Below are 72089 nucleotides of genomic sequence, written 5' to 3' on the forward strand. Positions count from 1 at the left end.
ATATTTAAGAGTACATCCTGGACTGTATGAAACCCACATAAGAGTAATGTTTTAGACTTTCATTCCATTCATTATAATTTGATTTGCCCATTCCCAGTCACAGCAAAAATATTGGGTTTTAGTGTGGTGAGTAGATTTGAATTGGAATGTCACTTGTTCCGTTGTTGAAAAATTACGGTACTGAAGAGCAAAGGTTGCCAGGATGATGGAATTTAGGTCAAATTCTCTGTTTTGCAACGTGAGCAATTCAGAAACGGCTCCCAACTTAAGATTCAAACCCAAACAAAAGGAGGGACACAGTGGAGAGTTTGGGGACAGTGAAACAAAGCATATAGATAATAGATTGATTGATGGGTGACCCCACGAGGGATAGAGGCGTATGTTAGGACAACCAATGAATATACTGAGGTGTAAATGTTTAATTCAAATGTAACCAATGAAATGCAATTTGTGGTTTTAATTGTTCAAAGTATTATAAAAAGCTTGGTTCACTTTGAAATCTGGGCTCCAGAAATTTGAATGTATTTCCTTCTGGGGACGCTGCAGCTAAATAAACTATGTTTCCTTTTCAATCATGACTCCTGGGTCTCTCTAAGGAAAAGAAATCTACAACATTCGTACTCATTTAATGGCTGCCTGAGCAAATGTACTTTCCCAGTGTTATTTGACCACAACTCCCCTAATATCACACCACTGGCTATACTGGCTATTGTGTGGACGATGGGACCTGCAATTCAGCAGCTTTCAGTAAGGCCACAGTTTCCCATTCTAAGGTATCAGGCCCAGTCTAATTAATGTATCAGGAATAAATAGCTTGGAATGACCATATCCTGACAGAGAAAGCGCCATATAATCTATTTCCTGCTAACCACAAAACTTTAAATCATTGTGGTCCCCAAACTGTGCCCTTTAAGAGATTTTGGACTACAGTTCCCAGAAGCCTTAGCCATGTTGACCAATAGTCTGGGATTCTGGGAGCTGAAGTCCATAAAAAGAGCAGAGTTTGGGGAACCATGGCTTTAAAAAAGAGCCTCTCTTTATGCCCTTTAAGAGCATTTTGGACTTCATCTCCCAGAAGCCTCAGCCACGTTGGCCAATAGTTTAGGATTCTGGGAGCTGAAGTCCATAAAAATCCCTTCAGGAAAAGAGCTTGGGGAAACCAAGGCTTTAAAAAAGAACATCTTTCTCTATGCCCTTTAGGAGCATTTGGGACTTCATCTCCCAGAAGCCTCAGCCACGTCGGCCAATAGTTTAGGATTCTGGGAGCTGAAGTCCTTAAAAATCCCTTCAAGAGCAGAGTTTGGGGAACCAAGGCTTTAAAAAAGAGCATCTCTTTATCTATGCCCTTTAAGAGCCTTTGGGACTTCATCTCCCAGAAGCCTCAGCCACGTCGGCCAATAGTTTGGGAGTCTGGGAACTGAAGTCCATAAAAATATCCCTTCACTCCTCTAAGCCCCTCCCTCCAACGGCTTCTATCTTCCGCGAGCTTGGCCCCGCCCACTGTGGGAGGAGTCTCGAGCTTCGCGCATGCGCGTTTTCCTCACTTCCTGGGGGAAAAAAGAAAGAAGAGGGGCGGTGGCGCGCGGTGGCGACGTCACTGACGTCGTCGGCGTCCACTTCCGGTTCCGCCCCGAATCCGCCTGAGGGAAGAAGGAGGGAGGCGCAGCGCCAGTCGCTCCTCCTCCTCCTCCCCCGCGCCGTCGGCCGGGAGCGAACCGGATCCGGAGGTGGGTAACGGGGCACGGAGCGAGGCTGGGACGGAGGGAGAGGCCCGGGAAAGGTTCTTCCTGTTCGGCGGGTGCCTCAGGGGCTTCCTTCCGGGGCTCTTTTCCCCCTCCTCACTCAGAGCAAAGGACGTGGCGGCGGTTGCTGTCAACAGCGCTGCAGGCCGCCTTCACTAGCGGCGCCTCTTTAAAAGGAGGACCCTTCCAGGTTCAGAGAGGGAGGAAGGGAGCAGGGAACGGTCACCTGTCTCTGGATACACAACACACACACAGTAGGATAGCCACCCTTTGTCCAAATGTAGTAATAACAGCAATAGTAATAATAATAATAATAATAATAATAATATACTCCGCCTTTCCCCGAAGGAATCAAGGCGGGTTACAATAATAATAAGAAGAAGAAGCAGTAAAATACAATGTGTGTAAAATACACAACGTCTTCCTCCTTGGAGGCCTTTAAACAGAGGCTGGATGGCCATCTGTCAATGGGGATGCTTTGATTGGCAGTTCCTGCATGGCAGAATGGGGTTGGACTGGATCAGGGCCCTTTTTGGGGTCTCTTCCAACTCTATGATCCCTTCCTCTCCTTATAATAACTCCTTAAAAGCTTGTGTGAACAGATAGGTCTTTTATTAATAATAGTATAACCCACATAATATAGTATTTAAAATACCTTTTGCATAGTGTTCCACAGACAATATAATAATAATAATAATAATAATAATAATAATAAATTATTTATAGCGTGCCCAATCACAAGGAATCTGGGCGGATCATGTCATAAATATGTAACGGATCACGTTAATTATCAATTCTTAATTAGCATATCCAAATCTTATTCCTGGTGGATAGGTAGGTCTTTGCCGTCAAGGAGGGAACCGCTCTGATCTCCATGGGCAGGCAGTTCAAGGGTTTAGGGGCAGCCACCGAGAAGGTCCTCCCTCGCATCCCCATCAGCCGTGTTTGTGAAGGTGTTGGGATGGAGAGAAGGGCTTCTCCAGAGGATCTCAGGGTCTGGGCCGGTCTATATCAGGAGATATGGCCTCCCAGATAGTGTGGATCTGAGCCATGTAGGGCTTTCTAGGTAATAAGCAACACCTTGAATGCTTGGCACCACAAGTGTTTGGGATTAACCCCCTGCCCCTGGGTATAGGAATATTTGCATATGCATAATGAGTGACCTTAGAGATGGGGCTAAACCTGAAATTAATCTATGTTTCTTACACACCTTAAACACATAACCTGAAGATAATTTTGTGCCCTCTATATTTAATTATTTTCTGCAGGAGACCAAAGTTTGTGTGTCCATTCAACCGCCAGAAAGCAAAGGTGTCACTATCTCAGTCACCTGTGGATTTTGAAGGATTTCGCCATTCACAATTCCAGGTCCAAAAAGCACACACACACTGCAGAAATAATCCAGTTTGAGACCGCTTTAACTCGATGCTAGGGAATTCTGGGAACTAGTTTTGTGAGCTATTGAGCCTTCTCTGTCAGAGAGAGCTCTGGTGCCACAATAAACTACGCTTCCCAAGATTTCCTAGCACTGAGCCAGGGCAGTTAAAGTTGTCTCAAACTGGGTTATTTCTGCAGTGTGTTTTGGACCCCAGACTCAAGGTGTAGTTAATGCTGCCCTCAAAGCATTTTGTGTACTTCAGCCTTATAACTACCATGTAAAGCCGGCCAATATTGAGTAGTTTGCAAAAGAAGAGCCTTTTGCTTTAGCCGCTCTTCTGTGCTTGCGCTCATTTCTCTAATGAAAAGCATCCCTATATGCATATCATGTCCCAAATGCTACACCGGTGTTTGCTGCCTGAAAACATCCCCCGGTTACAGACAGCCAAAATAAAGCTGCTTTTAATGTAAGAGGACATGAATATCCCTCTGATAATGAAGTTAAAGTCCATCTAGTTCACCAGCCTGTTTGGGCCAACCAAATAGAAAGCCTTGAGTTATTTTCCACCATGATGAGTTGAACCACCAGGCAGACCTGGGTGGGTAGCAAACACATTAATAGGAATGTGTTACCAAAGGAATTTTTGGGGTCTCATGTTCTGCCTTTCTGTCAGTATGGGATAGAAGACATCCAAAGGAAGCCACAACAGTACTATTACTACAAATAGTTTGCTCTTTGCATGGGGAACTAGCATGGGAAACAAGTGCAAGAGGTGAAAATATCTCTAGACCAGTGGTGGGATTAGGACTAGTTCACCTTTTGCATCACCAATTGCCAGGTCAGAAGGTAGGTAGAGCCTGTTCTTCACAGAATATTTCTGGCCATTAAGCTGCAGGTGAGAGACTGTATCATCTTACAGACCTAGCTACATGTGCTGACATTAAGAGGGTTACATGAGGAGCGCAAACTTTGTGCCACAATGCCATTTTGAACTCTGGGCATCTTCCACAGTTTATCCACAGGACTCCTGTTTAAGGATAGCGTTTGAGCCTATCGGAGGAGTAACTGCATGGACTGGTTGTTTGGCTTCCACATGACCCAAGTTATCATTTAGTGCCTGCTACATAATCCAGCCAAAATATTGCCCATACTAATTTGCTTGCTTTATTTATTTGTTTTCTATTCTCACCTTTTCCCCAGGATTGGGACTCAAGGCAACTCACAACAAGAATAAAACAAGTAAAGGTAAAAAAAAAAAAAAAGGGGGGGGGGAGTACTGATAAAAACAAAATGATAAATATGATTAAGAAAGTAAAACATGAAGATGTTTAAAAACCCCCACTTTAAATGCATTTTTAAAAAATATAGCAGCAATCTGTTAAAATCCTATTGCTTAAGAGAGAAACAGTTGCTGAAACTCTGCCTGAATAAATAGGGCTTAGGCTGCCAATGGAGGGACAGCAAATATGACACCAGCCTAACCTCCCTTGGCAGAGAGTTCTTCAACCCTAGAGCTTCCTGCTTTTGTTAATTATTGCCCCAATAATCATATCTCTTGACCCAGTGCAGACCTTATTATTCTTTCCTCCATATGCACTTGTCATGATTTATCACATCAGTAACCAGGAGACCTGCATTCTCCTAATCTTACTCCTGCTCAAATGTCCCCTTTGATTCTCTACCAGTGTTCTTGGTCAGCCTCCCCTCCCTTGTTTGTAAGAATAACCACAGAGACAACATATACTCTCCCTGGTAGAGTTCCATTGGAACTCACTGCATCATCTTTTTTCAGGTTGAGATCCTATAAAGCAAAAGGGATTACAGTTTCTGACCTAGCCTTGCAATCTCTGGCCTGCCCTACCATGTCTGGGCTTACCAGCATGTAAAAGTTGTGTCATCAATTTATATTGCTTTGAGCCTTCAGTTAGGATAGTGAAGTAACCATTATTGTTGAGTGTTACAATTGGAGTTGTTTTTTTTGGGGGGGGGGTTACCTGCAATGGTCCTGAGTAGGCAAGTGCCATGAAGGTGCTCTGCTATATTTGTTTATATTTTTTGGTGCGCTGCACCTTTCCAAACATCCCTTTTTGCGCATGATATGAGGCTTAGCCATAAACATTTTTCATCAGATTTTACGTGGGAAAATTTCTCCTGCTCAAGAGTCAATTGAGATGTATTTTTGTCTGTTTGTTTAAATGTTTAAACAAAACTATGTAAATAGCATGTTAAATACAAATTTTACACAATGTACAGATATCTCCAAATTGCAATATATGATTGATTTTCCCTTGAAATTGCATTGAAGCTGCATTCCTTGGGAATGTTGTTGTTGTGTACCTTCAAGTTGTTTCTGACCTGTAGCACCCTAACTGGGTGACTTTAGGTAAGTCATACTCTGTCAGCCTCAAAGAAGGCTGAAGAAATTTGCCCAGAAAGGTTTGCCTTATAAGTTGGAAACAACTTGAAGGCACAGAACAACAAATAAGGCAAACCTATCATGGGGTTTTCTTGGTGAGATTCATTCAAAGGAGGTTTGCTATTGCCTTCCTCTAAGGCTGAGAGCATGCGACTTGCCCAAAGTCATACAATAGGTTACATGGCCAAGTGGGAAATCAAACCCTGGTCTCCAGAGTCTTAATGCAACACTCAAACCACAATACCATTCAAATCAGTGAGACCTCCAGGTAGGCATCCATATGCTTGCATTGCTGAACAGGTTAAATAATCTATTTAGAGTTAGTGTGGCATGATGTTTCATTAAAAAAACCAACTTAAAATTGGAATACTTTTCAGTGTCACAGAAGCAATAAATACCATATACCCATACATTATTTAACCTTTTAATGAGGGAAATGAAAACACTAGAAAGTGTTAAACTCATTTGATTGAACCTGAAGAACTATGTACAGACATACTTCCTAGGAAGAATGATCTGGAAAAAATTATTTATAACTGTGGCCTAAATTATATTATTAGTTCCAAGAAGTGTAGACCTATTAATCACTGATAACTTAGGGCCGGTACAGACAGGCCAAAATAAAGCTGCTTCGGGTCACTTTGGAGGTATGCTATTTAAATGACACACACATCTTAAGAGGCCAGAAGCTGCGCCAAACCTGCGCTCCAGTCCTTAGGATTGGAGTGTGGCCTCTTAGGACGCATGTATTATTTAAACAGCGTACTTCCAAAGTGACCCGAAGCAGCTTTATTTTGGCCTGAATGAACGGGCTCTTAGTAAGTAAAAAAAAAATCTTTACTTTTGTGTGTAAGTTCTGCAAGGCTTCTAGTTGGATCTTTGATTTTAAATTTGACTTGTATTGCATTTATTCACTTTACTGATTTTGTCTTCTCTTATGTTATATTTCTCCTTGGCATTGCCCATCGCTGGTTAAAATACACTGCAGTGTTTTGGAGATATATTCCAAATCTTAAATCTCTGCAATGACTGTGAAACAGAACATAGAAGCAATGCTTTTCAAAATCTAAAATATCCCACATGCTTTGGCACTTAGTAGGGTCATTCAGTCCTATGATTGCTCTGTTTTTGTTTTTTGTTTTAAAATCTTTTCCAGTTCTGTGGTACCTTTTGGAAATGAGGTAGAAATAAATGTTTGCAAATCGCCACTCCTTTTTGAGCAAGCAAAAAGCCAGCTTTTCCCTCCCCATTGTGGCTTTATGGCGCTCCTGCAGTGTGTAAACTCCATGCAACCGGAGCGCCATGAAGCCAGTGGGCGGGTGGTGTGATGCCGGCTTCTGGTCGGCTTCAGAGCATGCAGCAACAAAACACCACGCTCTGAAGCCACCCAGAAGCCAACTCAAAGGGGTGGGCTGTTTCACCCCAGAAGCCAGCCCAAAGGGGTGGTCTGCTTCACCCCTGAGTGATGATAGCTCACTTGCCTTCTTAACTAGGGGATGACCTAGTAAATTTTTTTAAGAGGCTGTTTTTTTCTGATCATATGTAAGCTGGTGATTCTGAAATGTGCTATTCTTCATTTGCTCTCCTGTATTATAGCCTTGACATTGTGTACCAAAGAAATGGTGATGGAGAAGCCAAGTCCGCTGCTTGTGGGGCGGGAGTTCGTGAGGCAGTACTATACCCTGCTAAACAAAGCACCAGATTTCTTACACAGGTAATTTTTGAGGATATACATAACTTGTGTGGTTTTGACCAAAGTAGAGGTGTATTGATTTCTCCATATAATGTGATCTGTTATTTCCTTATAACCAATCAAACCTGACTATTGATTAATACATCCTCAACAGCATTAGTTTTCTGTATGCTGCCTTAAGAGTATACTGAACAAAATGAATAAATGGTTACTCAATAATGCCTTGAGTCCCACTTTTGGGAAGAGGTGGGATATAAAGAAAGATAATAACATTACTGAAGGTATTCAGTGCCATAACATTTCTTTCTAGTACCAAGGAAATATCATCTTTGCAACATATTAAAATATTTCATAATTCTGAAACAATTTATCCATATATACTCAACTATCAGTTGACCCCATGTATAAGTCGAGGGCATGTTTTGGGGCCAAAATTATGGATTTTGACATGACCCGTGGATAGATCAAGTGTAAAACTTGGAGGCTCCTTCAGTGTGTATATGCAAGGGGCAAAGGGAAACAGCAATCAATCAATCAATCACTAAGGACTTTATCTGCTTGGCTCAGGACACTAAGAAACTGCATGGGGAAATTTGAAAGAGCTGCTATTATATTACCATCCTGACCTGTAAATAAGTCAACCTAGGATTTTGGGGTCAATTTTTGGGCATAAATTTTTATATTTATGGACAAGTATATACGGTACATTCTGGTAACAATTGTACAAAGCTTCCATTGAGACTTTTTGCTTTTTTAAAAGAGTTGATTGAAGAGGAAACAAGTGAAGGTGGAGGTGTCACTGAAAAATGAGATGTAGGGGCTCTGGGGGAGGAAAGAGTATAGATGCCTTGTCTGCTGTTCCTATATTTAATTATTTATTATTCGTATATTTTTAATAATTTAGTATCATGTTCTGTCATTTCCAACTTAAGGTAACCCTAGGGCAATCCTATCATGAAGTTCTATAGGCATGATTTGTTAAGAGAGGGATTGCCTTTGCCTCCGAGTCTGAGAGAGTGTGACTTGCCCAAGGTCACCCAGTGGGTTTCCATAGCCGAGTGGAGATTCAAACTCTTGTGTGCTAGTTCAGTGCTCAAACCATTATACTATGCTGGATCTCAATGTACTGTTCTATATTAGTATGATACTGCCCTTTGGTCATATTCCCTGGATAGTTTACAGACAGTACAATAATTACAAAGGAAATAATGAGCCAAAGCCACAAAATTATGAAAGCAGCATAAAACTATTAACAGGATTAAAATCTAAAAATGCTTGTCTATTTATGCATATATTTGCATTATACATATTTACGTATGCATAAACCCAGGATATCTGATGGGAAATGTTTTTTATTAAATGCATTTGTTTTTATGTTTTGAAAATCTGAAATATTGTTTCTGTAAATGAATGTTCTGATCACCTTTATGAGAACTGCGATGATGAAACAAACCAAAGTTTCAAAGAATGTTGATTCAAGTTTGTGGTGAGGTAGGAAAAGAGGGTGGAACAGGAAAAAGGTACCTTTGTAAAGGTGGCTTTGGTTGGGGAATTATTATAATAGAGTGATTGTTAACATAGGATTAAAGAACATAAATGGATATGAGCCATCCCTTTCTAAGATCCCTCTGGCATCCAACAAGCTCTTTCTGGCCTGGCAGTAGTACCTTTTGGCCTGGGTGCCCTGCAGGTAAATGCCACATTAGTCTGTAATAAGACCATGTTTTTACCCATGAGATGACTGTGGTGACAGAGCCAAAGTAGCCACAATGACACTTGCCTTTGTATATCCTGTTTGTATGATTATATTGTGTTGTACCTGTGACTTCCTTTGAAGACTTTTCAGAAATTTAACTGGTCCAAAATGCTACAGCCACACTTGAATCAGAGCTGGTTATAGAGACATGTAACCTACCTGTTACAATAGCTGCGTTGGCTACCGGCCCACTTTCTGGCATAATTAAAAGCACTTGTTGTTGTTGTTAGAATAATAGAATCATAAAGTTGGAAGAAACCACAAGGGCCATCCAGTCCAACCCCCTGCCATGCAGGAACTCACAATCAGAGCACCCCATACAGATGGCCATCCAGCCTCTGTTTAAAGACCTCCAAAGAAGCAGACTTCACCACTCTCCAAGGGAGTGTGTTCCACTGTCAAACAGCTCTTACTTTCAAGAAGTTCCTCCTAATGTTGAGGTGGAAACTCTTTTCTTGTTGTTGTTATATTTATTTGTAACCTGTCCTTACCCAAAATTGCAATTCAAGGCAGCTTACCATTTTAAAAAGAACAATACAGTTAAAAACATACCAAAAGTGAACATTAAAATGCAACTAAACTATCCACAATATGTAAACTGTATAAGTCTACCTCACATATAAGCCGAGGGCAGGTTTTAGGGCCAAAATTATGGGTTTTGCCATGACCTGTGTATAGGTCAAGGGTAAACTTGGAAACTTCTTCAGTGTGTGTATATGTGTGTGACAAGAGAGACTCTCATTGAGACTTTTCTTCAATGTTCAGCTTTTGTTTCAGCCAGGTGCAGAGGCGGGAGAGGGACTCTTAAACAAACAGCAATATCAGTAAATCACCTGTGACTCTTTCTGTGTTGCTCAAGAGAGAAAGAAACTGCATGGGGAAATCTGAAAGAGCTGCTATCACATTACCATAGTGGCCCATAAATAAGTTGGTCTGGGATTTTGGGGTCAATGTTTGAGCATACATTTTTAGATTTATAGATGAGTATATACAATATATTAAAATCCTGTCAGAATAAAAAAGGGATTTGATTATTATGATCCTATATTGGATCCAACTTATCTGAAAGGCTATATTCTGCTGTATAAGCCTGTTTGGCTATTAAGATCTGTAGGAAAGGCTCTCAGTCTCACCACCTTCAGAGATATGTCTGGTAAGACACGAAAGAAGAGCTCTCAGTGCTCACTCCTAGATTGCAGAACTCCTTTCTGAAGGTTGTTAGGCTAACTCTCTCCCTGTTCTCCTTCCACTGACAGATAAAGGGTTTTCTGTTCTAGCAGGCTTTCAGCAACTCACTTTCTGACAGAAATGGCCTGGTTGACCTGCTGGTAAATTTAAAATAAAAGTGCTGGACTTCCTAATTTGTTGTTGTGGTTGTGTCCCTTCAAGTCATTTCTGTCTTATGGTGACCCTAAAGCAAAATGTCCATGGGGCTTTCTTGGCAAGTTTCTTCAGAGGGGAACTGCCATTGCCATCCTCTAAGGCTGAGAGAGTGTGACTTGCCCAAGGCCACCCAGTGGATTTACATGCCCAAGCAGGGATTTGAAACCTTGTCTTCAGAGTCATAATCCAACACTCAAACCACAACACCATGCTGGCTCTTTGTAATATTACTACTTATTAGTCAGGAGTTTTTAAAATGTTTAATTTGGTTTATAATTATATAAATATAATTTAATATTTTAATATGTGTTATTAGTTTTGTTTTATTGCAGCCTTTAGAATTCCGTTGTAAGCCACCTTGCTTCCCCAACCCTGGGAAAAAAGCAGGAAATAAAACACAAATGAGACCTAGGCCGAGGAGCTGCGTGAGATAGACCCACCCATATGTGCTTAGGCAAACTTTATAGCAAGAAGCCAGATTGATATGGAGAGAAGAGTTCCTCATCAGGAAACCCCTCTGTCTTGGTATGGCATAGTTGCCTCTTTCTGGAAAGTCAGGGAAATGGATATTGGTCAGAGAATGTCAAGGAACTAGTGATTAAGGTTTGCTCATGTAATTATTTTTGAGACGCCACTGCAGGAGTAGAGTTGGCACTTGTAGAGTTGGAGTAATGGGTCTTGTAACAAGATGTGTGTATTCCTTGATATGATTATATGATTTTGGAAATGTTTATTGGCTGGTGATTACCAAGAAACAGTATAAAACAAACCTATATATGATAGTATTTTATTATGGAGGAATAATTTGTGCAGTCATATAAACTGCAGTCAGTTTCAGTTCATATGAAAACATGAATATTTTAAAAGCAGTTAGCAAACTGTGGTTGGCTGAGCTTAGTAGCTAGCCATTTTTTCCTCTAGCCAGCTGTCCGTTCCACTCCTGCCACAAAACACGTATTGTCAACAATAAAAAATGTGGTTGGCTAAAAATCTGACATTGTATGCAGACCTTTGTAAACAAAAGAAAAGAAAGAAAGCTGTTTTATTTATATATTTTGTTTATTAAAATATTTATGACCTGCCCTTGTTATGATAAGAACATAGGGCAATATACAGACAAAAACTAATCTAAAAGAAGTGTAGGGTACTGTTGGGCAAGTCACACTTCCTTCGCCTCAGAGGCTAAACCAAACAAATTTTGCCCCCTCTCTCATAAAACCTGTGATAGGTTTGCTTCAGGGTCACCATAAATCAGAAATGACTTGAAGGCACACAGCAATGAAGTGAACTGGGCTGCAACCAACAGGCAATCCTGGTTAGGATCATGGCCAACCTTAACAGTTGTCTGGGTACATGAGAGAGTTAGTTTGTAATAGTGACATTTAATTCACTTTGGAGTCTGACTCAGGAAAAAAACAGGAAGGCTGAACAGACTAGAGTGAGTTTTCCTTTGTTGCTAGCCTGTTTCTATAGGTCTCCTTGCTATTGGGGAAAGATGGATCGTGCTTGCACATTTTTCTTTGTTTGCTTCTGTATAACCTTTGGGAATCCATTTTCCATAGGCTGCAGCTTGGTTGAGGTGCAGCTTAGCTCATATATCCAGCAATGGGGATTTTATTTGTTTGCTGGCCAAGGGATAACTGGGTAGAATTGGTTTGGGGTCTCAGTTCTAACATTTGCCATGAGAGAATGCTGAATCTTATCAGCAAAAGGGCTGGAGTGTTTCTCCCCTATGTAACATCTGCTGCATCATTTACCACCAATAAGGCTTATTCTAAATTAGGAGTGTTTGTCAGTGTCTGGTACAAAAAGAACCCTGGGAGAGGCTTGGAGCTACACCCAGTTTCAGAACAAAACAACAAAGAAGATCAATTTAATGCAGTCTAAAATACATAAAACAAGTTAAACAATTTAAGCCATTTAAAACAGTTCAAAAACATTGCTTTATATAGATTCCTAGATCCTAAGCATTCTTTGCACGTGCCTAGTCTTCAGCTTCACACTAAAATCTAGTTAATATTGGAGCCAAATGGGCCTTTGACGGGGGAGTGTTCCACAGCTGTGGGACCACAGCAGAGAAGGCCTGCTTCTGTGTCTCTATGGCGAGGTACAGACCGCCCAAAAAGGGCGGCCTGCCGGTGCCTGCATTTCCGCCAGAGGGAAGCCTCAGCCGCCAAATGGTGAGGCTTCCTGCTGACAGAAAAAGAACCCACAAAAAGTGGGTTCTTTCTATGCCACGGTGTCAGTGTAAGGAGTGTGCCATTGGCGCACTTGTTACTCAAGTGCTTCACGGCGCCATGTGTATGCTGTACTTACGTAACACGGCACCGTGTGGATGGCATTTGCGTAACAATGGCGGCACCCGTCTGTACAGGGCACTGCCATTTTGACGCCCTCGTCACGTGCGAGGGGCGTCTAGAAGCGCTGCCCCTTGCATGTGATGACGGTGTCCTTTTTGGCCCATCTGGATTGGGCCTAGGTAATATATTATTCCCATTGGGTAGACACAAGTGGATATTCATGATCTTTAATATATAGGGAAAGTATTAAGGATCGAAATTTCAGGACATTTCAGGTTTTGAATGTTATCAGAACCTTAAATTCAGACTGGAAGCCAGTTTAAAGTGTTGATGTTTAGTTTCTGTAATTCTGATGGTTGGACTCATTAACGTATTTATTTACGTATTAAAATATTCTATCCCATCCTTTATCAAAAGAGCTCAGGGGAGCACATATGTAAAAATTAAAACCAAAAGGTTATTATTATTATTATTAACCTTTATTTATAAAGAGCTGTAAATTTATATTACATTTAAAACATTAAATGTAATATAAATAGACTACAAGTATGTTGAGCATATTAACAAGTTAAAACAGTTTAAAAAACCTGTGAGTGGCATTTGAAATAAATCAGTGAGGCCCAAAGCCTTTAATAAATAGCTATGTTTTTACTTGCAGCCTAAATGAAGCCAGTACTGGTAACTATTTAGGCCACCAAGGGGAGGACATTCCATAATTAAGCCCATTTTTCAATTGAGCCAATGCTACAACCAAATAGATCTTTTGCCTACCATATTGGAGAAAAATTGTTCTATTTGAAAAGGCTGTGGCATCATATTTTGCATTTGCTACATACCGCTGAAGCCTATCTAACCTTACTAAAACTTTCTGTAAAGTTCAGGCAGATATATCATCCAAATCTGCTCTGGCAAACATTGAAACCTCCATGGAAGCTCTTAATGATAGAGCTGCAGCTTTATGTCCCTTTTTAATGCTGCATCTGCTCTCTTCTCATCCATATCTTTTAAAGCAGTATCATCTTCAGGAAGAGCCAAATTAGATACCAGTCCAGATATTGGAGCATCTATTAATATCATGGTCCACCGATGCATTAAATCCTTATCAAATAAGTACAACTCTTTACCGAAAATATTGAATCTCTTTATTATTTTAAAAAGAGAACAAACTTACCAGTAATAGACTGAAGGTCTTTTCCAAGATAGTAATAATTTTGAAATTATTCAGTATTCTTATCTATTTGAGTTTCTTGACAGTCTTGGTCTGAAACTGATGGAATATTTTATGTCCTTATCTAAGTGATTTTGGACTGAAGTGCCAGTAGTCTAAGTATTTCTCCTTAAAAACTATTGTATTATCTTCCCACATTTTATTATATTGATTTATTTTTACCCTACCTTTTTTTTTTATCAAAGCTGGAACCCATCTACATGTTGCTATTGGAAGCATTTATTAGGAAATCTAAGAGAGTGTCATCGTGTAGAATAGAATATGTTTTGCTCTGTTTCTCTGAAACATCTAGTTATGGAGAAGAGGTTCAGGAGAAGCTTTGCATGCTCTGAAGCGGTGCCTATATGCTGTTATAAGCAGAACACACATCCTACGGATGGGTGGTTCCTAATTCTAGAACTGGGTTGTTTTTCTGTTCTAGAGAGAGTTGGGCACAATATTCCAGCTGGGGTCTGACCAAAGCAGAATACAGTGGCACTATTACTTTGCTTGATCTAGACACTATACACGTTTATTCATGCAGCTGTCAAAGGGTTAGAAAGATGGAAACACAAAGGAAGAGTTGAAGGTGATTAAACCATTGCCAGAAACTAAATTATCATTTTTAAAAATCAAAAAAGCAAAATTGAATTTGCCAATTTATATATGGGACACCATTTTACTACACCATTGTATATGGGACTTGAGCATCCACAAATTTTGTTATCTATGGGGGATCCTGGAATCAAAGTCCAGTGGATAACAAAGACCCACTGTGTTGTATGCAGAAAACTGCTAATGCAGATGAGGCCAGAATGTATAGAAACTGTTAAGGATCATTTTTTTAAAGGTAGTATGTAGCTGTATGCTTACAAGTGAATTGAGATGGAAGATTATGTGAGCAAATCTGTTCAGCTAGAAGAATTGGAAAGTTCTTCTGTGAAATTTAGGAACATGATAGTTAATACTGAGTGATGGATTCCAGTCCAGCTCCAAGGGATTTCCTACATGGCTGACTAGTGTAAGATTATTTTTGGAGTAGCTCTTTTAAATCTTGGCAGTATACTTTGAACCAGTTTTTTAAAGTGATGGTATCTAGTTTATGCTACTATATGACTGTCCTAATTCCTGTGTTTTATTGCCTTTGCAGGTTTTATGGCAGGAATTCTTCTTATGTCCATGGTGGGCTGGATGCCAATGGCAAACCCCAAGAGGCTGTGTATGGCCAGGCTGTAAGTACTGCATATCAGGTATGGGGCTGAACAGATAGCCCCATTTGAGCCCACATGGGGCTGGCTTGAAGTGTGACATTTAGCTGCGCAATGCCCCCAATTAGGATAGATGCCAGACTGGCAATTACATGCCAGCCAGCTTCTTTCCCGATTGGAGGCATGGCACTTTTGCCAAAGCTGGATTTTCCCGCCAGCCATCTTCTTTCTTCCCTAAAAAGTAGCATGTTTTAACTGCTCCTTTTTGGGCTGGAATCTGGCTGGATTGGGGTCAGGCATTTGTTTGCCCTGGTCCTGATCCAGCCTAAAAGAGACGGCTCTAAGCCAGCCCTATATTGTTCTGTTCATAAGTTGGTTTCTTTTCTTTTCTTTCCTTTTCGAGCATGATTCTGTGGTTAAAAAGGGCTTAAATATTAGGCTTCTGCTAGTTTTAGAAGTAATTCTTCTACGTGTGTTAAAGTCTTTGGTATATTTGCAGCAGTAATTTTAATATTTGCTGAATACCTAAGAGAAGTCAAATCACCCCCTATATCTTTGTGAGTTATAAAGTATTGGGCAATGTTAATATGCCATAAAAGACCAACTTTTAATTTTTCTTGAATAATATGCAGACATTCAAAAAGAATTTATGGTTTTGCTGCACCATTAAATACTCATTAATTTTATTGCTTGTTCAAGTTGTTACACATTTTAAAATAGGTAATGATGTTATTATGAAAACGTAAGAAAATAAATACTAACATTCTTGATTTTTATTTAAATAATGTTTTAAAATCAAAGTGATTTAATTCAAGTACAGTGTGTTGTAATTGGGCTAAGCTGTTTCTGATGTTCATTTTGTTTTTTCTATTTTTTGTACTTGCACATTATAAGCTCTCCTTTCTCCCTAATTGTCAATCTCCAGTGGGCCAGATAATGGATGATTTCCTCTATTCAGAAGACAGCAGATTATTATTATTTTTTAGAAGACATATTCAGTTGGATGTCTGAAGTAGGAAGCCCTAGTAGCTTCCCTTTTCAAGCTGCTTTGTCTTGGGCTTTTATAGTGAAAAACCTTTCAATCCTATTTTTCTCTACTAAAAGCATGGCCCTGTGGATGTTGGCATACAGCAATGTGCAGCTGGTGTCTGACCCAGGCAGAGGTTTCATTAAAATGATATTTAGATAGTGGTGTGTTGTTGTTTCAAGAGCAGAGTTATCAAAGTGACTCGAGGATAGGGATGGGCATCATGGTGCCCTCCAAATGGTTGTGGAGTACATCGCCCAGCATTCTTCACAGTTGGCTATTCTTGTTATAGCTGGTAGGAATTCCAGTCTAATATAACCTGGAAGGAACATATTTCCCATACCTGTTCTGTGAAGATCCTTGCTTTCTTAATGGGTCTAGAGGTTGTTGTGCTGGATGGAAGCAATTATATTTGTATCTGAGATTGTAAGATTTAGTGGAATTGAGAAACGGCAGACAAGGCAAGTATAGAAATTATACTGAGGCAATATCTGTGAAGAAGGCTTAGAAAATAAAATAAGATGCTTCTTCTGAATAAGAGGTTCTCCTGAATAGATTATACTGTTACTACACTTTGACATCCTACATTTCACATTCTCAGTGTGGTACAGATGCTGATTGAGGTATGTTAGCTTTTGTAACAGTTGAAGTAAAAGGAAGTTACAGGTCCTTGCTTTAACTTTCCTTACTTAAGTGTGTGCTTCTTCTTCCCCTCCAAGATCCCCCAGCCTCAGGCTTCTTTTTTAAATTCTTTTTCTGCTTGCTTTCTTCTCCAGTGTCTTGTCAGCCTGCATCTTTCAATCTACTGCCACTGTAAGAGTGTCCTCTTTCCTTGCTTGTGGAGAGGAAGGCACGGCGAATGATGATAGTGGCTGCTTTGTTTGCTTATCAAGATGGTGCCACCTTTGAGCAAACTAACTCAAGCTCTAGCTGTTCAGACCAATCTCAGATTTTGGCCAGTTGGCTTGTATTGATAGAAAAGGAAGAATATGTGTCCCATGCCTCTCACACTGAAGGAAAGTGACAGCATGGTTGGCCTATGGCTCATAGCCAACGGCCGCAAAGAACAGATCTTTCAAACTGGGTAATCTGTTCCTATTAGGATGACAAAAGACAGTAGCAAAGAATAGAGCTCACAGCCATTGAATTTATATATTGAAAATACAGTCTTCAATATTTTTACTACATATATGTGCATGTTACAAGAAAACCCCACATCTCTGTAAGATTTACATTATGTCAATTTATTATTTTTGTTTGTTTGTTTTTAGGATATACACAAGAAGGTAATGTCCTTGCAGTTTAGTGAATGCCGCACTAAGATTCGCCATGTGGATGCCCATGCAACCCTGAATGATGGAGTCGTTGTGCAAGTCATGGGGGAGCTGACAAACAATGGCCAGCCAATGAGAAAATTCATGCAAACCTTTGTCCTGGCTCCAGAAGTAAGTAATCACTTGATTAATTGCTACATCTGGAAAAACTTTTAAGTGCTCTATAGATAAAAATCAGCCAATTATAATCCAAAAGAAAATGTTTTATCTTTGTTGGTGGTAGAAACCTGAAAGAGGAGATCTCCCAAGAGGAGTTACTTTACTGCGCTAATGGACTTTAAATTTTACTGTCCTTTGTCTCAGTCCTCACATGGCCAAGAGAGGAGTGGCCTCTGCCTGCATTGAGTGCTTTCCAAACCAACTGAGCTACAACAGAAACAACATCTGATATAAAATGTAGGCCTGTGACTCTAATACCATCACTTTTTTCTCCTGTATAAATTTCACATATTTTGCCTGATGAAGAAGCTAGTAAAGCTTTGAAAGCTTGCATGATGTGTTTTGTGCATTTTGGTTGGGCAATACAGGTATTGCTCTTTTGTGGCTTTTGTATTTTATTTTGCTGTATGACCAACATAGCTATTCCTGCATATGTTTTTTCAGTTTCATATGTACCATTTGGTATCTGCTGTGGTTTGGTTCCAGGAACCCCTGTGGATACCAGAGTCCATACATGGTCAGGTCTCATTTTATATAGCAGCACAGTAAACTAGTGCCCCTCATATAAAGTGGTAAAAAGATCTTGTAGCACTAACTGAGCAAACTAAGGCCTGTTACAGACTGCCAAAATAAAGCTGCTTCAGGTCTCTTTGGAGGTATGCTATTTAAATGATGCATGGGTCCTAAGAGTCCGGAGGTCACGCCAAAGCCATACTCCATTCCTAAGCACTGAAGTCAGCTTTGGTGCAGCTTCCGGATTCTTAGGATGCATGCATCATTTAAATAGCATCCTCCAAAGAGACCCGAAGCAGCTTTATTTTGGCAGTCTGTAACAGGCCTAAGTTTTCATAGACTTAGGTCCAAAACAGATGGGCCTAAAGCGCAAAAAAAGGCCACCAAAGGAGTACAGAAAGAAGCACTCCTTGCCAGTGGTCCATTGTGGACCATCGCAGTAGCTGGCATCAGGACTGCAGTGTCTGATCATCCTGGTCCCATGCTGCTCAGGGTGCAGTTGTGGTTTGCATTACTATTGCATTATAATTCTGTAGTGCGAATGAGATGTGTGTGGGATCTGGTTGTGACATCTGGTTGTGATTATCAGGGTTGTTTCAGCTGGAACTTGTGCGAAATAGTGTCTTCTCCTTCACATCTAAGTTAACGCCTCTGAAGGTCTTTTATGTTAAGGAATGTGAAGAAACCTTACTAAATTGCATGTTCTTGATAATACAGGCTGTCTCAACATGCTTAGACAACCTGGCAAGAGTTTGTTGTCCCACAGAAGATTTGTTGCCTATCTTTTCCCTTTGTGAAACCAAGCAGACACACATAGCATGCACAGGACTCATTCAACAAACAGATGCGGATAACTGCCACGACACTTGTAATTTTTAAAAATCCACACAATAGCTATCATAGTTTAGTTAAATAACTTGTGCAGCTTGTGCAAAAAAATTGTGCTCAGATGTAAAAACTTTCACTGAGAAGGATTTTTTTAAAAAACACTTTGTATGTTTGTGTATAAGAACAAGACAAGTTAAGATTTATATCCCTAATTCAGGCAGGAAATTGAAGGAATATTCTGAATTCCCCTTCGTAACAGATCCTTTTAGTCTCTCTTTGGCTGCATCCACACTGCAGAATAATCTAATTTGACACCATTTTAATTGCAGTGGCTCAATGGTATGGAATTCTAGGAATTGTAGTTTTGTGAGATGTTTAGCTTTCTGTGTCAAAAAGCTCTGGTGCTACAACAAACTACAATTCCCAGAATTCCATAGCATTGAGCCAAGGCAGTTAAGGTGGTGTCAAACTGGATTATTTCTGCAGTGTGGATATAGCCTTTAAGACTTCAGAGAAAAATTACTAAAGACAAATGTAGCTACACACAAATATTGCAGTTTTATACTAATTTTTCAAATGGCAGGTGTTTTCTTCTAGTTCATTTCATCATCCCAGCAGAGTCTTGGTCTCTGTGTATACCTTCAAAGGCTTTCCTGTGCAGAGGGGGGAGTGTAATTGAGCAGGAAGGGATAACTCAGATTTGGAAATCTCCTCTCCAATTCAGGAAATAATATTGTCTGTTAAATGGTCATCCTTTTTTTTTGACCCAAAAAGAAAAGGAAGTTCAGATTAGTTTGTGTTATAGACTGTGTTGCATTGAGTTCCCATTTCGGATCAGATACCCTATTCCTTTTTCCTAACATTAAAGAAGACAGAGGATCATCATTGATCTAACGAAAACAAATGTTTTTAGGGGTCCCTTGAAATGAGGTTCTTCTAGATATTTTGAAGTCTCTCCAGGGATTATTCCTTTGCTCTGTGGAAGTTAGCACACTGTTTTCTCCACCTTATTTTAGACAGGCAATATTATACATGTTTACTTTTGACAGATACCCCCCCCCCCCCCGGATATTCATTGCTGTAATTGAAGCTTTGAGAGTGAAGACCATTCATACATACCAAAGAAAAATACTTTCAAAGAGATAGAGATTAAATATCTTAATTATATTGGTGGTCTTTTGAGTGCAGTAGAAAAAGGATAATTGAATACGGAAATGATGTGCAGTGTTAATAGAGTCCTAAGTGGTTATCTTCTGACCTTACTTCTGCTTCTGTGGTTGTTTCTACAGGGATCTGTTCCAAATAAGTTTTATGTCCATAACGACATATTCCGTTATGAAGATGAAGTATTTGGTGACTCTGAAGCTGAACTAGATGAAGGTAAGACACTTTATCACAGCTGAAAGCACACAGGGCTTCATTGCAGAAAGTCATGAAATGACTTTCAAGACATAAATACTGAGATTGACAAACACTGATGACCCATTGGAAGGGATCATATATGTTACACTTGCATTGATTCCTTTGATGAAACGCCTGACTGTAAGGACAACGTTCTGCCCTCCTCCTCAGCAGGAAACATCCCAGAAGAGGCATGGAAGAATAATAGTTTTGCTGTGATAGGTCCTGCCACATTCATTTTATTATATAAATGACCATTGTATCATTCTGGACCACGTCTCTGTACTAGGACTTGGGGCACTGTTTTACAGTGGTTCCAGTCCTTTTTGTAAGGGTGAACCTAGAAGGTCATGCTGAGGTGATGTCCCTCAGGGCTTGGCTTTGCTCCTGTGTTGTTCAACATACACATGAAGCCACTGGGAAAGATTATCCAGAGTTTTGGGGTTTGGTGTTACCAATATGCTGATGGCAGCTGATTCTATCTCTTTTCCATCTAACTCTGAGGAAGCTATTTTAGTGTTAAACAGTATCTACTGTGGGTGAACAGGACGAAGGCACAGAAAGTGAAAATCCAGATGATATGGAGATACTCCTGGTCACTTGAAAGGCAGATCAGGGAATAGGGGTTCATCCTTTTGCTGAATGGGGTTTAATCACCATGAAATCTTATAACGTATAACATGGGCACAATTTATACAATATTGTACTTGGCCAAAATACATGTTTCTTTTAACATGGTTTTTAATTTATAGCATTTAAAACTATCTTTTCCACAATGTCTTAGAGTCAGAAGATGAAGTAGAGGAAGAGCATGAAGAAAGGCAGCCATCCCCTGAGCCTACTCAAGAAAATGCAAGCAGTACTTACTATGATAATCACCCTGTAACGTAAGATGAGTTTACATGCTTATATTGCAATCAATATATGCTAATGTGAAGTCGAAAGCTTTCACAGCCGGCATCCAAAGTTTTTTTGTGTGGGGGGGGGGGGGGGGGGTTGGGCTATGTGGCTATGTTCTGGAAGAATTTATTCCTGATGTTTTGTCTGCATCTATGGTTGGCATCTTCAGATGGAAGCCACAGATGCAGGCCAAACATTAGGAATAAATCCTTCTAGAACATGGCCACACAGCCCGAAAAACCCACCAAAAGCCATAATATATGCTGAATCCATTTTATTTAATCATATTTAAGTGATAGAAATCACTTAGACAGTTTTGAGAAACCATTTATTAAAGTGTTTATTCCCAATTTGCAATAAAATACAGTATTGGGAACATCCAATCAAAGGTGAATGGATGTTTATTCAGAATGTTGGGAATTTCAAAGTTGTACTGTGAAATGGCAATGGATTGTCTCGAAGTCTTAAATGAGGCTTATGGCCTTTTTCATCTTTGGCAATTCAAATATCAGACATTTTATGCCATGTATTTGTTGTTTGGTTCATTTCTGTGTAATCAGGCAGTATTACTGATTTTTGCATAAAGCCAATAAGTGCTAGAACTGTAAGTGGATGATGTCATTGAGAAGGCAAACCGTAGCCACATTTATTAGGTAGCCAACTGGAAGAAGATTAATTCTTCAGATGCATTCATTGGCAAATATAATAATTGTATAATGGATACTGTTGTTACTTTTTATTGTAGTGCAGAAGTAATGGATTTGTCTGGCTGCTGGCAGCCAATAATAAGAGGCAGTTGAAATTGTGAATCAGCAAAAGGAGAGCAACATAAATGTGGTTTTTAAGACCAACTGTTTCAGGAGTTAGAATTATAAGGCCTACGCAAATGTTACTGGACTGCAGTTGCTAGCATTCATCACCATTGGCTATGCTGGTCAAGGCTGCTTGGAGTTTAACAAATTAAGAAAGGTGGTATACGGAGTCAAATTTCTCCCCCTAAGAGTCACTATCCATGGCCTAAATCTAATTGTTTGTCTTTATTGAAGTAGCCTTTCTACTGAATGGTAAATGAATGTTTATGTGATTCATTGAGTCTTCTGTAACTGATACTAACTAACAATTGGATATATGTCTATATTAGTATATTTGGTTCAACTACATTTAGGACTTTTAGGTTAATAAAAACTTGTCTGTTCTGATGTGCCCAATTCTTTTAGTAATGGAATAGAAGAAACCTTGGAAGAATCTTCTCATGAACCTGAACCAGAGCTGGAATCTGAGACAAAAACTGAAGAACTGAAACCTGAAGTTGAAGAAAAAACTATTGAAGAGCTAGAAGAAAAGTCTTCATCCCCACCTCCTGTAGAAACAGTTTCTCTACCACAGGAACCACCAAAGGTTGGTAAAATCAGGATGCGTTGTCTGAGTAGATTGAAGTCCCCATGACTGTGGGGAAGCCTGGCTAGCCATAATACAAATATATAATGATAATACAGTTTTTATCTTGTGGTTAATTTTCATGAACTATGTTTATTTTATCCAAGATGTACAAATGGTCATCCAAGTAACCTGTAATCTATATCCAAAGTAATATGTCCCAAATTGGTCTTGGGGCTACTAAAAGCATGGAATGGCATTTTCCTAGATCTCATTACTATGGCATGGTTATCTTTAACATAATTGGATCTTTATTCTTCTCACAATTTAACTTAGAAACATAGAATTGTAGAGTTGGAAGAGACCACAAGGGCCATCTAGTCCAACCTCCTGCCATGCAGGAACTCTCAATCAAAGCATACCCGACAGATGGTCATCCAGCCTGTTTAAAGACCTTGAACTATATCCAGTTCTAAGTCTTGACTTGTTTGTGAGAAACAGTATTGCAAACTTTGTGTGCTATAAACTTGAGTTTGCTTAATAATTTGGTGATTGTGGAAAGAACACTGGAAAGCTTCCAATATCTTTAATAACATTTTTTTGTTTTATTCTTAAGCTTTTTAATATAATATATATATATATATATATATCTTTTGCGATTTTTTTTTCCTTTTAAAGGATGTGCTACCAATAAAATATTCTTGATTTTCTTAAAAAGTGTTGAAAGATCAAGAATGGTTTGTGTACTCCTCTATGCCACTCTCTTGCTAGATGAAATTGGTTAGGAATTGAACTGGTATTCATGTTAATGCGAGCTAATGTTAATAGCCGTTTGTCTTAACCAGGTTACTTCTTAAATTGTGTTTTGAATGGAGTTTTGAATTTAATTAAGAGCCTGATTTTATTTGATCTTTTAAAACTTCTCAGATATATATAAAAAAAGCCAAATCAGCTTATAAATAGATGACTTTCTATTTTTAATCAATTTCAAATAATTCAGCAGTGAAAAATAACTTTTGGATATTATCTTTACAAGAAGGCAAAAGTAAAACGAAGTAAAAACACCTCAGCTGAGTATGTTTATAATTAAGAAAAAGGAACGTCTTTGTTCCATGCGTCAATGTTAGCTAGCTTCCTGCTCCCAAGCAAGCCTCCCCTTGTGATAACTGTAAAGAAGGACCACAATCAAAAGGCCCATTTTTTTATTTTCACCGATCTAAAATCTGATGGGAAGACCTGAGTTAGGAAATGGCCTCAGATGATGATGCTAACCATTGGACTGCTTCAACTGGAGACCCTGTCTCAGGTTGTGAAGGATTTCGAACAGTGTTTGGTTACATAACGAGTCATGTGGCTGTTCCAAAACTGGCAAGATAGATTAATTAACTAGCCCCAGCCACTGCATTTGAACCAACTGGATTTTCTGTGTAGTCTTCAAAGGCAACCCCATATATAACATATTACAGTAGTTTGAGTAGGTTCACAGGCTATCCTTGTCCTGGATTGGTCCCGTCTGCCTCAGCTGGTAAAAGATGCGTACCACAGATTACATTTGGATGTCAAGAGCAAAGACTGAGCCTAGCAGTAACTTCAAATGTAAGCTTTGCTCTTTAGGGGGGGAAGAGATTTGGGTTGACTCCTATCACTTAATTCCATTATTGATGGCACAGTTGTGAAGGTGTGAGAGAAATGAAATCCAGAAAAAGAAGGGATTGGGGACAATGCATTATCCGGTGGCCTGTTCTTAGTCTCTTAACCAATGGCATAGATCTGGATTAGCTCTAAAAGAGAGAATGCATGAAGCGTTTATTCTTGCATAATTGTAATCTGTTGTGAAAAGGGCAGCTTGGGTGTTTGGGAGAGAAATCAAGATCTTGTTCTGTGCTGCTGAAATAAGGGGTAGTTAAAATTATAATTTTTCATAATCAGTTGTGCTAATGCTGTGTTGTGGTCCTGTTTAATCCTGACACTGTTTTGGAGCAGAACAAGAATGTTTTCATTGGTTTAGTATTCCGTTAAGTAATGTCAGTGGTTTGCCATGATCAGTAGACCAGGTTTGTTGCATTTCCTGCAGGCTTTCTCCTGGGCTTCAGTGACCAGTAAAAACTTGCCTCCTAGTGGTACTGTTTCTTCCTCTGGAATTCCAACCCATGTTAAAGCACCAGTCTCACAGGTAACTAATCTGTGAACACCTTAGATTATCTCCATGTTTCCATCTGCAAACTGCTTCATTAACAAAGCAATTGCTTAAATTGTACCAATTTGCTATCTAATTTGCAATTCAGTGTGCTGTACCAATTTATGACTGTTTCTAGACTGGGTTGTTGACATCTTGCCAGTACAAGTATTATCCACATTCTAAGAAAATTTGTGGTAAAAATACATGTCAGCAAAAATTGGAAATGTTGGAAGGATATTTTTGTAGTAACCAAACTAAGCCATTCCAGTAAAAAAAAAATGTAATGTAGTACATCTTATTTCTTTACCTCTGTAATGTCTTTCAAGATCTTTAGAAAACAGTAGACTATAGTTGCCAGGACATTACTTGTTAAGAATATGATACAGACCCTATTATTTACTGAAATAAACTTTTGGAGAGATTTCACGCCTAACATCTGAAGAACAACTTCATACAGAAAAAAGTTAATTGCATTTAAGCCATAGTTGCTGCTTATTTCCAGTTCTGCCACATAACAAAATGAAACTGAGTAGAATACCTTTCTCTCTACAAGCAGTTTTGTTGTGTTTATGCATGTTACTCATTGTTTTCTAAATAAGCAGACTAGATTAGAACAGCCATGCTAATGAAGTTCACTAAAGATATTAGTTTTACTATGCATACAAACCTATGCTGATTAGGGGGGAAAACATACATTTTGAGCATGTACAGTGTTCCTTTCCCTAAGACTATTAGCTACAAGTGCTAATGGCTAAATTGGTAACTAAAATTGGCTAAAGTGTAGGAAAAGTTCTTTGTATTAGTTGTGGGAGGAGCTGTAGGATCCCCTGCATTATTTCCAGTTTTGGTTTGCCCTTTCCCAACATGCTCGGCTTTAGCTAGAGGTTTTTAGTTTTGGAGCAGTCTTTGCTGTGAGCAGGCAGAGAGCTGTCTTTTGGTGGCAAACAGGCCCAGACTGTTACATTCAAGAACATGGCTACCAAGATAGGTGGTATGGCTGCTTCTTGTTAAGCGCTGGTCTCTGATCATGTGCAGTGTGTTGTTACCATGTCACTAAACAGTGCTAACCAATCCTGGCAGTCTGATATTTGAGAAATTAAATGTTTCTGAAATGTTTGAATAGGTACTTCCAATCAAAACCAGAGGTGGGAAAAAAACTCTGCTTTGGTTTGGGCAAAAGGATGTCATTAGCTTTTCTTGCATACTGCCTCACAGATTTATTACCTTGGTACTTCTGGAAGAAATACTGACACACTCTGACTGAGGAACACTGCATACGTGATACATTTGGTGGGATAGCCCACCCTCTTGATCAGAACTGGTCATATCTGTTTTTAGCATACTGAAAGGCAGCTAATTATTGCAATTTATTATCCTTTAATTTTTATTATATTTATTATAGTCCACTAAATAGGGAGATGCCCATGGAATTTAATGTCTTAAATCCCAGGATAACTTAGCTGGGTTAGGGTACAATGTGCCATAGTTTTGGTAAAGGGCTTCCTTTGGCTGTTTTGCCTTAAACTGCATCCACACTGCAGAAATAATCCAAGTTGCCACCACTTTAACTGCCTTGGCTCAGTGCTACAATTCCCAGAATTGCATAGCATTGAGCAATGGCAGTTAAAGTGGTGTCAACCTGGATTATTTGTGCAGTGCAGATTCAGGCCTAGACAACAAGATGTCTTGTGCTGGTCCTGGCCTTGATGAAATATATGGAATGTCGACTTTGTTGTAAGAAGATCAAATGTCCTTGCAGAGGTGACCTTTAGATAAGTGGTCTAGAAAAAGACTTTTCACCCATGGATTAAATCACTGTTAAACATTCATTACCAGTTGGAGAGTGATTTCTTATTCTGGGTTGTAAAGCTTTTGAACATTCCCACACTATCTATACCCCTCCTCCTTGTAGTGAGAAAAAAACTTCTTGGGTTTTATTGGTGAAAAATCTATCCTTTCAGGGAAGGAAGTCTTGTAGGTTTGTCCAGTATAGGGTTACTGATTCCTTTTGATGCTTGCTAATTTCTGGTAGGAATTGCCTTCAGGAAATTGTTTCTTCTTTCCATCCTTCTGTATCCCATTGACTGCATTTTTTACTTCTTAGGGTTCCCTGAGGAAGGGAAAAGAAATTGTTTCCCACTGCTGTAGTTGCTGATGGGACATGTGCTCCCTTGTATTCAGTGTCTAGGGAATAACAGGGAGACTCCTTTGATCTGAAATCAGTCTAGTCTGACAGAAGAGCTTGTTCTTCATGTTAGTTTATTTCCTTCCTTTTTGGAATAAGTGACTTTCACAAGTAAAATCAGAATTTTCTCCTTCCACCCCCAGGAAATACAAGTTTATTTGCTGACATGTAATTTACACCACACAACTTCTTTAATATTCAGAATCCATGGAGGCTGATTTTCTCCCCTTCCAAAGGTCAATGAACTAAGGGTTGGTAGCACTCTACCAAGCATTGGATGAATTAACAGAGTATGAGGATATATATTTCCTTAGTATCCATAATTCACCACACATCTCATGATGGTGTAAACAGAATGCAGAAACAGTTTTTCTCCCTTTCCCTTCTTCTTAACAGAAATCTAGAGTATCGCTTTGAACTTCATTGACTTACTCCTAATTTGTAGTTGATCCAATTTGTAGTTGTGCAGAGGAAGATGGAATCAGTCCCAAAGGGAAAAGCAAAAATGTTGAGGAGAATCAGAGTTTGTCTCCTTGACCAAGAGGCAGAAATAGTAAACAATTAATAAACAGCCCGTCTGTTGATTTGTGCTTAAGATTCTTAATACATTTGACACAGCATGCTCCAAAACAATAATTTGCCTACCATTTTTAACATTTTATATAGTAGTTTTGAATGTAGAGATCCTCCTACATTTATCTTGTTCTAATCCACACAAGAGCTGTGTAGTATAGATCAGTATTGTCCACATACAGTAGATTGGAGAAAGGGATCTAAGAGGCCTGCCTAAGACCCTCTAGTGAATTCATAGCACAGGTGAGGCCTGAGCCAGGGACTTCACAATGTATAGTTCAGTCACTTAATACTCTGCAGTATCTAGTACTTATGTTGGAGAAGGGAACACATTAAAAAGACTACGGGAGGCAGTTCAGGCAAGGAGCTATAGGCAAATCTGGGTTATAATTTATGAAAGTGTGTTGGATATTGTGGAGCATACTTCTTCCAGGCCTTTCTCAATAGCCATGAACATTTATTTTTGTTTCTTAAGCTTTGGTATCATTCTTTGAATTTAGTGGAGAGGGGAATAAAAGCTTCATATGCAGATAAAACAGGAGTGAAGGACATGGAACTCTCCATAATGTTGCTGAATGGCAGCCCCTGTAAACCATAACAAATATAACTAATGATGATTTAGTTGGACTGCTACATCATGTTAGGGACCAGATGTCCGTTACACCTAATTTAAACAGTAAGATTTATCAATTAGTGCATAACTTTGGTAGTAATGCTGTAGTGTTAAGTACTCAGATAATTCACTGAACCTTTTTAAAGCTGTTTAATCCAGAAATGTATTTGCTAGTCCTTATTGTTGCCTTTTATAAGAGGGCAAATTAGTTTCGGTCCAAATTCATTTAAACCAGTAAATCATGTAATGGTGGGCACCAGTAAATTTGCATCAGACTGTCAAGAATGTAGCATTTGTTGACCTCTAGTTTGTAACTATACAAATTCTAGCATTAGTTAACAAATGTAATTCTAAATCTCCCTCTAGATTAATCCCTTGGGGGGAAAACAAAGTACAGATTGCTCTGATAGAGGATATCATACCTGGTCATTTTCTTGATCTTTTCTCAACAGATTCCACGGGCAGGACAATTAGAGAAATGAGAGATCTGTATCCTAAATTTTTCTTCTATATGAGATTACAAACCTGTCAGACAATACATTTAGCAATGTTGAAAGAAAAGTCAGAGTTTATCTAGTTAAATTTTTAAAAGATGACGTAGGGGCTTTACAGACCATCACTGAAGGGTGGCGGGACACTACCCTTTTCCTGGCCTGATCAGGGCTGCGGTCCCAATCCGGCTTTTGAAAGGTGCAAACAGGAACCACAAAAAGCTGCTTCTTTTTGCACTCTCCAAATGGCGCCATAGCCGTGGTGGCATGGCTGTATGGCGCCCCTTAGGCGCTGTGTCATCTGGACGCAGCACCAGAGTCTGGAACAGCATGCAGCATCATGACTTCCTGGGGCGGTCAGGATGTGCATCAGGACTCTGCACCCTGACTCTGCCAACAGGCCGGCCTTTTGGGCCGGTCTGTATAGTGTCTTAGTGACATATTTCAGAGGAGAGGTGGCTTAAATAGGTCTCAGACCATTCAGGACAAAGAGATTAAAGGCCATGTTAATCCAAAACTAACAGCTGGGATCCTGTCCTGTACCCATTTGTAAGCAAGCAGATACCTTGGGTGTGTATGAGAGAAAGAGAAGAAGATTTCTTTTAGATTGTAGCCCCTCATAGCTTGACACTCAGGAGTATTTCTGAACCCAGAGGTGGGGAAAGATGCAATTGTGGGACTGACATTGGAGGTCTCTCTGTAAAGGACTTTGGATACCAACCTCTGTAAATAAGATATGGAGCAGGACTGGCTTCTGTGAGTTCCTGTTCTTTGCAATTTGATCAGCAAGCCCTACAGTCCTGGATTGGTACAGAGGAACTGATAAGGAAATATTTTTCATACTGCATAAAAATATGTCAGTATCATGCTTTTGTGAGTTGTTTTGCTTTGGCTTTTAAGTTATCTTTAAAATTTCTGCTAATAATAGATTCTCTTGTTTCAGCAAAGAGTAGAAACAAAACCAGAAACCCAGTCCCAACCTCCTCGTGTTCGTGAACAGCGTCCAAGGGAGCGACCAGGTTTTCCATCGAGAGGACCCAGACCAGGTAAGCTTTTTTAAGCACTAGTGCTGCTGTTTTGGTTTGCAATAGGTTCTGGATTTAGAAGGACTTCTAAAGGTTAGTTTATTTGTTTTGATCTGAGTTACCTACCTAACCACTCCAGGTTTAAAATGCAAACTTGAAAGACAAATTCATTGTATAAAAGCACATGATATAGCCTCCAGATAGTCTGGACCCAAGACATATTGGACTTTAAAGACCACAACCAGCAATTTGAATTCTGGCTAGAAATGAATCAGCTGAAACAGAGCTGTTTCAGCAAGGGGGTTATATGGTCTTTATGACCAATCCCAGTTAGCAGCCTGGGCACAACATTTTAGACCTGCTAAAGTTGCCAAACCATTCCCAAAAGCAGCCTATGTAGACAGTGTTACAGTAATCTAAATTACATCCATACAGGAAGCAAGCAAGGCATGTGACATCTGACATCTCAGGAACAGGCGCAGCCAGCACACTAGTTTTATCTGTGCAAAGGAACTCCTGGCCAGGAGTACACCAAGCTGCAAGCCTGAGAATTCAGAGAGAATGTATTCCCATCCATCGCTGGCTGAATCATTTCCTAATCTGCCTTTTGACTAACCAGGGGTACCTCTGTCTTGATCTTTTGAGTTTCTTGCACTTATGAGATTTTCCTACTTTACTGTTAACAGGCAAAATAATTTATTTTGCTTGTCAGTCTTCGCTGAGCAGATGTAGTGATGCACAAACATCTAATTGCTTTTGGCTTCTTGTAGCTTTTTATACACCCCACATATACCTGAAATTTGGTTGTAATAAATTTGATTGGGATCACATTCTCCTAGAATGACTGATTTTCACAGTTTTTCAGTTTGATTCTGAATTAGATGCTTGTGTTATTAACAGCCGGGGGGAAATCAGAGTGCTAAAGAACATAAAAACATCCTGATAGGGAAGAGAAATGCCAGTTGTAAGTTCATAAGAATTATTTTAATTAATCAGAACAAAGATCTATATAGTCCAATATTCAATGAGGAAATTAAACAAGGTCTCTTAAGATTTTTGTGGGTTTTTCAGGCTATGTGGCCATGTTCCAGAAAAGTTTCTTCCTGACATTTCGCCAGCATCTGTGGCTGGCATCTTCAGAGAATGGTCTCTTAACTTTCTGAACTGCAAAACATTCCATTAGATCCAGTTTTGGTCATACATTGAGTTGCTAAGTTGTCCTGAGTTTCCTGATTCTCATGATGTGTACTCAATACCACATGCAACCAAATGCATTGAGGAAATAGGCTCAAGTCTACAAAAGCCCATACTACCAACTTGTATCTTTCAGTTAGTCTCAAAGGTGCTTCAAGATCCATTTGCATACTGATTTTCCAGGCTAACACAACTATGTCTTTGAATTCTACATATCACTGTAGATCCGACTCATAGTTTAATTGGAGTACATGCTATAGGCCATATATAGAATATGTTTATTTTTTAAATTCCTTTGGATTTTAAAATTATGGTTACAAAGAAAGGAAAAAAGAAGAAAAGGCAGGAGTATATGGGATAGGAACATAGTTGTGGCATGTGCATTAATATAAGCTGACCATATTTCCAAATACATCTATAAAATATATGTTTATGAGTAGCTAAAGCAGTGAGATCTCTTGACCACTGAAGAATAGATGAAGATGTTTGTGAGCATAGAAATCTATCATAATGTATGTTGTGCCTTTTGGTTAGCCTAATAAAGATATCGCTACCATATGGACTTCTGCTAAGCTTGCTAGAAAACCCTAATTTTATACATGTGAAATACCTTCTGAACTTAGTGTAAAATTGGCTGAAGAAAGTGTATCTCACACTTTCATTATAATTACGTCTAGAAGTCCTTGTGTACTATTAAGAAACTAATATATTTTTCAGAGGCTTAAAACAAATCATTGTACATAATTTAGATACCAATAGAAACTGTACATACAAATTAAAATACACAGATTTGCACTGAGTTGACATCACTGTTTGGAATGACTGTAGGCCGAGGGGACATGGATCAGAATGAATCAGACAGTCGTCGGATAATTCGCTACCCAGATAGTCACCAGCTGTTTGTTGGGAATTTACCACACGACATTGATGAGAATGAACTGAAGGAATTCTTCATGAGTAAGTGACACATCTTTCACTTTGTAGTGAAGTGTTGCATCGAAGGAAAGACACATAGATTCTTAAACACTGTAATTTTATATACTGAATTGTCTCTGTAATGAACACTACAATACTTCCTTCTGTGTCATTTGATTTGCTGATTAAGATGCTGTGCCTTTTCTTCTATAACATGTACTGTGCTTTCATAGGCTTTGGGAACGTTGTGGAACTTCGCATCAATACTAAAGGTGTTGGAGGGAAACTTCCAAACTTTGGCTTTGTAGTATTTGATGACTCTGAACCAGTTCAGAAAATTTTGTTGGCAAAAGTAAGTACTCCGACTATGGCCAGTGTATGCCAAAGAAGGGGTGGGGTTGTTTGCATTACTATATATAAATATTCTGGACTCTGTCTTGCTAAACTATAAGTCATAAGCCCCCCCCCTTCCCCTCGCCCATAGGTAGATATCTGTAAACCAGAATGAATAAAACATCTGGCTTTAAAACTGTTTCCCCTAAAATACCTGGTCATTAGAGGTGGTGTCCTTTGTAGAAGTGGATAAACTCTAATATGCAAACATGACTAGATATTAGCTTAATTAATATCTTCCTTCCTTTCCTTGTTTTTCCATACTTTGGGAAGAGAACAGAAGTTCTGGCTGAAGATATATTCTAGTGCTACCCACGCATCTGTGATGTATTTGTACTTCCCAGTGAAGTACACAAGTTTTGCCCTTGTCTTCTGCTTCACCCACTATATGTCACTGGACTGGGGGAGGGTTTGGGGGATGAATATAATGCCTGCCAGTTCACAGTTGAAATCTGGGTTTGCTTTGCAGGTTCAGAAAGATCCCACAATTAAGTATTGCCTCTCCCAGTTCAGTCTCTCAGTCTAGCCAGTGGCTAGGGCCTTGCTCTCCCATCTTTCCTTACACTGCTGTAGAATGGAATGGCTGAAGAGAATAGCTTAAGTCGGAGCCAGATATCAGCTATCCTCTCTGAAGGGCACATAAATGCTTCTTTCACCGGCCTTGTATTTCTAATTCAATCTTGTCTTCTCCAGTTGGTGGTTGTTCAGGGCGTTAGCAGATGGAGAGTTATTATGATCCCTCCTACCTGAGATCCTTTTAACTAGAAATAGTAGGGATTGCCCATGGGATATTTTGCATGCAAAGCACATGTTCTATTACTTGTGTCCTTTTTGGACATCATTAGACTAACCAAGTTTTTGGTATCAACATTTTCTCCCTCCCCTCCTCTCCCCACAAAGCCCATTATGTTCCGTGGTGAGGTGCGCTTGAATGTAGAAGAAAAAAAGACCAGAGCTGCTCGTGAAAGGGAGACTCGAGGTGGTGGTGATGACCGCAGGGATATTCGGCGCAACGACAGAGGTCCTGGGGGACCGCGTGGCATAGTGGGTGGTGGAATGATGCGAGACCGTGATGGAAGAGGGCCACCTCTAAGGGGTGGCATGTCCCAGAAACTTGGCTCTGGAAGAGGAACTGGGCAGATGGAGGGCCGGTTTACAGGTCAACGTCGCTGAAGACACCATTGTTGGCAGGCAGTCTTGGCAGTGATACATTATTCGTCGTGTTTGCATTCTTGTTAATTTTCTGGCTTTGGAATGTAACACAGCCTTTTTGATCATTTCTTTGATGTGAGAAACATCTTTTGGTTACAAGTTAAATTGAGGTGGACATTCTTTCCCCAGTTTCACAAAGAAGTCACATGGTTAACCTATAAATTAGACTTGGAGATTAAGGACTGAGAAATGACCATTTAAACTTTCTGCAGCAGCAAGAACAGAAAGGACAAAGGGCGTACCTAATTGAGTTACAGTCCTTCCAGTATAAAACATTAATAATAATCCTTTGCTGCACATTTTGTGTAAGTGTTACTGTTTCTGCCTATTGCTGTTGGAAACGCAAATAGTCCAATCTGTGCAATTGGAGAAGCTTGCTCTTTCCCCTCCCCTTTTAGAACACTTGGCTCCAAACAACTCATGTTTTTATGAACTCAAAACGTGCTAATGGGTACTTGACTCATTTTACGTTGACATCTGCTGAAAACAGCAAGGAAAAAAATAGCTTGTGAAACGATGCGGGCATCTACTCTGCTTGCTGTGACCAATACACACACACAAACACACACACATAGACCTTAACAAGACTACAAGTATGCTCCAGAAAGAAACCATTTAGCTCTAAATACAAATGTAAAACTTCAGAAATCATTGTCCTGAAAGCAAAATGATTTTTTAAAGTAAAGAATCTTATGAGCTCCCTGCCTCTCTCCAGAACAGGAATGGCTGACTGCTCAACACACTCCTCCTCCCTTTTCCCCTTTCTGTAAGCAGTGTACAGTGAAAAATTGTCTTTACTGTATTGAGGTCTCTGGTAATGTAATAAGCATGATGGTGCCTTCTATTAAATACATCATTCCAGTCTTGCTGGTGATTTTGTACAGTATAGTGTATGAATGGCTGTGCTGCAAAACTCTTAACAGCTGTAAAAATGTTTATAAAATCATTGTATAAAAATTGCAGTATCTTTAAATCAGTAAAAGTTACTGGAATATTATTTGCCTACAGCTAACAAGCTTCTAAAGCCTTTGAGAAAAGGGAGGTACGAAGTAGTAGCTGCATTTTTAACAAGTGAAGTTATGGAAGTAAGTGTGCATTCTTGCATAGGCAAGTCCAAAGTTAATCAAGTGTGTACCTTCATTTTAAGTATACTCCAGTTAACATAATTAACATGTTACACTCAAGGATACTGCAATTTTCACAGGGCAGGATAATAGCGCAGATATTTGCTATTTCCAGTTTTTTGAACTGTCACCCATTTTGCACAAACCTTGAAGCAACTTGGCCTACGTGGCTCAGATTTGTACACAGAGGGAGAGCTCTCCTTGTGTATTTGGACTTTGTAGAGCTTCTTGCATTTTGGTGAGAGGTTTGCTGTTTCTAGGTTCCTGTTTGCAAAGATAGCACATTCCAGAACATGGCAAATGTAGCAAACAATACTCCCCAGCTTCACACTGGACAACTCAGCAAACCTCAGGCTTACTCTTGAGGAAGAGGGGAGGCAAAAGTATGTGACCACTCAGAGCTGCTCTAAGCATGGAAGACCTCACTTGATATGATGTAACAATTATGCCTAATGCAAGGAGCATTTGGTTAAAGTAACCATTTGTTGTTTCTAAAGAATGTGGAAAAACTTGCCTGTGTGTGTACAGGGGGGGAGTGAGTTTGTATCATTCTTTTCCACCTCCCCAAAATTGAGGTCTTCCATGTTTGACGGTAAGTCTTGCACTATTTTCATACACTTTCTGGGACACATTTCTCTATTTCCATGTTTATATTTTTGGGGTGTTTTTTGTGTTGAACTGTTTCATTTTCAGATGATACCTGGAAATGTAGTACTTGAATGCCTCACCATAAACCATAAACTTGACTTAAGTTGGAAGCCTTTCTTTAAACTGCTGTTCTCAGAAAGCAGTTTGCTTACCAGTGTTTTCTGTTTCTTGACTTGTTTATTGCTACGGTATTGCCCTGCCATTTTTTGTAAAAACTCTTAAGGCAAATGGCACTGGAGGAATAATCTGAAAAATATGTTACTGACCATTAGAGGAGCTTCTGAGCCATTCAGCTTTCTGGCTTGCTTCTTTAAATGCCATGAAATTAAAATATTGGAAGCATACACAGAAGTTTACATGGTGACTGTTCACCTTCTGTACTGTGGACTCATAGTGTTCTTGTCCCTCCTTTTCAATAAATGTACCTCTAGAAGAAAAAGTGACAGATCTTTGACCTGTTAAACTGCTGATTTGTTGATATGGGTAGTATTTGCTATCATTACATTCCTATTTCAACAAACTTGCTTTAACCATCTTTTTGGCTTTAGTAGGTATGCAAGACAGTGGACTACCATCTTTATTGCTGTAATGTGTTAAGCATTATATGCTAGTAGAATCTAGTTTACTTGTTGCAGGTGGAAAGTATTTACTTTTAAGTTTCCATTTTTGAATGTGTTTTGACTAAACATACCAATAAACTACTGATGTCTGCAGCATTCATCAATGGTCGAATTCTCTCTTGGTGGGATTAGTCTTCTGATGTGATACTTTCCTACATTGAAAGGTAATCCTGCTGGGGATGTTGATGCGAAAATCACTTTTATTCTACTTGATTCACTAGCAGTGAGTTAGCTTAGTCTTGAGGGGTCTCTTCACTGCAACAACTGCATTCATTGCACATGTAAAGATGCATGCAATAGCATGTGATAATTTAAAACAGCTTCTGATTAAGCATTTTAATTGTTGCTTAAACATACAGTGGGCCCTTGGTATCCGTTGGGGTTTGGTTCCATACTAAAATCTATGGATATTCAACTCCCATTAAATATAATGCATAGTAATATGGTGTCCCTTATATAAAATGGTAAAATCAAGGTTTGTTTTTTGGAATTTATGGTGGTTTTTTTTTTGGGGGGGGGGATATTTTCAAGCCATGGATGTTTGAATCTGTGGATATAGAATCCAGGTATACAGAGGGACAGCTGTAATGAGATATTTTGTTTGTTTGTTTTTTATTTGCCACATCTTTTGTGTCAACAAAGAGTAGGATCTTCATTATGGAGGTTAAGCAGAACTGCCAAATTATCCATGATTCTATTAATTCACTATCCACTATCTGTGCTATCAGGTTTCATGGCACTCTTCCTCTCCTTCCTGACGTTTGCTTCAACCGCTACCCAAACTGCTAACACCAAATTGATTTATGAGCTTTGATTAGTTGGACGGTTATATTTGGATGTTTGCAGTTGTGGGATCTAGTTCACACGGTAAATGAGATGGTAAAATGTTTTAGGGGTTCTATTTCAATTGCAGTCATTCTAGTGGGTTTGTGATGCTTATTTTGAGGGGGGGAACCCCAAAGCCTTTATTGTTTATATGACCATAAAAGTAGTGTGCAACATTGTCCTACAACACCTCAAGCACTTTCTTAGGAACTTAGGGCTTGACAGACCAAACCTTTCCTCGCCAGATTGGGGCTGCAGCAACCACATGCTGTGGCCCCGATTCGGTGCTTTGTGCTAAAAAGAATGGCAAAATGCCACTCCTTTTAGTGCAGGCAAAAAAGTGCCCTTGCTGTGTTGGAGGCGGCTTTCAGCATTCCTTTGGCGCAGCATGTCTAAACACTGCGCCAACAGTGCCGTGACAACCCTGCCCCAATGCTGGCATTTAATGTCGGTCTGTTTAGCCTTTTAGTTTAGCACCTTGCAGGCACAGTAATTACATAGTGTGAGTAAAATCTATTGAGGTCCAACAGTGAGCGGATGTAACTTACTACAGTGCTGATCAGCATGTGATTCTCCATATATTATTTTTGTGGTTGCTGTAGATGCATTTTCAAAAATCACTAAATTTTTGTTTCTGTATCTGACAAGATCAAGACTTCCTCTTTCCTTTCATACAGCTTTTAGGCTTTAATTGAAAAGTGGCATATATAGTCAACTGAGTAGGACACGTGTGCTAACAACTGACAAATGACCCTCGCTCACCTCACAGACCAGCAGTTTCCATACATTTGCACAACAGTGAGGGGTTATTCCATTGATTGCAAATGTGTGGCCTTTTAAATGTTTGATTTTACAAAACATGCCTACTCATTGGCTCTAATGTTAATGGGAGTTGACATAATCTGGAAAGCCATAGATTCCTCACCCATGCTTTATTTACATAGTGCCCACCAGTCTGTACTACCTGAAGGCCTATGGTCTACAGTTAGGGTCAAGCTTCCAGATGTCAAACTGCAACTTACAACATTCTTCACTATGCTGGCAAGGATTGATGAGAATACCAATTCAACAACATTTATAGGGCTGCACTTCTCTGCCTCTGGTCTGCTTGAAAGACAGGTGAGCATAACAAAAATTCTAGCAAAGGCATCTAAACTAAAATGTGAGTCATACTTTGTGAGGTGTAAAAAGCTGTTAGAAGTACTGTATTCAAGGTTTTGGTGGACTTTAATAGAAGGCTCTTGACTAAATGTTAAAGAACATGAGATGAAATAGAACTTGATAGAAGGAAGGGACAACATAAAAGGTCATCTGTGAGAAATACAAAAGCACTGAAGCCGTGTGTAAAACATTAAAACATTCAGATGCAAAGCCCTAGTAGCAAGTAGACACCTAGTGTAAGAAGACTACCTAGTAATCCAAGTCATATAACAGTATATAATAGACATCAGAGAATGAACTGATGTTCTGATACTACCATGAGGTGTAGGCATGGGGGTCCATCACTACTAAAGGACTTTAAAAGATTGCTCACTGGGTGTATGTTTTGTCTTCTCTCAAGCGTCCATGTTACCATTTGAAGAAAATAGATGTTTGACCTGCACAAATCATTTCTCCATAGACGTCCCAGATGAGTTTGGTGCTGGAAGTTTATCAGACATTAAGAATCGAAGGAAACATCATGATCCAAGAATAAGCAAAGAGTTCTTTAATAGCATGTTACTTTTTCTCAATGTGCAACAAAGAGATGGGTCATATTTAGGCGTTGTAAACAAGGTGAATCCTGTCCCTGCAAATGTAGCCTGATTGCCACTCAAGGATACTGCACTTGTTGGGGAGTTCAGCAGTTAATAAACATGTTCCACACCACAATATTTATATGCAGCCTAAGATTCAATAGATAGTTGGACACTTCACTGCAGTATGGGACAATGCCATAGAGACCATCAGTCACTCATACGGGAACTGAAGACAACTGAATGCTTGGTGGTCCGATCTCCTGAAAGTCTTATACATCTGTGATATATTATGTATTCCACTAGAAGGAAATGTATTCTTTATTTCAGCGTTCAACAGTCTTCTGCTTATGGATACGATCATTCTGACCAGGCAAAACAGACAATCATCTGGGAGACCATGTATTGATCACCACTCTGTATTCCCTTGATCTAGTTAGGAAACTGCATATGTAAGGGCCCTTTCACACCATATTATAGCAATATGATTCCAGTCAAACATGGGTGCAGTTTATGGAATCTTGGGATTTGTAGTTTGGTGAGGCACTATTGTGGTGGGACGAGTGTACATTTGCAGAAAACTCTGCAGACCTGTAGATGCGACAGCACTGTGCCTAGGGACTACAGTGATTCTCATTGAATCACTTCTGTTTTTTGCTATCTTGTTTTGTTTTTATTAAAAGAACAGCAGGAGTGACTGACTTGCAGTATTCATGTTATTCTCTTTTGAGAAATTGGCAGGGGTTTTTTCTTGCCTTCAGCCAGTACTGGGTCTACAAAGAGCTCTCCTCCCGTTAAATTATCTTCACTGTCAAATCAGCTCCTCAGTCGCACAACCAAACACTCTCTAGCAAGCCATAGTAGCAGAGGCCAGAAAATGTTCCTCCTCTTGCATGGCATAAAGGTGAATAAATAATAACTGGTATTGAAAATGTGGATTTTTAAAAGTTTTTAAAATCTAATCCTGTTTTTTAAAGTGTTTATTTATACCCCACTCTTCAGCCAAAAAGGCTATCAAGAGCGGCTTACATTGTTTAGAATTAGACATGTTGGCAAAACAAACATTTCCAGCAGTTGAGCCTGACAACCTGACACAAGCTTGTTCATGTTTGTTGCAAACATTTTTTATTTTAGAGGTCTTCAAACAGAGGCTGGATGGCCATCTGTCGGGGATGTTTTGATTGTGATTTCCTGCATGGCAGGGGGTTGGACTGGATGGCCCTTGCGGTCTCTTCCAACTCTACGATTCTATGATTCTATTTTTAAAAGGACTGATGACTGATGAAATGCTGTTCAATCTCTGCATAACAGTAGTATTTGCGGAGTGAAATATAACGTGAAAAATACAAACGATGGTCCCAAAAACACACTGCAGCAGAAATAACCCAGTCTGCTTGTAACAGCCTCTGACTCAAGGCTAGGGAATTCTAGGAACTGTAGTGTGGGAAAAATTTAGCCTTCTCTATCAGTGCCACAATAAAATACAGTTCCCAGGATTCCCTAGCACTGAGCCAGGGCAGTTAAAGCGGTCTCAAACTGGGTATTATTTCTGCAGTGTGTTTTTGGACCATAGTTTCTACTGCAATTTCTATCTCTGGAGTTTATCACACGGGAGGATTTTCTCTTAATTTCGAATGAAAACAAAGTGGGGCCAAAACGCATTCACAGGAATTCGCTAGTTCAGCAAATTTATGTGAATCCGAATTGCGTTCAAACTGACTTCCCATTGCCCAAAACTAGTTTGCCACTGCCCGAAATTGCGTGTGGTAGTCTGTCACAAAATAACATGAAACCCTATGATTGTGTTCGGACTGACTTCCCATTGCCCAAAATTGCGTGTGGTAGTCTATCATGCAATAATGTTAAACCCCATGATTGCGTTCGGGTTGCCATTTTAGGGTTGCCACAATTCTTTACTATAAACCGGGACAAAATGTAGGACAAAATTTAGACCAAAATGTAGGACAATTGCAGGATAAAATTTAGCTCCAAATGTAGGACATTTAAGAAAAATGGAGGACCTTAAATGTGCTACAGTTTGGACTAAATTGTATCTTACAATTGTCCTACACTTTGGTCTAAATTTTGTCCTACAATTGCAGGACAAAATTTAGCCCAAAATGTAGGATATTTAAGAAAAACAGAGGACCTTAAATGTCCTACATTTTGGGCTAAATTGTACCCTACAATTGTCCTACACTTTGGTCTAAAATTTGTCCTACGTTTTATCCTTACAATTGCAGGACATTTAAGAAAAACAAAGGACCTTAAATGTCCTACATTTTGGTCTAAATTGTATCCTACAATTATCCTACACTTTGGTCTAAATTTTGTCCTACATTTTATCCCTACAATTGCAGGACAAAATTTAGCCCAAAACGTAGGGCATTTAAGGTCCTCTATTTTTCTCAAATGTCCTACATTGGGCCACATTTTATCCTGCAACTGTCCTACATTTTGGTCTTCATGTCCTACATTTTGTCCTGGTTTATAGTAGAGAATCATGACAACCCTACATTGGATTATATACTTCCAATTTCCCTGGTCTGATAAACTCCCCAATCTGTATGACTAATTCCATTCCCTCAGTGTCATTCTCATTTGGAGGGGCCCATTTATGAGGCCTTCCTCCTCTGAGGACCAGGCTGAGGCCTACTACTACTTTAGGCAAGCGGCAGTAGGCCAGGCCGCGTTGCCATGGCAACTGCCTGGGCCTTGACGTTCCATTCCCTCTGCTTGGCTTCAGCTGGCGCCGCCTTCCATCCTTTTGCACCTGAGCAGAGGATACAGGAGGCTGCAGGACAGGTGAGCAAGGCAGGGCTGCACCTGAGCCAGGTGTCAGGTACTGGGGGGGGAGCAGGCCAAAGGGAGTTGACTTGGGTCCCCTTTCTTTCGGTTTAAAGGAGGTTAGGAGAGCAAGGGGAGCTACCATTCACTGCCACCCTCACTGTAGAAACAGGTCCTCCTTTTCCAGGACATGGCCTCCAGGAGGCATTCCAAACGCCCTCCATTTTGGGCATCACTAAAAGAGCATGGGTTTTTATTTAGAGGAGTGGTTTTTTGCTTTTGTTTTCTGTCCAAGGGGGGAATGCTACAATGTCCTCCATTTTGAGCATGACTAAGAAGCATGGATTTGTATTGAAGGGAGTACTTGTATTTTCTGCCCAGGAGGAATTCCAAAATGTCCTACACTTTGAGCATGGATTTGTATTGGGAGGAGTGTTTTTTGGCTTGTATTTTCTGTCCAGGGGGAGTGCCAAAATACCATCCTTTTTGAGCATGACTAAGGCGCATGGGTTTGTATTGAGAGGAGTGTTTTTAGGTTTTAATGTTTGTCCAGGGGGAATGCCAAAATGTCCTCCATTTTGAGCATGACCAAGAAGCCTAAAGTTATATTCATAGGGGTGTTTTTGGCTTGTATTTTCTGTCCAGGGGGAGTGCCAAAATACCATCCATTTTGAGCATGACTAAGGAGCATGGGTTTGTATTGAGATGAGTGTTTTTAGGTTTTAATGTCTGTCCAGGGGGAATGCCAAAATGGTCCTACATTTTCAGCATGACTAAGAACATTTGGGGCATCACTAAGGAGCATGGACTTGTATTTTTAGGCATACTTTTAGATTTTATTTTCTATCCAGGGGTAATTCCAAAATGGTCCTACCTTTTCAGCATCACTAAGGAGCATAGGTTTTTACTTATAGGAGTGTTTTTAGTTTTTGTCAAGGAGGAGTTGCAAAATGTCCTCCATTTTGAGCATGACCAAGAAGACTAAAGTTATATTCATAGGAGTGTTTTTGGCTTGTATTTTCTGTCCAGGGGAAATACCAAAATGTCCTCCATTTTGAGCAGGATTAAGGAACATTGATTTATATTGAGAAGAGTGTTTTTAGCTTGTATTTTCTGTCCAGGAGGAATTGCAAAATGTCCTCCATTTTGAGCATGACTAAGGATGGATTTATACTTATAGGAGTGTTCTTTTAGCCATCGGTTGGTCATATCTTCCATCTTTCTTGAATGTCGTACATTTTGTGGTGCCTTGTCCCACTTTGCGGTTAGGACTCAGCAAATGGCAAGCAGTCATAACTACAATTGTTGTTGTTGTGTGCCTTCAAGTCATTTCAGACATACAGCGACCCTAAGGTAAACCTATGATAGGGTTTCCTTGGCAAGATTTGTTCAGAGGACGTTTGCCATTGCCTTCCCCTGAGGCTGAGAGCATGTGACTTGCCCAAAATCGCCCAGTGGATTTCATGGCTGAGCTGGGACTCGAACCCAGAGTCGTAGTCCTGGTTTTCTCTTACTAGAATAGGCCCAGTGAATCTGGATGGCAAGCCTGCATTTAGGAGAACCCCATTGCTTGAATGAGTCTCCTTCAGTTGGGATTGACAGTCGGATTCAGGGCAGTGCCTGCTTTTTGTCTAGGGCAGTGGTCCCCAAACTGTGCCCTTTAAGAGATTTTTGACTTCCACTCCCAGAAGCCAATGGTTGGCCAATAGTCTGGGATTGTGGGACCTGAAGTCCAAAATCCTGTAAAGAGCACAGTTTGGGGACCACTGGTCTATGGGATCCCGCAACACTCCTAATGTTTTTGGACTGCCAGTCCCTGCCACCTTCCGCAGCAATAGTCAACGCTGGGAGCTGCAGTCCAACAACATATGGAGGGCCTCACTTCACCTAACCCTTATCTATATGCAATCACTGAGTCAGACTCTCAGGAGATTGTAGTTTTATTGTGCTACGTAGTTCTTTTCTGCTGTGTGTGGCCAGGTCCTCTGTGAATGTCTTGTCTCAGATCAAATAAGTCAGTACAAGAAACGTAACATGCATCTGAGAAGGTAGGCTCAAGGCTATGAAAACTCATGCTACCAGTTCGTTTCTTTCGGTTAGCCTCAAAGGTGGAACAAGATCTCTTTGCATACTGGTTTTCCAGACTAACACAGCGATGTCTTTAAATACAGGCAAGGTTTGTTTGTTTAATTTATATCCCACTTTTCTCGCAGTATGGGACCCAAGGCTGTATTGCATTGCTGATAGGCCTGGAGAAGGAGGATTCATCTGCTGGTCTGGATCTGTGGAATAGAGACACCACTTACAGCTTGGGAAAGTTCCTGGTCATGGCATTATTTTGGCATTTCCATGGCTGGGACTAGGAGTATGCTTTTCCACCTGTGGCTGGTTTTGTCTGGGAATTTCTTGTCAAAATGGGCAGACCTTGTTGCTTTTATTTAGGAGCTTGGCTTGTATAATGTGCCTTATTTATTAACATTACTGTTTGTTTGTTTTTCCATGCAAAATCCAAGGTGCTGCGTTTCATTTTGAAAGCCTTAAATGGACTAAATGGGATGCTTTGGGGAGAGCCTCCTTTTCCATTTACCCTTCCTGTGAAGATCCTCAAGAATCATCAGCTTCCAATACAACTTTGTTAGTGTGAAGATTATCTTTTAATACCATCAGGGTGTTTTTCAATCCAGAAGCCTGGATTTTAATACTCTCCCCGAGAAGATATCTGTCACCTTGATGGATGTTTTGCCAGATGTTTTGAAAATATTTGATTGTATTTTTCTTATCATTTTAATAGTTTCATATTTATACATACTCTTAAGGGCACTGGAGGGGTGAAAATAGAAGTCAGTCTAAATATTTTTGTGCTTTGTTTTTAAACTAAGGATTTTCAGATGAACTGCTGCAAGGAGCTAATACAAGTGAGCTGTGTCATAGAAGATGAGTGGTAAAAGAGATCTGAGATGCAACGGTGTTCCTGCTTAGTTCTAAGCTTTTCCTCAGATTTACTTACTGCTTTACTGTCCTCACAGTAAGTACGCATTTCCAGTACGAACAGATTTCCGTCTGTTATCTGCTGATATAGTTTTTATGATACTGTGTATGATTTTATTACTTTGGATTTTTTGTCATGGTATATTTTTATTTGTAAATTGTTTTGAGACTGGATTACCATAAAATGTGGGGTATAAATGTAAACCAAACCGAAATAAAATATACACTGATATCAGAAGAAATAGTAATGGCTGCAAAATATCAAAAACATGTGTTTCCTAAATGTGAAAGACTGATTGTTTTATGCTTAAAGCAGATGCATTAAAATTACTATGCTAAGTACCACTGATTTTACTCTGTTGTTAGCATGTCTTAGTCTGGATTCAAACCATTGAATCTCATTCCTCTGAATCCCATTCCTACACAATAGGAAATATAGTACAGTATGTTTAATTTTCTCCCCAGTCTCAGTAGGCACCATCAGATATATTTGTTCTCTTAAGATACAAAGAGAAAATAACACAGTTGAATTAGAAAAGGTGTGTTCTCTTTAAGGGAGATGCTAAATAACAGGATATAAATACACATCATAATAACATTTCATATCTCGCTTGTACTATGCAATTTCTTGATCCCCAAAGTGTAAGAAATGAGTTTTATTCTTAAGGTAGAAGGAATCAACTACTATGAAATGATAAGGTACTTTGAGGCCACAAAAGTGGCTGCCATAATTGCAAATTATTATTGTGCCCAACTGATATTTTCTTTTAGATTTTGCATCAACTATTGTATTAAACTGAATAGATCAGACATTTGAAAGCTTGGGCTGTTTTTTGTTCTGTCTTTCGAACTGCTAGAAAATCTATCCAGTAATTAATCTAAATGCACTTCTGCTCTATTGACACAATATTTTCACAACACAAACTGGCACCACATAGACAGGAAACATAATATCTGATCCTTGGAAAATGATTGTGGGCAGGTAACATTTCTCTCACATTTCTAACAATTTTTTTTGCATATGAACTTTTGTTGTTGCTTAGAAATGACAGCATGAAGATGATTTTATGAGGCATAAATACTTTCATATATCTTGCACAAGTACTTCTGAAGGGGAAAAACTGAAACAATCAAGAGTTGTATACGTCTTTAAACTCGTGCTTTTAATTATTTTTTAAAAAACCTAAGTCATTTCCCAACCTTTCCTACAAATGTATGGAGGATTCAAATCAAACGCTAGCATTCAGAAATGAAATTGTATATGAGTAAAGATAGATGCACTATTTTAATTATAGTGGAAATGTTTCTTTTACACACACACACACACACAATTTTTCTATCATGGAATGAGCTCTCCAACAAACATATCTACAAGTTTCCATTGTATCAAGGAAAAGTCAGCTGTGATTGATGCTTACTGGTTAGTGCTTGTGATTTTATCAAGATACAGTACTTATCTCTCCTTATTTCTTGAAGATTTGAACAATTCACACTTGCACTCAAAAAGTAAAGAAGGATGAATGTGTAATATTATGTACCGGTATGTCATTTTAAGTCTTTCTCTTTCTTTAGAAACATTCAGGTTTTTCTGCTCCATTATTTGCCTTGCCAGCCACATGTGCAAGGGGTGCCCAAAGTTAAGTTGATATTGATAGTAAACCATTATTTCTATTAGCCAACAAGGCTTGACTGTCTCATTGTTGTTCAAAAGAGGGAATGTGTGCATCTTGGTATTTACTGAATGACAAGGATTGTTTTAAGGGTTCATAGATTTCTTATTGCAACCCCTTCTCCTTCAAACCAGTATACCATAACCTGTTTTAAAGAAGGCAAATTTCTAACTTCTTGTGATACTGATTCATCCCGTGGCAGATGATACATTTCTGGTTGCCACTGGCAGCTAGGTGACTGAATTTTTGAAGTACTTTATATGAGTCAAGCCAGTGTACATCCTAACAAAAATCTTGCTGCTCTATAATGACTGCTTTGAAATGTTAAATTATATCTTTGACCATTGCAGCAAACTGAATGATCTCATTATAAAGAATGAGTCAACCACTGTTTGGATGTATATGTTGTTTACAGGGTAACAAATGGCTTCGTAATACAAATGGCTACACTGTACACTCTGCTTTATATCTTACAGCCTGGGGACCCATATCTTTGTATTCAAATGGAAAAGTATGAAATCCTTGGCCTTGTGGGTGAAGGAAGTTATGGAATGGTGATGAAGTGCAGGAACAAGGAAAACGGCAGGGTGGTTGCCATCAAGAAATTTTTGGAAAGTGAGGATGATAAGATGGTTAAAAAAATTGCCATGAGGGAAATTAAGCTTCTCAAGGTGAGGCTTTGGCTGGACTTTTCCTGGTTTCTGTGGCTGCATTGCTTTCCCCTCAGTCTATCATGTTAGCAAGCTACTTTACTGTAAGAGCCCCAAAGGCAATTCTGCATGGTCTGGAACAGTTGGCAGTTACATGTCAATGACAGATACTGTAGCCATGCATATTTTGAAGGGTGGAAACTTTCATGGAAGTTATTCTGAATAGTTCTCTCTATTAATTTCTTCTCTACATTGAATAAGAAATAGGTGGAATTCTTTAACTTCTGTCATCTTCTTTGAAAGCAGTCAGGGCTGGAAATGGGCAGGAATAGAAAACTACAAAGTAGCTCTAGCAAAACATTCCCATTAATTACACCATTTCAGTTTGTGCTGGTTAATGCATACAGGGAACTTTGTGGCTGGCTGCTTGCTACTAAATTCCATTTGCTTTGAAATTTTGGACTCCCCACATGGCTTTGGCAGTAGTATCCATGATATCAGGTACCTGCGTGTATTAATTGTGCCATGGGTTGGAGCAAAGTAAGGCTTAAAAGACTGGGGGCAGGCAATAGGATCCCTCCCCATAGCACCTCTCTTTGGAATGAAATTCTCCACTGGCCTTAACCAGTACTAGCTCACAACTCTGATGTCAATGAGCCAATTAATCTGTTCCAGGTTTTAGTCCAGAATTTAAGAGAGCTATCCAAAGGTCAGAACCTGTTTGGGGAACAGAGTTCACCACTGAGAGTACAGACTAAAACTCAAACTGGATTTTCCTCTCCAGTGACATTGGTGCCAGTAGCCATCACTGGCCTCAAGCATGGTTGGTTGTTTCTTTGATAAGTAATGCTTACCAGGTTTTCTTCTTAGCCAGGCTTAGCCAAAGCATGGTTAAGGTGGAAACAAGTTGGTACTAATTTCATTTTATATCAGAACTGATGTAGTAATCACATGTGCTGCATGCGGGGGAGAATTCACTTCTAGAAAAGAGGAGGGTTATGATAAAGGGAGTGTATTTAAATGCTGAACAGTTTTGTACTTGTGTCAGGCTAACTGGATATTTTGGATACAGTTCCCTTCTGTCTTGACTATGACCATTTGTGCCCATTCTCTTCTTTTCTTACTTGTATTACCTAAAATGTGTGAAGGTAATTGGGGAAGGACTGTGCATGGTTATAGCTACACAGACAATGATTCAAAAGCATCTGGTTTTGCTATGTGATGCTGTTTATGATGGTGATATTTCAAAACAGCCAAAAAAAAATTGTCCCTCAAACTAACCGGAAATGACTGGAACATCACTTGTTTTTGGAAAATGGCAGTAGTGTGGCTCTACTTGCTCAGGAATGAAAAACGATCATCTGACCCTCCAAGCATGTTCATCTTGGCTTAAGCCAAATACCATATCAAAAACATGGCTTTTGTAGGAAGAGAGGAGGATTTGGCCCCATGCAGGTGTCCTGCAACAATGTTTTGAGCAAGAATGGGTCAGTTAAGAGGCAACAGTTGGTAGTAAATTCATTATGCAACAACATGTTCATATTTAGAGCACACGCTGTAGAATGCTTGGGAAATGTGCGGCCTTTCAGATATTGTTTGGCTGCAGCTCCTATCAGCATTAGCCGGTATACTTGATGATGTGAGATGATGGTGGTTGCAGGCCAACAACATGTAGAAGGGTCAGTCCTACTGTGACATTTAAGAAATCTATGCTGAGGGGGATAAAATCACTAAAAACTAGGAGTCTTGTGATCTGAAGCTGGAATTAAGCTACAGTACTGCACTATGTAAGTAGAGCTGATGCAGCACGCAGTGACTAAGAGCAGTAGGAGATGCAAACTAAGACTGCAGTCCTGCATGACTTTACTTGAGAGTAAGCCCCATTGAACACAGTGGGGCAGCATTGTATTGAATGCAGTGGAACGTACCTCCTAATAAACATGCATAGATCCATGAGACTGCAAATAAGAAAGGGCAATTATGGTGAATATTTTCAGATTCAATGTACAGCTGGATGCTGAAGTAGTTTTGTGACGCATTTTCTGTCTCCTGATAGCAATTAAGGCATGAGAACTTGGTGAACCTGCTGGAAGTCTGTAAAAAGAAAAAACGATGGTACCTAGTGTTTGAGTTTGTGGACCACACAGTCCTTGATGATCTTGAGATGTTTCCCAATGGCCTGGATTATAATAGAGTTCGAAAATACTTATTTCAGATTATAAAGGGGATAGGATTTTGTCATAGTCATAATGTAAGTAAACTTCTTTATCTGCCTAATAACTTGCATCAGCATGTTGTTTGTTCTTGATTAAATACACCCCAGCAGTTGAGCTTTTAGACTGATGTCTGGCTAGTGAGAGTTAGAAATGAACAATACAGATTATCACTCTAAAATGCTATGGGTAAGGGTGGCAAAATGAGGGCATCCTCCCCTTAAATTTTTCCATTATTCCTTAAATGTCTAGAATTGGAGTTGAACATTTAGAAACAGAGTTTAGGAATCCAAAGAAAAGGGGCTAGTAATGTTAAGAAATGATAACAGCAGGTACAAGTGTTCTAAGTGTGAACAGTTTTCAGTGTCTTGTGTTCTGTGGTACAAGAAATATGGGGCCAAAAGGACAATTTGTTAATGTAAAGACATGTTCTTTTTTTCTTCCCTTTTCATTCTTTGCAGATCATACACAGAGATATTAAGCCTGAGAATATACTGGTCTCCTATTCGGGAATTATCAAACTCTGTGACTTTGGTTTTGCTCGAACACTGGCGGCCCCTGGCGAAGCCTACACCGATTATGTAGCAACAAGGTGGTATCGAGCCCCTGAGCTGTTGGTTGGAGATATTAAATATGGCAAGTAAGGAACCATAGCTTAATGTGACGTTGAACTATCCCTAGATTTTCAGGCTCATCTTAACAACAGCAACTGAGTTGATGACTGAGGTATCTGAGTAATATATTGTAGCACAAACAGGCATTACTCAATGTGGATAGGCCTTTTTTGTTGTTGTTCTCTTGTTGTGGTGACTGTAATTTTTGTTCCAGCATTGTGTCTCCAAACTGTTGAAAGTGAAAGAGTGTAGAAAAGTCTTTGCACAAAGAATTAAGAGAATTTACAAGGAGCAGTAGTGGTAGAGTCAAATAGTTAGTGTGATATGAGTATTTCCCCTCTTGCTGGTCTATTCCTCTCTGGCTTAAACTGATATTAGTAGAGGGGAGGGGGATTTCACATCTTCCTCAATAATCCTTTTCTAGTTTTCTTCCTAGCCTGTAGTCTAGCATAGTGTCCTAAGTAATTTCCCTATCCTTAGATGGAGTTCTTATAATAAATCTTAATTATTTTTTCTCCTAAGCTAGTTTCTTTTCTCCTTAATCAGACTTCATGGGTAGAATCTTCACTCATTCCTCTAAAAGAACGATTAGCTTATTTTGTTATTATCACAGAAAACACATGGCATATTCTGTCACTGAATAAAGTGTTTCTATTTCCTCCCCAGGGCTGTTGATGTGTGGGCCATTGGCTGCCTGGTTACAGAAATGCTTACAGGAGAGCCCCTTTTCCCTGGAGACTCTGATATTGACCAATTGTACCATATTATGAAAAGTATGGGTAAGAGAGCATTTCTCATTTCCCCTCATTTAGCTGACAGAGCTTTAGAATATTCAGGTTAATGTGAAAAGTGGTTTTGTGACATTTAGCAATGTTGGATGAGTTATCTTCTCGGTCCATGATGCAATCCAGAACAGAAATGGCCCTACTATGAGGTATGTTACATTGGATACCTTAGGCAAAGACCCCCAGAGCTAGATTATGAACTATATTTGGAGAAATTTAACATTCAGGAAACTGAGTGTTTGTGGGGTAATAGGACATCCAGTCCAAGGGAACTAATAAGTTTACATTGGTTTTAGAGTCATGGCTTTATTGTCTCTCCTTTTGTCTGGATTACACATATGATGTAATTGTATGGGATTGCAAAGAAGCTACAACACGTGATATTGGCTATATAATTCCGGTTTCTGCGATACTTTTAATCTTTTTTTAAAAAAATGGAAGGTGAAGTTTTAGTCACACTTCCAAGGATAAAGTCTTTGAGGTGTGTGTGTGTACAGAGAGAGATGGGTGCTGGAGAAATGTTTTATAATAACAAGTGATGATTTTTTTACCTGCGTTTTTTTTTTTTAATTACTGGGGTGTTTTGAGATTTTGGCTGAGCTTATTTTTTAAGCCACTTTAAATTTTATCATAGAAGGGTAGGATACAAATACCCAAATAAAGTAGGTTTTGTACCTGGTAAAATACCAGAAACCAGAGAAGCTGCTAATATTATTAGTGGGGTGGAGGTACTTTGCCCCTTCCCAGAAGGATAATAAATTGTATAAAATGAGAGAGATAATGCACACTCATTTCTTAGCCCTGCTAGTATGAATTATACCACTTGTTTTTCAGGAGATGGTGTGTGTGTGTGTGTATGCTGCAGAGTACACATAAACCATGTAAGAGAATTGCCCTAATTTTACTTTTACAGTTTTTCTATGTTTTGAAGACTGAACAACAATATTATCCATTTCAGGTAACTTAATTATCCATTTCAGGTAACTTAATCCCAAGGCACCAAGAATTATTCTATAAAAATCCTCTCTTTGCTGGAGTGAGATTACCTGAAGTCAAGGAGCTTGAACCTCTTGAAAAACGATATCCAAAGCTCTCTGTGGCGGTCATAGAATTTGCTAAGGTAAATACATTGCAAGCAGTTTATTTTTCCACTTTAGGTGTGTTGACAGATCTGTCTTTTTTGCCTTGGCAAGAGAGAGCAGGGAAAGTTATTGATGTGCATCCCATGATAAGAACTGTAAAGACACACCCAACGAAAGATGGTGGCAGATTTAGGTGTGCAATGCCGGCACCCTGGTGAAATTAAACTCTTTACCCAAAAAGGCTCTGATGCTGAATATAAAGTTCAAAAAGGAGGAAGTTTAATTTAAAGAACAAAAGTAAAGAGTTTTTTCCTCCCCAGCTCTAGATAACTTGAAATAAAGAATACTTTACAGTTTGAGTTTCAGCAATCTTCAGGATGTCATCTCTCTGGGTTTAATCTTGGTTTGATTTTCTCACTCAATGGAGCTGGTGCAAAGTCTTTCAGCTCCTGATTCCTTTGACTTCTTTGTTGTTGGTAACTAAATTGGCTAACGTGTAAGAAATGCCCTTTCCGGCTGTCTGGGCCTGACTGCCACCAAAAAGACAGTTCTCTGCAGGCTCACAGCAAAGACTGCCTGATAACTAAAAAGCCTCTAGCTAAAACAGAGCTTGCTGGGAAGGGGCAAATCAAACCTGGAAAAATGCAGGTTTTACTTGTGCTCCTCCCACAACTAATACAAAGAACATTTTCTGTACTAAAACATACTATGGTCTGGACTAATATGAAGGGAAATGCAGGGGGAGATTCAAACAGTCCTGGCTGTACATCACAAGAACAGAGTTGGGTTCTCCTCCATATACCCTCCTCTTCTATCCAGCAGTGAGACAGTGGCCATGCTGGGAGGGGGCAACTGTAGCTGGTTGTGTTATTCTCAGACAAGACAAAGATCCGACTCATGGGACTTTACTTTTGACTGATGTATTTAGTAAGGAATAATCATAATAATCAAAATAAATATTAAATAATATAATACTGTCATTTCAGCGGTGTCTGCAGACTGATCCAGACAAACGGCCATCTTGTGCTGAGCTGTTACAGTGTGATTTGTTCAACAGAGATAATTTTGCTGAAAGGTGAGTTGATTTTCCTTATTCTGTTCTGCTATGCTTTGGAACAGTAATTCTTAACCTTTGGTCCTCCAGATATTTTAGACTTCAGCTCCCAGAAGCCATAGGCAGCATTGCTAATGGTCCTGAATTCTGGGAGCTGAAGTCAGAAATACTTGGAGGACTAAAAGTTGACAACTTAATAGGGAGAAAAAAATCCTGGGATTTGTTACGCGCCTAGGAAATTCTTCCGCTAGCATATACAATGGCTTACCCCAGCATATACAATAGCTTCCCCCAACATATACACTAGCTTCCCCATAGTGAGAAAACTGTGTATTGGTAGAAGGAAGGGAGAACTCTGAATCTGTGCAAAGTTAGAGGTGCAGTGAGGTACAGTAGAATGATTGAGAGAGAAAGAATGTGCTTAATCCTTCCTCTGCCTCCCACTTCCTTGCAACTCTGGCCCCAGCCACTTGATGGAAAACCTGGTCTCAGGCCCCAAAGGGGAGGGAGTCAGTGGGCATTTTACTAGTAGGGGTGCAGAGGAAAGCTTAAACATTGCTTATGCCTAAGACATCACTTGTTCATTGCAAATCAGTCCCCTCTTCTTGATTTCCAGAAGACCTAGCCCCAGAGGGGAAGGGACTGGTAGCTTCTTACATGCCTATCTTGTAAGAATTATAACAGAGAAAGTGATTTCCAACTAACAAACATGAATTAACATTCCAAATTTTATTGCTATCATCTGACACTTAATAGTACGATAAAGGTTACTCTCTTCAGCTACTGTGAAAAGATTAATAAAGGCAAAAATGCCCTTACCAGGGCATCAAGTTGAACATGCCAAAAACACTAAGGAGGAGGTAGTAAATCCTTTTCTTTCTTCTGCCTTTTGACCTTGAAGATTTCTTGCTGTTATCTTGTTTTCTTTCTTTAAAAATAGATTCTGGCAAGTACAGTGTGTAACACCTTAGTAATAAGCAAAACACTGCAATATGAGGGCCTGCTTGCCTCAGGAGGAATGACTGTAGAGACCTCACGGTACACCTGGTGACATGGGAACACCTGCACTCCTTTTTAATATATGTTGTCTTATAGAAAGGGAGGAATTAAGTTAATGTGTGATGCGTTTTGCATTTGGTATCGTGTTTTGGTTTATTGAGGAATTAATGCAAGTTTCATTTTGTACATATGTTCTTTCTTTAACACGGGGAACAAGATTTGCTCAAGAACTTAAAGCCAAGATTCAGAAAGAAAGAGACCACCCTTTGCCCAAGAAAACAAAAATAAGCAGGAAAGATAAAGATGATTCTGGTGATGAAAGAAAAATGCTTTTAATCCAGGTTTGTAACATTTAGTTGTTGTTGTTGTTGTGTGTGTTTGTATATGAGCATATGAAGCTGCCTTATGTTTGAATTAGGGCATTAATCTGTTGTAGCCCAGCCTTGTCTGCTGGTTGCCATTGGCTCCTTTTGGTGTTTTCCAAAGTTGTCACCAGATAATTTTTTTCACTAGGGCTGATACACACAGAAATGAAACTAAGGGCCTGAACAGACAGGCCAAAATAAAGCTGCTTTGGTTCACTTTGGAGGTATGCAGTTTAAATGACGCATGCATCTTAAGAGGCCAGAAGCTGTGCCAAAGCTGTGCTTCAGTCCTTAGGACTGGAGTGTGGCTTTGGCGTGGTTTACAGCCTCTTAGGATGCATGTGTCATTTAAACCGCACATTTCCAAAGGGGCCCAAAGCAGCTTTATTGTGGCCTCTCTATTTGAGCCCTACCATATTCATGCAATGAAAAGGATAGGATCTTCACAACTATCTTGGTGCCTTAGAATAAAACAAACACGGGGGTAGAGGCAGACAGAAGCATGATGTCTGACTGTTCAGGTCCTTAAGAGAACTGTAAAAAACCATTTAAAGATGCAGATTGTGACAACTGTGCTTTAATGGTGTACACAGAGTGTGGTTTAACATCCACCACTGAATCGTGACAGGGATCAAATCCAGAGGTCCTCAGCTAGATTTGCTGAGAATGAAGGAGATGAAAAAGAGCAAGGTTAAGAATAGGAACTAGGAATAAAATGTTTTAGTAGCACTACTACCAAATGTATATCAGGGAACATAGTGGGGTGTGCTGTGCTGATAATAGCATGTCCAAAGCACTTGAAGTATCTCACCCAGTTCCATGCAGCCTCCAAGAAACATAATGAAATGAATCTTCTCTGTAAGTGTTGATATACAAGAAGTAATGTCCCCTTTTATTTCCAGGCAGTTAATTCTTTTGTATATAGATTCTTAACTATGCATGTGTCAATGTTTATTATCTCCACCGCAGAATACTCACTACTTGTTGTGGTTTCCAAAGTAAAATGTAGAATCAGTTGAAGTAGTTGGCATTTTCAAGATGAAATGAAATGAGAGGAAAGCTACTTGTTATTTTTTTTAAAAAAAGTGGAGACCCATTAACCTTGCATTTAAAATGACTATTTCCACCATTTGATTGAATTTGATGTCTTTGATGAGAAGTTTTCTTTTTCTGCCAGGCTGCATTAAGCTTTCCCATATAGTTGTATTAAATGAATCACTAGAGAGACTAATAGGAAACTTCCATGAATTGAAATTCCAGTCTTGGACAACACTTCAAATGGGGAGATGTATATAAATCAATTTTGTTTAGAAATCTGAAACTCCTTGAAGGAAAACAGGTCTTATTTGGTATAAACTTTCATGCCAAACCTCATCCCAAATAATATTGGATAGTCACTTTGGTGTTCTTTTGCTAGAAGAAATGAACAGGGCTACTTTCCTGAACATTTAGAAACCTGAAATCACTTTGTTTCTTTCAGGCACTTTGTCCAATATACATGTGGTTTTTCATTGATGTCAGTGAGAAAAGGGGGTACATACTGAATGCTCCCATATTTCTATTATGTATTTCCTTTAATGCAGTGGTTCCCAAACTTTGATTCCTCCAGATGTTTTTGACTTCACCTCCCAGATTTTTTGACTGTTGGACAGTTCTGGGAGTTGAAGTCCTGGTGGACCAGAATTTGGGAACTACTGCTCTGGTGTGTTTCAAAGTAATTTGTTTGGCCTACATCTAGTGTCATGCTGTCAGATTGAAGATTGCTGCTTGGGTCAGTTGCACTAGGTTACACTTTTGCATGTGCTGTTGTGAAGAACAGCTATATAAGAGGTTTTCCAACCAGCTCTGCAACCTCTTGTGCAATAACACTTGGAAAAGTGTTGTTTTCTTTTGTATAATTTTCCTGGTTCTGTCCCTGATGATTTTTTTAAAAAAAAGAACATTGGTCTATGTAATTCTTGATTAGCCCACTAGTTCATGTGTTTTCAAACAGGACTTCAGTGTCGATTCAAAGATGAAAGACTCCAAGCTGTTCAGAATGAAATTGTCCAAGGCTGATATAGAGAAATCTGGCAGATACTCAAATACAAGTTTCCTATATGAGAATGTAGCTGGGCAAGTCAAATCCATTCCTCCAGTAACTCTGAAAGATTCAAGTAGCAGTCTGGAATATGTAAAGAATCCCAGCATAGTGATCCCGCCCATTGGACAGAATTGTTCTACCATGTCATCCAGTATCAGTGGCACTGGGACAAAATTGGGAACCCATAACTACAGGTACAAAATCAGAGTAAATAATGATAATAGAGTAAATCAGAGGTTATATCTTCCTTGCAGGACACTCTGATATAGTTCTGGTTGTCTTTTTAGAGTATATGTCAAATCCCAGGTAAATGTCATTTCATCATTACTTTTCTAAGATGTTTTTTAAGTGTATGCCTAAAAATGTAAAGAAACAAGCATTCATACTTGGTTTTTTTTAGTTCAATAGGAATGGACTGTTATTCTGTATTGATCATAGAGACACTAACAAACATAAGTTTATGCATATGTGGAAAAAGTCATAACATGTAGCATTCTGTATACCAGTTTAGAGTATTCAGAATGCTTCATATATTTTATCTCCATAATCCTTTCAATCATCCTGTAAGATACAGTCAGTTCCACATTTCAGTGAAGAGTTGAGGGCTAAAGGCTGAACCATGCCTTGCCTAATGCTCCCTAGTAAATTTGCTGCTGCTGCTGCTGAATATCCTGCTTTCCCCCAAAGAAATTGGGACGCAGAGTGGCATATAATTTTTAAGAAGAGTACAATTTAAAACATACAAAACAGAGCATTAAAATTCTGGGAACCATTGTTGGTATATCTTGTTTTTTAAAATATATATCTTTATTAATTATTTCTACAATCATACATTCTTATCTCACATATTGTACTAAAACATAATAATACATTCATACTAAATTTTCTTTCTTCATCCTCCTCTTCTTCCTCTACTCCATATTTCCTATTTTGTTTTTTAATACTGTACAGTATGTGAAAACAAAGAGTGCTGTGACACTTTAAAGACTAACAAACATATTAAGACGTAAGCTTTCATGGACTGCAACCCACTTCTTCTTATGGACAGAGTCCTATCCTAAGATAGTGTTTTTATATATACTTTGGTGGGCATACATAGGGATTGCAGCCAATGAGATTGTAAGCGGGTCTTGAATTTCAATAGGTCTAGACAGTTATTATTGCCCTACCTGTGGCCTTTAACAAACGAGTGTTAGTTGAGTGTTAACATACATTCTTGCTCTGAAGGAGTTAATCTATGCATCTAGTAAAAAGCCCTTTTCCCTTTTCAAACAGCAGGAGGCAGAGTTGAATCTTTTGTTGAGTTGAGTTACAACTGTTTCAGCTATTTTACACTGGAATCTTTCTTTTTAGTTCTTTTGTTCTCAAGACAGAATATGTTGGGGGATTTACCTGTCGCCTACTGGTTTTTGAATGTAATATTTCTGATACCAGATTTTGTATCAATTTTTGTTGTGAGAACTGTTACTACTAATACTATATGTACAGTGCTGTGTAAATTTACAGCGCTATATAAATAAAGCTTAATAATAAATACTGCTGCTACTACTACTACTACTACTACTACTAATATTTATTTATACCCCGCTCTTCAGCCAAAAGGCTATCAGAGCAGCTTACAGTTTGTTAATTAGACATTCCCCTGCCCTCAGTCTTACCTGGATGCCTCTCTGTAAACAACTATAGATTTACTGTTGTTGTTGTTGTTGTTGTTGTTGTTGTTGTTGTTGTTGTTGTCTGACTTATGGCAACCCTAAGGAGAACCTATCATGAGGTTTTGGTGGCAAGATTTGTTCAGAGGAGGTTTGCCATACTTTTACTATCCAAGGCATAGCAGAGGGAAGTTTCATTGCCCAGACAGGATAGTTGGTAGGTCACTGATGATACATTTGAGTGGTTTTAGCCATTACTGGATGACAAGTAATGCTCTGGTGTTTTTTCCCCCCTTTTCTTTTCTGAGTTTGTCTTGTTGTAGATTATGCCTGAGTCTGGTCTGGTCCTGCTGATCCCTTTTTACCCACTTGGATGCTTGGGTATTATAGTATGTGAAATGACTGTTTTCAATCCTTGGGTTGGGAGTCTCAGTCTGACAGGTCAGAGACTAATGAGTCACAGAGAAAGCCCTATGATACAGCAAGTGTGGGTGCATCATAGAGCTTTCTTTTAAACAATAGATTTTGCGGTGTGTTCTAATTTGAAGCTCGAAGTAGGTAGGAATGTATTGCAGTCTTTGGGTTTCCAGTTTAAGTAGAGCTTACATTTCTGTTTTGTGGTTGTACACTCCAGTCCAGGACTAGTCTGCATTCAGGTTACTGGTTTGGAGGGGATTATTGAAATTCTGGTAGAAATTTGTTGTGTCTCGTCTATGAATACAGATAATAAAACTGTCATCAGGGTGTCTCAGAGAGAAGATGTCTATGGAGCTGAAAAAGTGTTTTTCAAAGTCATCCGTGAGAAATATGGGCAAATAGTGGTGTCATTTGAGTACGTTCTCTGATGGTTCTGCTGCTATGCTAAAATAAAAAAAGAGCCCTGATGGTTAGTTAAGCTTGTTGAACCTCATAAGAAATTTCCATTTGTTGATTAAATATTCTGAGGTTTAGGGTTTCCTCATGAAATAAGGGCCAGGAATCTTGTCCCTTTCATGGTAGTATAGAAGAGGGAATTTCAGAAAGTGTTGCTTGTGTGACAACCAGTACCTACTGACATTTTCTCTTCTGGCAACCCTACTGGATTTAGACTTGATGCTATTGGGCTTCTGCTTGGTCACTGTGGTACTGTAAATAGAATTCTGAATTAGAAGCCATTTTGCCCTAACCTTTTGTATGAATAGCCTTCAAAGCAGGGATTGTAAACAATTGGAGTCAAAAATGGATCCGATTCATCTGGAGTTATGAGTAGCACATGGTGATCAGAGCTCTAGGCTGTAGCCCACAAGAGCTTATGGTGTCAATGAATCTGCTAGTCTTCAAGGTTCCACAAAACTCTTTGCTGTCAGGAGCCAAGTTTACCCATGCCTACTGTACGTAGTCAGTACCTGTCTTGGGCTTCTTCACTTTAATCTCCTCCAGGAAGCTCCTAAGTGGTGTATTTGGGGCTCTCAAGATAGTCATCCATGCTTACCTAATTGGCTCAGGTGTAGACCTGGTTAGCTTTGGTAAAGTTGCTGTGTAATATACCTACATCTAGGCCCTTAGACATTTTTATTTCTTAGTCACAATAGTGGATAAAAGGAGTCTTCAGAATTGACTTTCAAAGATGTCAGTGGCAACAGGATCTTTGTGTTTTTGTTGTTTTAAATAATAATAATTTTATGATTTGTATTTCTAGGAGTGATGAGAAGACCAAAATATATTTCAATCCATTCATAAAGCAAGGCAAAAAATCACCACTAGGATATTATAGCGTGAACCTGGCAGCATCGGTAAGGTCTTTCAGATTTTACTTGATGAAAACAAGCATTGTGTGACACTTAACACTTTTGGCAATCACCTGTTCTATGATTTTTTTATCTAAATATTCCAATGAGACCAGGTCCCATTTGATCATGGAAGATAAGCAGAGTTAGTCCTGTTTAGTACTAGGATGGCTAACTACCAGTGCTTGCTGTAGGCTATATTTGAGAGGAAGAAACTGGCAAAACTGCTTCTGAGTATTCTTTGCCTAAAAAACCCTATGAAATACATAGGGTTTCCATAAGTCATCAGGCAATTTGAAGGCATATACACACATGTTTTGAAATACTGTACAATTGACCCTCCTTATCCACAGATTTTTTATCCACATATTCAAGCATCCACAGCTTGAACATATTCAAAATAGTATAAATTCCAAATAGCAAACCTTCATTTTCCATTTTAAATAAGGGGCACCATTTTGCTATACCATTATTTTTAATGGTACTTGATCATCCATGGAGTTTGTTATCCATGGGAGATCCTGGAACCAAACCGCAGCAAACAACAAGGGCCCAAGAGTTTTCTCTCTCTTTAGGATTTAAAGATATTGCAGTCATTGGCTGGCGTTTTAATGTAAGATATCTGTTTCACCAGAAAATATCTAGTATGGATGCTCTGACTGGCAGTGTCTTTTCAAAGTCCCACTTAGAGGTCTTCTGGTCTTGTTACTTGGCATCCTTTTAATAGGTGCTGTAGAATTTGGAGTCTTCTCAAACTGAACTAGGGCCTTTTCACAATATATTCTCACAATATATTCTTGATCATTTTGTTTTACCTCACTATTTAGCTCTCGGAGTGGAGTACACAAGAAGAGTAAAAATACCTGAAACTGATAGTAGCCAAGCAATCCTTGTCAACAATCTTACATTCTAAAATAAGTTATACAACAGGGAAAAAGTTATGAGAATGAAAGTAGGGTGTGAGCTTAAGGCACTAGTACTTAATTTACAAATAACTGCTTGAATAAAGCTGGAAGCATATCCTCAGATATTGTTCAGTCACAAAGTCAATGCCACTTCTGTTTCCAGAGTAATGCTTAATCATTGTGTATGTTGAACCACCAGAAAGCAAAAGTGTCACTGTCTCAGCCACCCTTGAAAAACGTTTTGAATTTTGGAGTATTTCGGATTTCAGAATCCAAATAAGGGAAGCTCAACCTGTACTATGGGAGGCAGTTGGTACTTTGATCATAAATCTTGTGCTTTACAGAAAGTGGTCTATAAAACGTTACTCTTGATCATAAATTTGTACTTGGTAATATTAGATTCCTGGTTTATTTGTATCAACTATTGTTTGATACCAGATCTCAAATGAAAACAATGTCCTTCAGACAAACAAGAAAAGGTGGGAGTTTTCCAGAACAGACATGCGTTTGCCAGAGCTGAACTATAGCCATCTCCCTGAACTCAAAGGTGTAGACGGTAAGAGCTTGTGATATATCCCAGAACTAGTAATGCCAAAATATTGTTTTTAACTGTTTAATGATGATGGTGGTGGTAATGATGATATTTGTATTCTGAAAAGTGACTCCTGGATTTCCTACAGTTGCCAAGTTGACATCTTCAGTAATTTGTTTGCAAATCCCGGGGATAGCAGAATTGAATATAAAGAGAGATAAAAGATTATGAAATGCTGAGACCAACAAATTGAGATTCAGCACCTCTTGTTCCAGTGGCAATAGGTGTTCTGGGAGCTATTCCAAACAAACTGACAAAACATGCAAATGAAATCACCATAGATAGAATCAAGGTAGCACAATTACAAAAAGAGATACTACTTGGAACATGCCACATCATCTGAGGGCACTTCACTGATAGCTACATTATTGGATAAATTCCAAATCACTGATGGTCAAAAATTCCTGTCTGTAACACCAGGTAGACTGGGAAGCCAAGGTGATGATGGTGATATGCAAAAATAAATTTGTAAAATTATGACTCATTGTATTATGGACACAGACAAAAAATTCTGAAATTAAGCTGTCTAGAGCAAAGTGAAATGTTGCACCAGGGTCAATATGTGGATCTCTAATGTTGTTGGACTACAACTTCTATCACTTGAAATTACAGGCTGTTCTGTTCTGGTTGGGGCAGGTAGGAAATGTAGTCCAAGAACTTCTAGAGAGCTACATGTTTTCTATCATGGACACAAGCAAATTAAGTTCCTCCCTGCCCTACAGCAAAAATTTTGAGTCCAATTATCCAGAGATTATACTTTTTGAAATTCAATGGGATGTTTTCCATTTCTGAAAAAAAAACCTTTAAATTGCACGTGGGGATTTTATACAAATCCAGAGCTTATGATGGTCTCCTGTCTGTCTCTGCTACAGATATTCGGAGTTATGGTGCCAACCAGCCTGTATATCTAGCCATTGTGATTTCAGCCCAGTTATCCTTGTTTGCTGTGCTCTTACTTTTGTGGTAGGAGGCAGAATGGGAATGAGAAAAATGTCCATGCAGATATGCAAGCAAGCAAATATGAACATTTTTGATTAAAAATATACTAAGAACAAGTGGCTGGCAAATAATGTTTGGTGTTTGAATAAGTCAAATCAAAAGACTATCTGTGACCATTGCAATTTTATGTTTTTTGAATTAAGGCAAAGGGTGAAAGTCACTTTTGCAAAAATAAATGTTCATTTATGTGGGAGGGAAAATTAAATATGCCAGTTGTGTTTTCTTTACATATAGCTCGGAATTCCAGATTTTTGAAGAAAGAAAATAAAATTGTTTCAGAATCTCGCATGCCGTCTCTTGCCACAATAGATCTTCAAAACCCAAGCCTGGCCCTGCACCAGGTACTCAATTGCTTTGAGCTGAAGAGGGAGTGGATACATGCCTCTTAGTGGTGTTGTCTTGTAAAAATTATGTCTCTATGTTATTTAAGTGAGCTACTAAGTCATTCCTGTGGGATGTGCACCTCTGCAATATGCAGAGTTGCTTTCCTCCAAAGAATGCAGGATTTCTCATACAGAGGGCAGTCTTCTGGATGACAGTGGTTAGTAAATGTATGGAATTTAAAGTAGCAGAGATCACATTGTCATTTTATATTTATACATCTAGATTTTGAATGATATGTACACTTCTGAGTACCTCATGTCAAAAAGAACAAAGTTGGAAAGCACCATCAGCCCATGGCACAACCGGAGCAGGGGCACCTTGTCCTGCTACTTGGACCCTGGCATGCTGGTGCTGGAAAGGGTTCAGAAAAGGATCACTAAAATCCTTGAGATATTAGTGCTTCTCAATCAGAAAATTCAAAGAATTTTTAGTTTTAACAAGGAAAAAGATGACTAAGGGGTGGGGCATATTGCTGCGATTCATAAAGGAACTTGAATGGAGTAGAATGTTCACTTGTGTGTAGATCAGTGGTTCTTTTAAACTTTTCTTTACCAGGGACCCCCTTCCCCAGTCTTAACATTTAAAACACTAAAGCGCATCAAATACTGTACTTACTACACGACTTGGAATGGCTGGTGTTGCCTTTTGCTCCATGTGCATTCCAGCTGCAGGAAAAAGGGGCAGGGAGGGTGAACAAGCCTCCTAGAGAACACAGTGACAGTGGTGTTGCCAGGCCATCCTCTTGGGCTGTGCCCTGTGCTTCCACACAGACTCTGGTCATGGAAGAAAGAGTCAGGGAGGTCAAGCAAACCCCAGAGATCCTGCAGGCTTTGTGAGGACATTGCAGCTCCTCTGGGGTCCATGGATCACAGGCTAGGAACTGCTGGTGTAGAATAAACATGAGGAGGGTGTTATTCTAGCCCCATCTCATATCTGTTGTCATTTCTAGTCACCATCAAGGAGGGTGTGAAATGGTGAATTTCCACTGTTCATGAAGGCTGTCCATATGAGGTGGGCCCCTGGAAAATAGAGGTTCCAAACAGTGTGGAGATCCTCCATGAACAGCAGGTGCTCCACTTCAAACTGTTGCTTTCTGTGTGCTGAATGTGACTCGAAACAGCAATATATGGGGTGGGGCTATCAAGCTCCTCTTTTCATGTTTATTTTATACAGAAAACTAATAACTCAGTAGGGCTTCTGTAACTCCAAAAACAGTTTACTCTCATGTTCTTGTTTGTTGTGTGTAACTCTGGTAAAACTAGTTGCTGACTAGAACAATTGCATATGTACATGATATGTTTGAAATTCATAATATACTTGATTTTTAGATATCTGGAACCTCCTTGCAAGATGCTACAGAAGCCACTTTCCCTCGAGTAGAACACTAGTAACCTGTAGGATTGAACCTGTTCGCTCCAGCAAACATCTGCAGCACTTCTACACCCCTGTTGCCTTTTGGATGTTCAGGCACTGTTCTTTTCGTGGTTCTGCTTGGAGACTGGGTGTGGACAAGTATTTTTGATAGGTTCTGGGTAAAGACAGTAAAAAGAAACAATTTTTTTAGTTACTCCATAGTTGCCAAGGTGCTAAGACTGTAGCTTCCTTTATACCATGTTATATATCATGTTGTTATAAAAAAATTGTTTCAGTGAGCCTAGGGGCTTTTGACTGATGAAATGCATTAGAAGGTGATGCGGGAGAGATTCTCTACAAGGGAAGATACCAACCAAGAGTGATTCAAGCTTTTAAGAGTTGCTACTACTCACACTCTTTTGTGAAGGACAGACTACAACATCTTTTCTTTTCATAATCCTAATGCAAAAGTGAATCTATCCCAAAATTTGAACAACTTGGTTAACACTTTCCATCAAAGTTTGGAGAAGTTCCTATTTTGGATTACTGCTTCTAGATAGGATGATCAGTGCCTGTGGGAATTTGGAAGTTGTAGTTCTTAAAATTAGCTTTTCCACTCTCACCTTTCTTAGAGAGTGTTTATTGCATGTAAGCATTCTCAAACACGAAGTAGAAATGCATGTTTGTGCTGATCCGACTGACCTTTTCTCCTTCACACATCTTTATTGTACTGTACATATATTTCTGCTTTAAATTTCCCATTCTAAAAATTCAAATCAAAATTCATAAGAATCCAGAGGTATTAAAATGATGCACTGTCATCACATCATTTGAGAGAGGTAGGTTACATTGAGGGTATTTTACAATGAAAGCATGAATTGGGTTAATAATTACTCCTCTCCAAGGAACTATCTCTATGATGGAAGCTAATGATTTCTTAACAGATATTTCTCTGCACTCTCACCAAGCTACAGTTCTCAGAATTCTTAGTGGATGTTTCACATCATTAATAGTGTAGGCTTAGCACAGAGTTAATTTGGTTTCATAGTCTTTCCTACTCTACAATGCATCCTTGGAAAAGATGCAATATGCCATGACATGCCAGGGGAGCAGTACTGAGGATGGCTATTGTTTTTATGCACTGTTTGTGCTTAGGAGACAGCATACTGGATTTAGATCAGGGGTGAATTTGTTCATCCTTCCAGATGGTTTGAACTGCACCTCAGTATTCCTTACCATTGCCAGTGCTGGTTAGGGCTGATGTTAGTTGTAGTCCAATAACATCTGGGGGACTGTGCTTAGCTCACCCTTGATTTAGATGGAACTTTGGTTTCATCCAGTAAAGTTCAGCCTTATGACACTTGAACTGATCTGGTAACCATTATTTCGTGTGCAGGGTAGATACACCCATCAAGGCTGGATAACATGATTACTTAGTTTTTATTGTTCTTGTGAATCCCTCGTTTATCATAAAAAGAGAAAGGATTCTTTTGACACTTATGCGACTGACCATTTTTTCCAGTATGAGCTGTTTCAGATAATGACCCACTTCTTAACACGCAGTTTTCAGAAATTGCAATCTTCAGGAATGGAGTGGGCCATAATCCCACAAGGTCTTATGCTAAAATAAACTGGTTAGTCTTAAAAGTGCCAGAAGACTCTGCTCTGAGACAAGCATGGTTATCTCTTTGATAGTTTTATTTAACCCTCATCGGTGATGGCTCACAGGTGTGATAGCTGTGACAGATTTCCTCCATGCCATGGTCCTTGGGTCCACATGAGCCAAAGTAAGATATATATACAGGATTGTTGTTAAATATGTGAGCGTATATACAGTCTTGTGTAGTAGTGTATATGTCTGTTTCTGTTTTTGTCTTCATGCAGTCAACAGTATGCATCCAGGAAGAGCTGTGTAGGTGAAATCCAGGAGCACCACCATATTTGTGGGTTGGACCTTGCTTTTCATTTTTCCTTTGCTCATACTTGGTCCATAGCTCTATCATGATGGCATTTTTGTGGTGGTGATTTTAACACTGATAGTTTTGTGCAAAAGTACTTGTCTATTCTTCCCCTCCTGCAGATAATAATAACTGATCATAGGATTTTCTAAACAGCTTTTTACATCACAAAACCTTACTCTTGGTGTTGGAAATGTCTAAATACATATGCTAAACATGTGTTTACCTTTATAGCTTGAATTTCATGGCATATCTAAATTCTGAGCACTGTTAATGTTTTTACTATATAGATATGTAAAGCATCATATTATACATTATTGTCACTTTAATGATAACAATGATTGCACTTGTATGCATAGATATTTGTTGTTGTTATGTGCCTTCAAGTTGTTTCTGACTCATGGTGATCCTAAGGCATTTTCATAGCAAGATTTGTTCAGTGGGGGTTTGTCTTTTCCTTCCTATGAAGCTGAGAGTGTGTGACTTGTCCAAGGTAACCTAGTCAGTTTCCATGGCTGAGCAGGCATTTGAACCCTGGTCTCCAGAGTCATAGTCCAATGCTCAAACCACTACACCATGTTGGCTATCTAACATAGGTATACCACATGTGTACATTGGTTTTATAGCATTTCCTACTCCCTAAGGAATCCTGGGAGCAGTGGTTCTGTCTGGAGGAGTTTTAGTGTTCTTCAGAAGTTACACTTCCCAAGATTCTTTGGTGGAGTGGGCTATAACAGTGAAAAGTGCTGTAAGACAATATATGTTTGCAGTGTAGGTATTTCCTTTGTGTTGCCTATTGCAATGTTTTGGGTATGCTTTTCTGAGAAACCAAAAAAACAACAACTATGTATTCCTGTTACTATGCAATGGCATGCAGCTGATGAGCCAGCTTTAAATTGTCTTACTTATTTAAATTGTCTTACACCTAAAAGGTTTCTAAATAGGTATTGAGATTCTGAACTATAGGGTTAGGGCACACCTGACATTTAGATGCTGGTTCTTCAGGATGCATAATTACACTAAAACTGGCAAATTTCAGTAGGGAACTTATACTTGACTCTTATGGTGATAAGTAAGTGTTCACTTTGTAGTCAAAATTATTAATTTTTTAAGGAAAAGTCTTCTTGATGGTCAACAGTATACATCCAGGTTTGCTACCATAATTTTTTTACAAATCCCCTTCCTTCTTGACTGGCTGTTACATGTGTAGCTAGAGACAAATGGTGCTTGGGATAGCTTACATCATCACATATGTAAGTCCTGCCAGCATACATCATGAACTTACTTTCTTATCTTTGTTCTCCAAAGTAGCGTATGATTTTTGGAGTGCTATGATACATTTTTCTTTGGGAGATGACAGAATTTTAACAAACTATATCATGATTTGTTTTGATAATGTATTGCTGGGTTGGCATTCAAGTTGCCAGTGTGGTTGGAATCCATGCTTGTGGACTAAAATTGTTCTACCAGAATAAAGGAGTATTTACTGTATATACTGATGTGTAAGTCTAGAAATTTTAGTCAGAAATTGACCCCAAAAACCTGAGTCGACTTATCCATGGGTCAATGTAAGTACTGCACTTTAACTGTTATTTAAAAAAGGAAATGTAATCTGTCTTGGAAGAACTGACCCCCCTCTATTCTCTCATCCTTTATTTTGAGCAGAAACTGTTATGGCTTTTGTAAGTTCTTGGGCATTGTTGTCCTTTGCTTCATCCTTTAGATCCTTTGTTACATGCCCCTAGATTTTATTCTCGATTTATCCATGGGTCATATCAAAATCCATAATTTTGACCCCAAAACTTGCCCTCGACTTACACATGAGGTTGACTTATAGTCAAGTATATATGGTAGTTGCATATTGATAGACTTGACCTGTCTAATTCAGTATGCAACCAACTCATTAAATAATTTTCTGCACTGATATAATTGTCAGTATTTATTTATTAAGAGTACCTAGAAATAAATATTCTACCCACCTGGGTCCTTCAAATGACACACAGTTTAAAAAGAGCTGTACAGTAAAATACAAACCACAGTAGTAGAATAAAAGCAGAAACAGAATCTTCTTTAGCACCTGCCTAAAAGTAACATTAAAACTCATCAGTATTTTTTTAGCTACCTGTCTAAAATTTGGTAAACATGGAACCAGTCAGCCTTACCTAGCAAGAGAGATTAATAGCTCAGCACTGTTAACAGTGTACCCTTCAGCATGGAGAAGTCCAAGAGCCATTTTGGCAGCCTCTGAAAACAAGAGCCATTTTCACAAAAGGCATACCCTTTTCTCTCCTCTATGTAAGGATGACATAAGTAAGATCTGTCTAAGATAAACAGAAAAATCTGAAGGTTTGAATGGAACAGGAAAAGACATAAGGCTTGGTTGGGGCTCTGGAAAGAACATTTGGAAGGGCTGCTTCTCTCTTGAGATCTGATCTGGGGTAGTGAATATTTCCATTGGAATGTTTAGGCAGCTTGTCTCCATCAAAACAGCTTGTTTCTAGTGGGGTATGTAACATTCATAGTCCTCAGCCTTTAGTTGCCAACTCTAAATCTACAAATGAGGTGGCTTCTCTCTACCTGTAAGAACCAGTGTGATATAAAGACTAGAGTGTTGGATTTGCAAAGTGGAAAACCCTTGTTAATTCTTTCACAGTACTCAACTAGGAAGCTCACTACATGTGGCTTTGGGCAAGTCACACTTTCAGCCTAACCTGCTTCCAAGGTTTGTTCAGATAATATGAAACTTGTTCTGGGGATTAAGATAAACATGGCAAAGAATACAGAACTACTAACAACCCTGTTTCAAGTCCTTCCCTTCATGTGCCCAGTAACAGTAATGTTACTTACAGAAGGTTTTGCAAGTTGAAATTAGTTAATAGCACCAGCCTCAACCATCTCAGTATGTTGGAAGGTATTTCAGGGGAACTCCTTGGGCTGTCATTGATGACAGAAGCTGTATCTTGAGAAGATAATTACACTATATTTAAGCAAAACAAGCAAGGGGAGGTTTGGAGTCTCTAACTATAATCACCATCTTAAAGCAAGACTCCATAGATAATAGCCAGGAGTTCTTTACCTGAATTGCCCCGAACGGCAGATGGTCCACGTTAATCTTAATTCTTAAATTCTCCACCGCACTGATGGAAAGGAAAAGCAGTAAAGGCTCATTACATCTTCTTGATTGCTCTTTAATGCAGTGTATCCCCACCTTGCTTTCCTCCATGATTGGAGCTATCTGCCTGTTATCTTGTTTTCCCCTTGCCCCCTGCTTGTCCTTCTCTTCACTTCATCCTGGTACTCTAGCACTTGTTCCATGGTGTAGCTCCATCAGTAGAGCATGTGTGTTCGGTGCAAAAAATGCTAATCCTTCCCCAGCATCTTCAGGTAATATAGCAGAGCTGCTGCCTGCCAGTGTGAACAATACTGTGCCTGATGACCATCTATACCCACACGTGGCAACTAGTGTTGTCAGACCTCAGGCCACTGGCTGAAAAGTTAGGAAATTGCTGTATTTCTTGGTCTCCAGGGAGAGAGGCAAATCTCAGTGAGTTCTATGGTTGTATATGAGGTGCCTTTGAAGTAGGGACGAGTATCATGTACCCCTCAAAATGTTGTTGGACTGCAGCTCCCAGTGTCCATTACTAGCTAGATTTGCTGGAGCATGCAATTAAACAACATTTGGAAGGCCTTGATTCCGCACCCTTTGCTAATATTTCCTCTGCCATGAACTCCCTAGGTCAATGTAAGCAAGCCACTCAGCCTTTTCTCTGCACCGTGGTAAGTGTTACCGACCTTCTTTAAGATAATTTTTGTTGTAAGCTTTATAACAAGATAATATTTTGAAGCATATTTGAACATTCAAATCAGTATACAAATGGTTAGTAGTGTCTGTCTGCCTGTCTGTTTCTCAAGTCTTTTCTAATTGGAGAGTCCCCCCCCCCATGATACATTGCATCAGAATTTAGTAATACAGAGTATATTGATTGAAATCAGTGGGACTTAAATTAGTCATGTTTAAATTAACCCTATTTTTATCATTCATAATCATCTACAACTTCCCTAAACTTCCCTACTACTTTCAGTCCTGCTTCTTTTATATTACACTATACAGCTATTGTCCCTTATTTTGTAAATCATCCCTGATAGGTCTGTTAGTTCCAAATGAATTATTTGTTGAATGATGTGGATACAACAGTTCATAAACAAGTGATATAATTAGTGTATACTTTTTAAAAATCAGATGTACTTTATTGTTCAGAGGGATTTTGTATACCGGAATGATTTTGTTTTGAGAGTTTATTCATTGATGCAAGGTGCTTTTTACATGTGAAATTTGTATATTTTCATGTTGCTATTGCTGTTTATTGCTAATAAGCTTAATACTATTTTACTGTTTGCAATAGATAAACCATCCTTCCTTGATAAAAACAGAAACTGCCTTTGCAAGTAAGACTTCGACCCAGGATTTATTACTAAAACTTAAGCCAGTTCGACTTACAAATTTTAACATATTTTTTGTTTTAAACCTAAAATCTTTCCAGAGTGATATGATGTACATCTTTATGCTCTCTTTATACTTGTATCTCTAGGCTGAGTGTTACCACAAATTACTGTTCTGATTTCACCACCCAGTAATCTGTAATTTCTGAGTTCTGTGGCTTTGCAGTGTTCAGACATGTACATCTCATTCCTGTGAATAAAATCTTAATCAATTTCTGTCTTGGCTTTTTTAAAAAAAAAATCAGTATTTCAGTTTTTATTTTAAAAGTACTGTTGGAAAAAATGTTTTACATTATTTTACATTAGCTGCAAGACAGCTTGGTTTATTTAAACATTCTTCAGAGTACTATGAGGGAGGAAATAGTTTTCCTACCGTACCAAAAATGGATCCTGTTTATTTAACCTGTCCATAAATAAGTCTTAATTTCAGATTTACAAAGTGAACAAGTGCACCTGCAAGTTTGTCGTTTTGTGCTATTCTCCTGCAGGCAAATCCAGGCTTAGAATTTACTTAAGACGGCTGCCTTGAAAGAATCTACTTGTTGAGAGCCAGCATGGTTTAGTGCAGTGGTACTCAAACCTTTTACCGTTGGCACCTTCCCTTTACACCTATATGCAGATGTTGCGCCTGTCCACAAAATGCAGTATATGAATGAAAATATTTTGTTTAATTAGTGAGCATATTTGCAATTGCACATTCATGCATATTCCTATTTTTAACATTTTATAAGGCAATAATATTGTTCAAAGTAGGACAGTTTTATTTAAGCAAATTCAGTATTTAAGTCAATGCATGTGTAAATTTTACACAGAGTTTGGGAGGAGGAGGAGGAGGAATCAGGGCCTCCAAGTCTTTTGGCACCTTTGGGGGTCTCAGCCCACTGTTTCAGAACCACTGTTTTAGTAATTTAAGTATCAGACTAGGGAGATTATCACACATGAAAAAAGAACAGGACTTCTGCTAATGAAAAGTGATGGGACAATTCCACTTCATTGACGGGATAATGATGGGATAAGTGCGATGTGTGTGATAATCTTCATGCAATTGTGGGATAAAGATGGGAGCAATTCACTTTGCTCCCATCCTTTCTTCACATATGATAATCTCCCTAGTCTGATACTCAAACCACTAAGCAAGTGATTCTCAAATGGTGGGTACCATTGGAAACGTCAGTTAATGAAAAGTGATGCGACAATTCCACCTCATTGATAGGATAATGATGAGATAAGCATGATGCCATTTCATAAAATGTCGCGATAAGGATGGGAGCGATACACTTTGCTGCAATTCTTTTTCACATGTGATATTCTAGGACTCAGGAGCAGGGTTCAGATTCGTGCTCAGCAATGGAAACCCCCTGGGTAACCTCGAAGGAAGCAGTGGCAAACTTCTGAAAACATTTTGCCAAGAAACCCCTATGATATAAGTTGGCGTTGACTTGAAGGCTCATAACAGCAACTTAAATATTAGAATCTTCAAGTCTGCTAACACGTTGTTCTTGTGTGCCTTCAAATCATTTCTGATTTATGGTGATCTTGAGGGGAAGCTATCACGGTTTTCTGAAGCTGAGAGAGTGTGATGTGCCCAAGGTCACCCACTGGGTTTTCATGGCCAAGCAAGGATTCAGACACTGCTCTTCAGAGTTGTCATCCAGTACTCAAACCAGTGCACCACATTGGCTCTCCTGCAGAATTCTGAGCCCAAAACTAAATTGAGTTGACAGACCTTCCACACAATATACTCGCCGGTTACTCCAAGCCTTTTTCGTTTCAACAGCAGGGTGGGAGTGAAGCCTTTTTGCTGCTGCTCTGAAATAAATGGTAGTTGAATAACTGCCAATCTATTGCAAATGACCCAGAGATCTTCCATTAGATCCAGAGCTACTTCTGGCTTACCTGATTTAACATATTTTTTGCTAGCACCTAAGAAAGAAAAAAGACGGGGAGTAACTACTGCTAGATCAGCATCTTATTTTCCAAGGAGATTTTGCTCTTTTCTTAAACGATTGTAAATGTGTCTCTTTTCTTTCTCTTTTCTTCGGAGGACTCGTCGCTTTGGAATTTGTTGTGCCAGATGAAGTTATAACCATTGGCACCTCGGTTAACAGGCAATAAAGCATTATAGTAGGAGTATTGTCTGTAAGGGAGGAAGTACCAGAACCAACGCTTGGATTCTGGCGTTGCTGCTGGTGCTGCTATGCGGTGGGTTTCCTTCCAGGGGGGCTTGGTTGTGGTTTGTGCCTTGGCGATCAAAGGAGTCTCAGTTGTCACTGGAAAAATCTGGCAGTTGGGTCCTTCGACATTCAGGCCTCTGAGCCACGAGACACCAAAGGAG

General features: G+C 39.2%; 2 protein-coding genes across 5 annotated transcripts; both read left to right on the forward strand.

Annotated features, from left to right (window-relative positions):
* The first annotated feature begins 1582 nt into the window (after positions 1–1582).
* On the forward strand, positions 1583–35894 carry G3BP2 (G3BP stress granule assembly factor 2). 3 transcript variants are annotated; one of them, XM_042474175.1, is made up of 13 exons: positions 1584–1727; positions 4321–4365; positions 7133–7250; positions 15026–15107; positions 17382–17555; positions 20234–20324; positions 21130–21232; positions 22463–22643; positions 24697–24795; positions 29607–29709; positions 31711–31839; positions 32031–32149; positions 33091–35894. In XM_042474175.1, exons 3-13 carry the CDS (start codon positions 7156–7158, stop codon positions 33361–33363), a joined length of 1449 nt encoding a protein of 482 aa, XP_042330109.1. In that variant the 5' UTR covers positions 1584–1727; positions 4321–4365; positions 7133–7155; the 3' UTR covers positions 33364–35894. The 3 variants fall into 3 exon arrangements, with proteins under 3 accessions (XP_042330111.1, XP_042330109.1, XP_042330110.1); XM_042474177.1 differs by lacking the exon at positions 24697–24795 and having other exon boundaries at positions 1583–1727; XM_042474176.1 differs by lacking the exon at positions 4321–4365 and having other exon boundaries at positions 1615–1727.
* A 5183-nt stretch (positions 35895–41077) lies between these two features.
* CDKL2 (cyclin dependent kinase like 2) lies at positions 41078–65694 on the forward strand. 2 transcript variants are annotated; one of them, XM_042470963.1, is made up of 14 exons: positions 41078–41160; positions 44022–44167; positions 46277–46471; positions 48507–48701; positions 49125–49303; positions 49944–50056; positions 51043–51182; positions 52131–52219; positions 53415–53538; positions 55556–55839; positions 58976–59069; positions 60407–60524; positions 61794–61900; positions 63272–65694. In XM_042470963.1, the coding sequence occupies exons 3-14, from the start codon at positions 46304–46306 to the stop codon at positions 63329–63331; spliced, it is 1671 nt and encodes a 556-aa protein (XP_042326897.1). In that variant the 5' UTR covers positions 41078–41160; positions 44022–44167; positions 46277–46303; the 3' UTR covers positions 63332–65694. The 2 variants fall into 2 exon arrangements, with proteins under 2 accessions (XP_042326897.1, XP_042326898.1); XM_042470964.1 differs by lacking the exon at positions 41078–41160 and adding an exon at positions 43558–43776.
* Positions 65695–72089: the final 6395 nt, after the last annotated feature.

Source organism: Sceloporus undulatus, chromosome 6 (assembly GCF_019175285.1).
Source record: "Sceloporus undulatus isolate JIND9_A2432 ecotype Alabama chromosome 6, SceUnd_v1.1, whole genome shotgun sequence".
NCBI lineage: Eukaryota > Metazoa > Chordata > Lepidosauria > Squamata > Phrynosomatidae > Sceloporus > Sceloporus undulatus.

Coding starts and splice junctions, on each gene's coding strand:
- CDKL2 (XM_042470963.1), top strand. CDS start 46,304: ATGGAAAAGTATGAAATCCTTGGCCTTGTGGGTGAAGGAAGTTATGGA. Junction 48,702..49,124: donor GATTTTGTCATAGTCATAAT/GTAAGTAAACTT, acceptor CATTCTTTGCAG/ATCATACACAGAGATATTAA. Junction 50,057..51,042: donor CCATATTATGAAAAGTATGG/GTAAGAGAGCAT, acceptor TATCCATTTCAG/GTAACTTAATCCCAAGGCAC.
- G3BP2 (XM_042474175.1), top strand. CDS start 7,156: ATGGTGATGGAGAAGCCAAGTCCGCTGCTTGTGGGGCGGGAGTTCGTG. Junction 7,251..15,025: donor GCACCAGATTTCTTACACAG/GTAATTTTTGAG, acceptor TTGCCTTTGCAG/GTTTTATGGCAGGAATTCTT. Junction 21,233..22,462: donor TATGATAATCACCCTGTAAC/GTAAGATGAGTT, acceptor CAATTCTTTTAG/TAATGGAATAGAAGAAACCT.